Consider the following 72,089-nt stretch of genomic DNA (forward strand, 5'->3'; position numbering starts at 1 on the left):
ATGCAACCTAAGTATACGTATTTAGGTTGGTCAATATATGTATCTTAAATAAGGGTAGTTTCATAGTATAAGTTGTCTTATTGCTCGACTCGAAGCGTTTCAAAGTAAAAGTCAACATATAGTCAAGTAATTCATGCAAGTCAAACAAAGTCAACCGAACTCAAACCAAAAGTCAAACTTAGTCAACGTGGTCAACTAAAGTCAACATCAGTAGGTTCATGTCAAATGTTGGTCAACATGTCAAACCTAAGTCAAACAATACGTTTCAGGTCATGAATGATCATTTTCACAATTTCAGTTTATCGTTGTGCACAAAGTTCATGAACACGTAGCATACTTAGCACATTATCTCATATTATAAAATTTACATTAACATGGAAAACTCCAGATCATAAATATACTTAAAATTGATTCCAAAAAGTCCAGCCAGGGCCTCATACGATAATTAAAAGTCAGGAATCAGAAGGGGTACATTTGGGGTTTGCCAAGTCAGCTTCTGACCGCGCACTGATTTCGTTTTGGCTATAACCGGAGTTAGGAACATGAAATTGATACAATACTAGTGGCCATAGTTCAAGGACAAGTCAAACTAACACATATCAAAAATCGAGCAATTTTTGTTTAGCCAATTTGTACAGTTTATTCATGCAAGTTGAATGTTCAGTTTTTCAGCTCAATTCAGAAGTCACACAAAGTATGACACTAGTGTGCCCAATGCATAAAGTTTCGGAGATTGAAATAAACTAATAATAAGTCACATATCATGTTAAAATATATATTCCATAATCTTACATGCTCATTCAATAAACACAATCCACAGAGTATAAAACATAGAGCAATTTACAGATTCGATTCTAGTTAACTAGTCACATTCGCACGCAATTATCCGAAGATCTAGATACAATTAACCTATGATATCTACATGAAAGGTGAAGTACTTTTTGTGTACATTTCAAATATGTAAAGCTTTAATCACAGAAGTTAACATATTTTATAATACAAGGTTATTTTCATGCAAGTGCTGTATAAAACTACTTTTACACTAATTCAAGCATATCTCGGGTTTTACATAAGAAAACGACATGATATCCAAGTCTAAATTGTGTGTTTTCAAATTATATTTCTGGTGATATAAGTTTCACATGCCAATTCGTGGTCAATCAAATCCAGATTTCTGATCAATCACAAAAACACAACGTTAATTTCAATTAAGCATAACTTGATCATCCGTAAACGAAATCAAGCAAACCAAAGCCTAAACTCAATAGTTTTTCGCAAACAATCTGAATATAACATAATAATTAACATTTGAAAAACTTAATTTTTCTGATAATGCATAAACAAATTCAGTTTTAAACCCTAACGCATCAAACAATCAATATAACGATTACAATTAACACGTACGCGTATAGACTTGGGCAATTGAGAACATAACTATGAAAATTTAATAAAAATTAGATTTTTAATATTAGGGTTCATGTGTTTATACCTTAGATCAACAATTAAAGCACACCAATACGTAGAGGAGATCGAGAATTACACTTTTCGTGTTCAAGGCTTGAGCAAAAATTGAAAATTGATGGTGGTATTGGTGATGGTGATCGATGACAGCCAAAGGGAGGGAGGGAACAAAAACATCGACTGGTATGTGTAATTATGAGGGTTTACAGTGTTTAGGTTATCACTTAAGCCTTTATACTAGCCCTAGTTCTCTTAAATTGCACCTAAGTCCTCCAAGTTGCAAAAATAAAACATAAAAGGGTGGGGAGGGTAGTGTTCGGATGAATGGGCCCCATGGGGTACTCCCGGGCTCGTGTTTTGCAATTCCGTGTAATCGTGGTCCGTTTCAAGCGCCGTTTAGTCGTACCGAGGGCCCGGAACGCTAAACCAATCATTAAACGCAACCAAACGTTAATTTATTAAAAACTCAATAAATTAATTATTTTTTAAAAGTTAACAATTAATAAATTAATTATTAAAATAAACCCGAGCGTTTCGTTGCTCAAAAAGTAGTTATCAAAATCGTATCGTTTTTATCGTATTTCATTATCCGAAATATTTATTTGAATTAATATCAACCCATATTAATTATTGTAACCCTCCAAAGATCAAGTATGCATTTATTACATATAAACACATAAAAGTCAAATAATCGCCGTTAAATAAACTAACGGAAGTAACGGAAAAAGCAGGGTTGTTACATTACCCACCTGTTATTGAAAATTTCATCCCGAAATTTTTGTGAACATCTGCTGAAGTAGTTTCCTGGGGGAACAGTTGCGGGTATTTCTGTCTCACCTGGTCTTCACGCTCCCACGTGAACTCTGGTCCTCTTCTTGCGTTCCACCGAACTTTAACGATAGGAATTCTTCTTTGTTTCAACTGTTTAACCTCACGGCCCAAGATTTCGATAGGTTCTTCAATGAAATGAAGTTTGTCGTCGATACGCAGTTCCTCTAAAGGAATAATCAAATTTGTAGTGACCCGAACTTTTCCATGTTTATATATATATTTTAAATGAAATTGTTATTTACATGATTAAGTGTTTCCAACATGTTAAGCAATCAAACTTGTTAAGACTTGATTAATTGAAATAGGTTTCATATAGACAATTGACCACCCAAGTTGACCGGTGATTCACGAACGTTAAAACTTGTAAAAACTATACGATGACATATATATGGTTATATATATAGTTAACATGATTTTATTATAAGTATGTATCTCATTAGGTATTTTAACAATGCGTTATATACATAAAAATGAGACTATTAATTTAAAAAACTCGAAAACGATATATATAACGATTATCGTTATAACAACGTCTTACTAGGTACATATGAATCATATTAAGATATTGATACACTTGGTTAATTATGTTAAATGATAAGTAAATATATTATTAAGTGTATTAACAATGAAATACATATGTAAAAATAAGACTACTAACTTAATGATTTCGAAACGAGACATATATGTAACGATTATCGTTGTAACGACATTTAACTGTATATATATCATACTAAGATATATTATATATCATAATATCATGATAATATAACAATTTAACATCTCATTTGTTATAATAAACAATGGGTTAACAACATTCAACAAGATCGTTAACCTAAAGGTTTCAAAACAACATTTACATGTAACGACTAACGATGACTTAACGACTCAGTTAAAATGTATATACATGTAGTGTTTTAATATGTATTCATACACTTTTGAAAGACTTCAAGACACTTATCAAAATACTTCTACTTAATAAAAATGCTTACAATTACATCCTCGTTCAGTTTCATCAACAATTCTACTCGTATGTACCCGTATTCGTACTCGTACAATACACAGCTTTTAGATGTATGTACTATTGGTATATACACTCAAATGATCAGCTCTTAGCAGCCCATGTGAGTCACCTAACACATGTGGGAACCATCATTTGGCAACTAGCATGAAATATCTCATAAAATTACAAAAATATGAGTAATCATTCATGACTTATTTATTTGAAAACAAAATTACATATCCTTTATATCTAATCCATACACCAACGACCAAAAACACCTACAAACACTTTCATTCTTCAATTTTATTCATCTAATTGATCTCTCTCAAGTTCTATCTTCAAGTTCTAAGTGTTCTTCATAAATTCCAAAAGTTCTAGTTTCATAAAATCAAGAATACTTCCAAGATTGCAAGTTTACTTCCAAGTTTTCTAAATCCATTCCAAGTAATCATCCAAGATCAAGAAACCTTTGTTACTTACAGTAGGTTATCTTTCTAATACACGGTAATAATCATATTCAAACTTTAATTCAATTTCTATAACTATAACAATCTTATTTCGAGTGGAAATCTTACTTAAAATTGTTTTCGTGTCATGATTCTGCTTCAAGAACTTTCAAGCCATCCAAGGATCCTTTGAAGCTAGATCTATTTTTCTCATTTCCAGTAGGTTTATCCAAGGAACTTGAGGTAGTAATGATGTTCATAACATCATTCGATTCATACATATAAAGGTATCTTATTCGAAGGTTTAAACTTGTAATCACTAGAACATAGTTTAGTTAATTCTAAACTTGTTCGCAAATAAAAGTTAATCCTTCAAACTTGACTTTTAAAATCAACTAAACACATGTTCTATATCTATATGATATGCTAACTTAATGATTTAAAACCTGGAAACACAAAAAAACACCGTAAAACCGGATTTACGCCGTCGTAGTAACACCGCGGGCTGTTTTGGGTTAGTTAATTAAAAACTATGATAAACTTTGAATTAAACCTTTCAATCCCACTCCACCACTCTTTTGATTCCAAGATTTTTCTCATCTTTTCCAGTAGCTTTGTCCAAGTAACTTGAGGTAAATATGCCATGAATGACTCCAAGTAATATCTTTAAAATGAGCAAATGCACAGCGGAAGATTTCTTTCATACCTGAGAATAAACATGCTTAAAAGTGTCAACCAAAAGGTTGGTGAGTTCATAGGTTTATCGTAAACAATCATATCAATATTTTAATAGACCACATGATTTCATAATCATAAACATAATACACTCGCAAGTGTATGTAAAGCATTCTAAGTGGTTGAGCACTTGGTAGCCATACTTAACTATTAATCAACGTCGCATATTCCCTTTATTATGAAATCTCACTACACTGTACCAAGTGTAGACTATAAAACGAAGTACTGTGCAACCGTTGAATACTGGTCGTCCAGTCCGGTTGGGGTTGTCAGGCCCGATAGATCTATCAACAGGATTCGCGTTTACAATACCACATGTAAATAGTAGTTACCAAGCTACAGGGAAGTATGCCAGTGGTAGAACTCAACGTAGAATATATTTTTAAGTACTTGTGTCTATTTCGTAAACATTTATAAAAGCAGCGCATGTATTCTCAGCCCAAAAATATATATTGCAAAAGCAATTAAAAAGGGAGCAAATGAAACTCACCATACTGTATTTTGTAGTAAAAATATATATGACGTCATTTAACAAGTGTAGATTTGATCTCGGATTCACGAACCTATATCATTTATATATATTAACACATATATTTGTAATCGAACAAATTTATTATATCTTAAATTATATATTATATATATTTAATTTGTATGTATCTTTAAAAATGACTAATATTTATATAGTTATATTAATATTTATATATGATTAATATTATATTAAAAATACATCATTTGTCATATATGAATATTTATATAAAAAAATATGTTTATAATATGTATTATTATTATAAGTATAATTTTTATATACATAATATCTATTTGTTGTAAAAATAATCATAATGATAATACTAGTAATAAAAATAATGATAATAATTTTTTTAATAATAATAATACTTAATAATAATAATAATAATAATATTAATAATAATAATAATAATAATAATAATAATAATAATAATAATAATAATGAAAACTACCTTTAAAGTTTTTCTAAAAATAAATGCTCACGCCCGGGCTCGAACCCATGACCTCCCGCTCATCCAAATCTCCTCTTAACCGTTCTACTATCTATGCGTTTTGTTTTAATTACGGAATTTAATTACTTATATCCCGTATGTAATGCATTATCTTAGTTTCAGCCCACTAGAAACAGAGATCTCGGCCCAACATATGAAAAGTATTATGGCCCGATGGAAAGAAAAATGGCAGCCTAATCGTTATAAACAAACACAGCCCAACAGCTCTTGTAACCCATTTAACAAATCAAAAGGCCCACTATATATTCGAAAATCATTCCAGTTGTTGTGGGTCTTGAAGTTAGAATACAGCTTACACAACAATTGATACTTCAACGATTATTATTATTATAGCATCATCATCCCGTCATCCTTACATCATGTTCCACTATCGTAATTTTAAAGACAGCTTACGGCAACTTTAATAATAGTACAGTGTATGAATAAATAATTAAATAATATCATAAGTACCATCTTTTTCGTGATTTCATTATCATCATTTGACATCGTTCATCATCATCATCATCATCTTTGTATTAAAACAGAAACAAATGAAAACGAGTAGCTGCGGTAGCAGCTGGAAAACAAGTGGGTTTACGAAAAGAGAGTAAGGTTGAGTAAGAACATGAAACAGAAGAAGGAAGCTGTAGCAGTAGTAATCCGAAGTGAAACAGAAAAATAGAAATAGTTTAAATGGGTTGGGTTCACGTATGAAATAAGAAAATGGTGATGATTTGGGTTTTATCGATTAGAAACAGAATACACATAGGAACTGAAATAAAGAAAAGAGATGATGGTTGTGAGGTGGGTTTGTATAGGATTTTGTGTTTTAAATAGAAGGAAAGATCATAAGTAAATGGGTTTGTTTACAATAGAAATCAGAAACAGAAGTAATAATTTTTGCAGTAGCTGTAGAAGTTTTAATAGGTGACGATTTGGTGGTGATTGAACTCAACAGAAAAATAGAAAGATAGTGCAGCAGTAGTCTTGTTCGCTAGTCACTTGGGTCTGATTGAATAGTTTGTGTGTGAGATTAAGATCTAACAGCAGCCATAAAACCCTGAATATTAGCATGGTTTATGAGTAGCAAACAATGAATGGTGATGATTATGGTTTCGGTTGTACAAAAACAAGACAGTCCCAAATTAGCAACAACAACAAGAGTATAAAGGTGTTCTAGTGGATTATGCTTGATGAGGGTGGTGATCTTGTAGAAGAAGTAACAAGATGATTTGGTTAGATTAAGTTCGACCCGGTTATGTGGTGGTGATGGCTTGAGTGTTTGGTGGTGGAACCATGGTTTGATAATTCATAAAAGAAGGAAAGAAAAAGATAAAGAGAGAGATGAAAGAAATGAATGAGTTTAGAAGAGAGAGAGAGATAAATAAAAAGGGATAGAAAGTTGATCTCGATATGCATGTGTACATATAAATCATACAAATTTAAAAAAAAGCAGGAGCAATCAAACACAGTGAATTCAATGAATTTAATCAATTAAGCACAGTAACTTCATTCAATAATATCAATATCTTCAATCACGGTTGAATTTAATAATAATATTATAATAATAATCATAATATAAAAACGTGTGATATGTTAGCCGTCGCCTTTCACGGACTGAATTTCGTTCTCCGTCGTTAATCAGTGGCGAATACAAATATTCAGAAAGATCCCATATTTTTAAATTTACTATATTTATTTATTTTGATCATTATAGTATAAAATTCAATCATTAATTATTAAACAAAAAGTAACTCACTGTCCACTCCCGATCCTAGGTAAAATATAAAAATATTTAAAACTTATCAAATAGTTCTTAAATACATTTTTAATAAGTCTATAATTAATTGAACTCATTTTAAGATCACCGTTTATTTTAGAATCATATAAGTTCGAATTTAACTTGCTTAATATCAATCAGAACATCAAACGAGTATTACTATCAGTTAATATTTATTTTTAATATACTTTTATTTATATATTGATATGTTTTAGATAATAGTTATTATAATATCATATTTTTATTTTATTTTACATAATATATTTTTAATAACAACAACATATAATATTTCAAATTATATTTCCAATTATTATTTATATATATATATATTCACACATATCTATTTACAAATAGTTGTTCGTGAATCGTCGAAACTGGTCGAGGTCTAATGAATGAAATAAAATAGTTCAAAAATTTTGAGACTCAACCTAATAGACTTTTCTTATTGTGTCAAAGATATTAAATCATATTGAGAGTTTGGTTTAAAATTAGTCGAAATTTTCAGGGTCGTGACAGTACCTACCCGTTAAAGAAATTTCGTCCCGAAATTTGAGTGAGGTCGTTATGGCTAACAATAAAAATGTTTTCATGACGAATATGAGTTGACAAAAATAGGGTTTTATCAACATTGAGTAATATTGATAAAATAATTGAGTTATTCGAAGCGTATGAGTGAAGCTATCACAAAAGAGTGAAATGAAGTAAATAGAGGTTCATTTTAACTTTTGATGTAGTCACTGTTGAATTCTGGAATTCAAGGAATTTAAAAGGAAATCTTGAAAATCTATAGGATTTGATTTTTCGGGATTTATGGAAAATTAGGATCCTCTTTAATTTAATGCTATTATCTGTCTAGGTTGCTTTGTCTGGTATCTTCTCTATAAATGAACTTCTTTCGTTCCATTATTTTCACCACTCCAATTCTTTCTTTCTCGATCCATACTTTCAAACGATTGTGAAAATGGTTAACTACTTCCACCAGAGGAATCTACTTTCTTCTACTCCGCCTTTGAGGTTATAGTGTTTTTAATTCTCCCGTGTCTTTATGTTGCAATAAACATTGACATACACGGTTTGTAATTTATGCGTTGTTATCGGGCTTTATATTCTCCCTTATATTTCGAAGCTCTATGCTTTTGTTTTCTCTTCCAGACTTCAAGTCAAGCGAATAATGGTCCAAAATTCGTAGATATAGAATTTTGAATGATTATAATGTTTAAAGCAGGAAGGAACATGATAGCACGATTTGATTTTCAAATTTATCAACATCACGGAAGATAGAACCATCAATAATACATTTTCTTGATATGTTCAGAAGTTAGGTAGAATGAAAGAGTTATGTAACATGGCACATGATGACGTTATGATCTGTGAATCATCATGTTCCAATAGAACTCAGCATGACTTACTGTAATATAATCACGTTGGCCAAGCGCCATTATATTATACTAACTCATGCTTCAATTCCCTACACTTCTCCACAATTCATTCATAATTTATACTTGGTTTTTACAGAAGTTTCCAATATAATGGAATACAGAAAACACAAAGAGGTAGATAATTTCGGACAAGAATATTTATGAAAATATCCTCAGAAATATCGAAGATATTTATGATGATATTTGGAATTTCTAAGTTCGAAGATTGATGAAGAAAAATTTTCCGCAAGATTTTAACATGACTTCGGAGCAAGGTATTCTCTAAAGATTTCATCGGATCCAGATTTATCTGGGTTCTATGAATTTAGGGTATCTTACTTGTATTTCTCCTTGGTTTCCTTTATGGTTAGCTCAATCCGTTTTTCAGTTCCAAATTTTCTGAGCTTTTCCAACATACCATTCTTATTGTCAAGCTTTTGGCCATTAAGACCATCTATAGCTTTCGCTGCTTCGTCAGTATTTTCAAAGTCAACGGATCTGGATCATCGGTTATCAAATCGAGGTGTTTTCTGGAGAATTGTGTTTTTAGATGATTAAACGCTGATGGTAATATGGTGGAATATAAAAGGTTCCCCGATAACAACAAAGAGTACGCATATATATCAAGGTTATAATAAGGTTGTTTTGGATGAAAAGTCGGAGTTGACTTGCTGGAGCTGTGACAAAATTTGCTACTTTGAAAGGGATTACCAAATTATTTTAGGTAATAATAACACTAAAGGAATTAGCACAGCTATGTGTTAGACGTTTACTCAGTTTCTGAGGGTTTTTTAGGTGCATAACTATATGCATCAATCTTTTCTTCCGTAGATGATGTGCGGCTGGTTCATCCTCTCGATCGAGGTGTTTTCAAGAATCATGAAAGATTTGAACATGGATTGAAATCGTCAAGATTCAAATGAGATTTAAGATGAAATCAAGTGGCAAACTTGAAGAATTGTTTAGTTTCATATGTTATAATCAATATTTTAATTCATTTTTAACTGTCCAATCTTGATAGTCCACAATCGATAGTCCACAGTTAACAGTCCAATAATTCATATATAATTTAATTTATAATATTAGAATTAATTAATATGTATCGTGACCTGTGTACATGTCTCAGACTCGATCACAACTCAAATTATATGTATTATTGTAGAATCAACCTCAACCCTGTATAGAGAACTCGATCATTACTGCATATAGAGTGTCTATGGTTATTCCAAATAATATATATAAATGCGTCGATATGATATGTCAAAACCTTATATACGTGTCCCGATATTTAAAGTGCGTAAAATAAATAACAGAAATTAAATGACGAAAAATAAAATTGCGAGAATGTAAATTGCGATAAATAAAATGTAACCAGTTAGCTAGGAACAGTTAGCGTGGATACTTATCAATATTTCAAATAGTTAATTTGTTTGTTTCTAACAAATTTTATTTTGTCCAATGTTTTCTTCATTATGCCACTTGTTGGATTCTGATAGGTCAAAATCCAAATATAAAATTAAATGAAAATGGTTATTATGTAGTGAACGGATAAGTATATCTGTAGATGTGAGTAGGATAGTAAATGACTGTTGAATCAGATTCAAAGAATATACAGTGTAACTTATTACTGTGAAATCTAAATATTTCTCAGGTATTACCTACCCGTTAAAATATTTTCACCATTAACAGTTTGTACGAAAGAATTTTTAATTACAATCTTTATGAAAATATACTTGCATATGTATTTTCTACAGATGTAATCATGGATTTAATGAGTCAATAAGATATTAAACTCATTTAATTTATCGTTAGTACTAGATTACATAATCTCTAAAACTTTAGAAATTACATAATCGCCATGTCGAGCGAAGATAATCGATGTAGAACGATATGTAGAACGAAGATAAAGTAGATAGAACGATATGTAGAATGATGATTATGCTCGAGGTATAGAATGAGATGTTAAGGCATGGATTGTTGATGGTACTTGTGCTGTTACTGATGGTACTGTTGGTGCCGGTGATATTACTGAAGCTGTTACTGATACGGTGCTTAAATACAAGGGCGAATATACATGCTCAGAGCATGTGTGATCGATTTTGGAAACGGATGGGATAAATATCTACCATTAGCAGAATTCTCGTATAATAATAGTTATCATGCGAGCATTAAAGCTGCACCATTCGAAGCACTGTATGGAAGGAAGTGTAGATCCCCTATCTGTTGGAACGAAGTAGGAGATCGACAATTATCTGGTCCCGAGATCATCCATGAAACTACTGAGAAGATAGTGCAAATCAAGGAGAGATTGAAAACAGCCCGTAGTCGCCAAAAGAGCTACGCCGATGTCCGAAGGAAACCATTAGAGTTTTAGATCGGTGACATGGTTATGCTAAAGGTGTCACCTTAGAAAGGTGTAATACATTTTGGAAAAAGGGGTAAACTGAACCCAAGGTATGTAGGCCCGTTCATGATCATCGAACGCATCGGACCGGTAGCTTATCGACTCGAGTTACCACAATAACTCGCCGGAGTACATAATTCATTTCACGTCTCAAACCTCAAGAAATGTCTTGCAAAGGAAGATCTCACCATTCCTCTTGAAGAAATCCAAGTCGACGAGAAACTACAATTCATAGAAGAACCAATCTAAATCATGGACCGTGAAGTTAAACAACTCAAGCAGAGCAACATACCAATCGTTAAGTTTCGTTGGAATGCTCGAAGAGGTTCTGAGTTTACTTGGGAATGAGAGGATCAGATAAAACAAAAGTACCCACATTTGTTTCCCGAGAACGCAAAATAGGTACAACTTTAAAATTTCGGGACGAAATTTATTTAACGGGTAGATACTGTAATGACCCGGATTTTTTCGATCGTTCTATACTTATAAAACTAATATTTACATAAATTAAATCTTACCAACATGAGAAGCAATCCCAATTTGTTGAGACTTATGTTTTTTTTTTGAAAAGAGTTTTACACAACATTTGAACGTCCAATTTGACCGATGATATCACGAACTATATAACATACGATAATTATACGTTTGTGTATATATATGTATTTATATATATTTAACATGATCTAAGGATGGTTTAACATCTCATTGTGTACTAATGACAATGAGTTATAAGTATATTTTGAAACTACTAACTTAAGTTTTCAAAACGATAACTATACATAACATTCTTTGATATATATACTTATAACCTATAATGCTTATACATGTATCGTATATATAATGTATTTAATCACTTTTTAAGGACTTAAATACATAAAACAATATAAGTATATTCACAAAAGAAAGCTATATTTGAATTCTCGTTTCGTTTCCTCAAGATTTATATACGTATATCTAGGATATATGTACCCGTATCATACCCAGCTTCTAAACGTATTTACTATTGGTATATACACATCAAATCAACATCCTAATCAACATTATTACTGCCCTAGATATGAGGTAACTAGGATTTGTCAAGTAGCATGAATTATTAGTAAGAAAACAAAATTAGGAATCCTTTTCTTTCTTTATAAACTAAAAACGTTTTTATGAATGAACACCATTTCTTCACTCCATTTTCTCATACCTACACCCTCATTTCTCTCTCAAAATACTCCTAACTTCATACTTGATCATCTCCAAGCATTTTTCCCATCATTTAGCTTCAATTAAAAGCCTTAAACACCATAAGAAAACTCTTTCAAGAACATATCAAAATAACCACCCATTTGAAGAAGTTTACTTCCAACCTTTTGATATAACTCCACCACTCTTTGATTTCAAGATTATTTCTTATCTTTTGCAGTAACTTTGTCCAAGTAACTTGAGGTAGTAACCTTGTTCATAATCTTATTCAATTCATATTCATATAGCTATCTTATTTTGTGGTATAAAATTTTAACAACAAGAACATAGTTTGAATGATTTCAAACTTGTTCGCAAACTAAATAGATCCTTCTAACTTGACTTTTAAAACACTTCAAGACCTGTAATATATCATAATGATATGCTAACTTAACAAGATATAACTTGGTTTTACAAAGAACACCTTAAAAACTGAATCTACGTCGTTGGAGTGCAACCGGGGGCTGTTTTGGGTTGGATAAATAAAAACTATCTTGAACTTTGATTTGGAAGTTCATGTTCTGGAAAAATGATATTTCTTATGAATATGTTAACACATAAAAATTTCATGGTTTAACTCAAAGTGTAAGTATTTTTAGAAAAATGATCATTAAATGTTGTTTTTATGATGGAAAATGATCACTTTCATAAGTTTCACCAAAGTTTGACCTATAACCTGTGATTTTGAATACAAACTAAGGTATTAACAGTTCATATTCTTAAAATTTGACTCGATCCAAGGAAGTGGCAAGTTAAACCAACAAAAACGGAGTTGTAATGAAGAAACTACGACTAAAACAAGATTGGGTATCCGAAGCTAATTTAGCTACGAAAATAATTGGAGAAAAAGTAAATTAATCATATCTTTCCTAATTAATATGATATTTTATATATAATTACTTATGATTTGATTTTATATATTTCAGGACCACCCGTAAACAACACGAGAAGATTAATCATAAGACCTCATGCTTGTACGCAACACGTCATTTGACAACACGGTACTTTATGTACGCAACACGTCATTTGACAACATGGTACCATGGGTCGAGATTAATTCTGATCAATACGAATACGATGGGGTCTTTATTTATTTTATTTAAGCAACTAATTGTGGACCACTAACATCAGACTGCTGACTACGGACTAAGAAAATATTAAAAGTTTTAAAAGTTTATATATATGTAACGATTACTTAAAAAGAAAATATGTTGATATATTATATATATGGTTAGGTTCGTGATATCTATCGGAGACCAAGTCGTGTTAAATACCTACAAGGCAAAAGTGAGTATATAGTCCCACTTTTAAACTCTAAATATTTCGGGATGAGAATACATGCATTTTATGATTTACGTTATGGACACAAGTGATTAAAAATATATATTCTACGTTGAGTTGTACCACTGGCATACTTCCCTGTAACTTGGTAACTACTATTTACATGAGGTATTGTAAACGCGAATCCTGTTGATAGATCTATCGGGCCTGACAACCCCAACCGGACTGGACGACCAGTATTCAACGGTTGCACATTACTTCGTTTTGGTGACTACACTTGGTACGGTGTAGTAAGATTTCATAATAAAGGGAATATGCGACGTTGATTAAATGTTAAGTATGGTTATCAAGTGCTCGACAACTTAGAATATTTTTATTAAAACGTTTATATATGAAATCTTGTGGTCTATATTTATAACGCTGCCGGCATTAAACCTATGTCTCACCAACTTTATGTTGACGTTTTAAGCATGTTTATTCTCAGGTGATAACTAAAAGCTTCCGCTGCAACATGTTGAATTTAAGCAAGATCTTGAGTATGCATATTTGTGTCAAAAATAAAACTGCATATCGGATAATTTGTAATGTAAAATACATTGAAAATTGTGTTGTTATCATCACATGTAAAGTTTGTAAGGCTAAGATTATCGCTAAATGATAATCATTATTATGTTGTTTAAACGTTATATTTGTAATAAAAGTTATGGTTTGTATTGTAAAAACGATTGCAGTTTTTAAAAAACGTCGCATATAGAGGTCAATACCTCGCGATGAAATCATATGTTGTTGTATTCGTCCTTATGGTTAAGATCGGGATATGACATGTGGTATCAAATATCGAACAAGTTTGGGGAAGTGTGGAGTGCACACTTGTTTGAACTTATCTTGATTATGACGGGGGTTCGGGGGCAGCGCCCCCGATAAGCGGGGTCCAAGCGGTGGCAACCCCTGGCTGGGGTCGAGCTGCCAGGTCAGCTTGGAAATTTTTTTTTGGGCTAACATTGCTTTATTAAAAATGTCTTAAAATTTTATTTTCGGCCCGGTTTGACCCAAAATAAAAGCCCGGTTTTGAGCTTCTTTTACGGTATCATACCCAGCATCTATACGTATTTACTATTGGTAAATACACATCAAATCCACATCCTTATCAGCCTTAGATCTGCCCTAGATAAGAGGGAATCTTATTTGTAAGATAGCATACATTATTACTCAAAAATTCAACATAAAAATTTGTCCTTGTTCCCTCAACAACCAGACTGCCCTATAAGTATCACCATCACCTTGGTTTCTCATTTCATTTTTACAACCATTTTTCTCTAACCAAAAACACACTCTTAGAATCTCTAAGTGTTCTTCACAATCTCAGCAAATACTCATGAAGAACTAGCTTCAAGAACAACCTATAATCATCATAAGAAAGTTTAATCAAGATTATTTCCTATCTTTTCCAGTAGCCTTATCCAAGTAACTTGAGGTAGTAACCTTATTCATAATCTTATTCGATTCATATTTATATAGCTATCTTATTTTGTGTTATAAAATTTTTAACAACAAGAACATAGTTTGAATGATTTCAAACCTGTTCGCAAACTAAATAGATCCTTCTAACTTAATTTTTAAAACAAAATCGTGTATCCGAAGCTAGTTTAGCTACGAAATTAATTAGAGTAAAACTAAACTAATCATATCTTTGCTAATTAATATGATATTTTATATATATTTACTTATGATTTGATTTTATATATTTCAGGACCACCCGTAAACAACACGAGAAGATTAATCATAAGACCTCATGATTGTACGCAATACGTCATTTGACAACATGGTACTATGAGTCGAGATTAATTCTGATCAATACGAATACGATGGGGTCTTTATTTATTTTATTGAGCAACTAATTGTGGACCATTAACAACAGACTGCTAACTACGGACTAAGAAAATATTAAAAGTATTATAAGTATATATATGTAACGATTACTTGAAAAGAAAATATGTTGATATATTATATATATGGTTAGGTTCGTGATATCTATCGGAGACCAAGTCGAGTTAAATACCTTCAAGGCAAAAGTGAGTATATAGTCCCACTTTTAAACTCTAAATATTTCAGGATGAGAATACATGCATTTTATGATTTACGTTATGGACACAAGTGATTAAAAATATATATTCTACGTTGAGTTGTACCACTGGCATAATTCCCTGTAACTTGGTAACTACTATTTACATGCGGTATTGTAAACGCGAATCCTGTTGATAGATCTATCGGGCCTGACAACCCCAACCGGAGTGGACGACCAGTATTCAACGGTTGCACAGTACTTCATTTCGGTGACTACACTTGGTACGGTGTAGTAAGATTTCATAATAAAGGGAATATGCGACGTTGATTAAATGTTAAGTATGGTTATCAAGTGCTCAACAACTTAGAATAATTTTTATTAAAACGTTTATATATGAAATCTTGTGGTCTATATTTATAACGCCGCCGGCATTAAACCTATATCTCACCAACTTTATGTTAACGTTTTAAGCATGTTTATTCTCAGGTGATAACTAAAAGCTTCCGCTGCAACATGTTGAATTTAAGCAAGATCTTGAGTATGCATATTTGTGTCAAAAATAAAACTGCATATCGGAGAATTTGTAATGTAAAATACGTTAGAAATCGTGTTGTTATCATCACATGTAAAGTTTGTAAGGCTAAGATTATCGCTAAATGATAATCATTATTATGTTGTTTAAACCTTATATTTGTAATAAAAGTTATGGTTTCTATTGTAAAAACGAATGCAGTTTTTGAAAAACGTCGCATATAGAGGTCAATACCTCGCGATGAAATCATATGTTGTTGTATTCGTCCTTATGGTTAAGGTCGGGATATGACATGTCTGGACGAAGTCATCAACATTTGGTCCCATTGCAATGATCGACTCCAAGTAATGTCCTTAAATTGAGCAAATGCACAGCGAAAGACTTAATTCGTACCTGAGAATAAACATGCTTTAAAGTGTCAACCAAAAGGTTGGTGAGTTCATAAGTTTATCATAAAACAATAAAATTCATCATTTTGATAGATCACAAGATTTAATGCTGCATGGTACAAATGGGCCCGAATCCTATACCCACCTGTAATGTACATGCGATATCTTTTAAATACAGTACACCTTTCTCATGTACGAAATCATTTTTCAAAAATTTTAGTAACCGTACACATATCCCGTGCACAAAAATAACATACACATAACCTGTGTATAAAATCATTCTCTCGATACATAACATTCATATTAATTGGTGGCAATTATCATGTCCACATAATTCAATGGTGGCAATTATCATGTCCACATAATTCAACGGTGGCAATTACCATGTCCACATAATTTAACGGTGGCAATTATCATATCCACATAATTCAACGGTGGCAATTATCATGTTCACATAATTCAACAATAATCCGCAGAACTTCTGTCTGCATAATAATTCATTCGAAGAATGTTTTGTGTAATGACCCGTCAAAATCGCTATTGACGCGGCACGTTAATCATTGATTCCACAGTGAGGTTTTGACCTCTATATGATACGTTTTGATAAAATATTGCATTCATTAAAATAAGTGACTTTCTAAACATAGAAAGTTATAAACATGTGGGCGAGTGCTTAGGTATAAGCAAAACCCCGAAATACATAAGTCTATAATTTACAGGTTGACATCACAGTCCAATTATTTATTACACAACGCAGTTTTATTTTGAATGCAATAAACTTTGTACAAAGCATGAGAGACTCCATGCAGGCAACAAGCACATCACAGCGGAAGCATTCTAAGGACCTGAGAATAAAACATGCTAAAAAGTCAACACGAATGTTGGTGAGTTATAGGTTTAATTGCTCGAGTCATAAACATGTATAAAGATAGACCACAAGATTTCATCAAAAGTTTATCAATAGATTCTACGTAACAGAGCACCCTGGTAACTAAACTTAATGCTATAGTGATAATTACCCCATTCGTTTTAATACACGCAAACCAACGTGTCTTAAACTCAAATAACATACGTCCGTTAAAAGGCTAGCGCTCTAGCTCGGACGGGTATGTCAAGCCCTATGGATGCATATACAATTATTCGCGCCCACCAGTCCATATCCTATGTACTGGCAGCTACTAGTTACCAAAGCTAAGGGATTTCCGGTTTAACTCAGTGTAGAATTTAGTATGTACTTGTGTCTTATCGCGTTTAAAATAAATTGCATGTATTCTCAGCCCAAAAATATTTAAAGTATTTAAAAAGGGATCTATAACTCACAGTTCAATATTGAGACTCAATATTGTTGGCAAATTGCGTAGACGTAATGATGGTAGACGACTGTATGGTTGGCCTTGGATTCAAGAACAATACCCCGAACAATACCCAATATTTCCTTAGCTTAAAGCGGTTTGAAACCCGAATTAAAACACCCTCGAATATACTTTATTATTATTAAACTTAAATTATAATTATAATTATAAATTAAAATTTAAGTTACAGAAATAATTATAAAAATTTCGTCGAGCAAAACTGACCTTTATAGTACTTTTCGATTTACTGTAGCTCATGCGATCGCATGAGTTTTCAGTGTTTTTGCCATGCGATCGCATGGCCGCCTTTTCTGTTTTTGTTTGCTAGTTCGTCGACATCAAATAGTGTTCACTGTAGCAAATAGCGTACTGTAGCAAATAGTGTTTTCCTGTAGCAAATAGTGTTTTACTGTAGCAAATAGTGTTTCACTGTAGCAAATCATTGTAGCACTGTAGCAAAATAGTAAAATACGGTTTCGCTGTAGCAAATAGTTTTTTACTGTAGCACTGTAGCAAAATACGATTTCCCTGTAGCAAATAGTGTTTTACTGTAGCAAATTGTGTTTTACTGTAGCAAAGTAATTTTTACTAGAGCAAATAGGGTTTTACTGTAGGAAAGTCGTTTTTACTTGTACATATATATATACATATATTTAATTGTTCATGAATCGTCGAGAGTAATCAAAGGTAATTGTATATATGAAACAGTTCTAAAATTTTGAGACTCAATCTAACAGACTTTGTTTAGCGTGTTAAAATAATAAATCGTATAGAGAATTGGTTTAAATAAGTCAAAAATTTTCGGGTCATCACAGTACCTCCCCCTTAAAGAAAATTTCGTCCCGAAATTTTGAGTAGTACCTGTTTCATGAGCGATATCTGAAATGTCCCATTCTTATTGATTAAAAACGTTCCATATTAATTGATTTCGTTGCGAGGTTTTGACCTCTATATGAGACGTTTTTCAAAGACTGCATTCATTTTAAAACAAACCATAACCTTTATTTCATCAATAAAGGTTTAAAAAGCTTTACGTAGATTATCAAATAATGATAATCTAAAATATCCTGTTTACACACGACCATTACATAATGGTTTACAATACAAATATGTTACAACAAAATAAGTTTCTTGAATGCAGTTTTTACACAACATCATACAAGCATGGACTCCAAATCTCGTCCTTATTTAAGTATGCGACAGCGGAAGCTCTTAATAATCACCTGAGAATAAACATGCTTAAAACGTCAACAAAAATGTTGGTGAGTTATAGGTTTAACCTATATATATCAAATCATAATAATAGACCACAAGATTTCATATTTCAATACACATCCCATACATAGAGAGAAAAATCATTCATATGGTGAACACTTGGTAACCGACATTAACAAGATGCATATATAAGAATATCCCCATCATTCCGGGACACCCTTCGGATATGATATAAATTTCGAAGTACTAAAGCATCCGGTACTTTGGATGGGGTTTGTTAAGCCCAATAGATCTATCTTTAGGATTCGCGTCAATTAGGGTGTCTGTTCCCTAATTCTTAGATTACCAGACTTAATAAAAAGGGGCATATTCGATTTCGATAATTCAACCATAGAATGTAGTTTCACGTACTTGTGTCTATTTTGTAAATCATTTATAAAACCTGCATGTATTCTCATCCCAAAAATATTAGATTTTAAAAGTGGGACTATAACTCACTTTCACAGATTTTTACTTCGTCGAGAAGTAAGACTTGGCCACTGTTGATTCACGAACCTATAACAATATATACATGTATATTAAAGTATGTTCAAAATATATTTACAACACTTTTAATATATTTTGATGTTTTAAGTTTATTAAGTCAGCTGTCCTCGTTAGTAACCTACAACTAGTTGTCCACAGTTAGATGTACAGAAATAAATCGATAAATATTATCTTGAATCAATCCACGACCCAGTGTATACGTATCTCAGTATTGATCACAACTCAAACTATATATATTTTGGAATCAACCTCAACCCTGTATAGCTAACTCCAACATTCACATATAGAGTGTCTATGGTTGTTCCGAAATATATATAGATGTGTCGACATGATAGGTCGAAACATTGTATACGTGTCTATGGTATCTCAAGATTACATAATATACAATACAAGTTGATTAAGTTATGGTTGGAATAGATTTGTTACCAATTTTCACGTAGCTAAAATGAGAAAAATTATCCAATCTTGTTTTACCCATAACTTCTTCATTTTAAATCCGTTTTGAGTGAATCAAATTGCTATGGTTTCATATTGAACCCTATTTTATGAATCTAAACAGAAAAAGTATAGGTTTATAGTCGGAAAAATAAGTTACAAGTCGTTTTTGTAAAGGTAGTCATTTCAGTCGAAAGAACGACGTCTAGATGACCATTTTAGAAAACATACTTCCACTTTGAGTTTAACCATAATTTTTGGATATAGTTTCATGTTCATAATAAAAATCATTTTCTCAGAATAACAACTTTTAAATCAAAGTTTATCATAGTTTTTAATTAACTAACCCAAAACAGCCCGCGGTGTTACTACGACGACGTAAATCCGGTTTTACGGTGTTTTTCGTGTTTCCAGGTTTTAAATCATTAAGTTAGCATATCATATAGATATAGAACATGTGTTTAGTTTATTTTAAAAGTCAAGTTAGAAGGATTAACTTTTGTTTGCGAACAAGTTTAGAATTAACTAAACTATGTTTTAGTGATTACAAGTTTAAACCTTCGAATAAGATAGCTTTATATGTAAGAATTGAATGATGTTATGAACATCATTACTACCTTAAGTTCCTTGGATAAACCTACTGGAAAAGAAAAAAATGGATCTAGCTTCAATGGATCCTTGGATGGCTCGAAGTTCTTGAAGCAGAATCTTGACACGAAAACAAGTTCAAGTAAGATCATCACTTAAAATAAGATTGTTATAGTTATAGAAATTGAACCAAAGTTTGAATATGATTATTACCTTGTATTAGAATTATAACCTACTGTAAGAAACAAAGATTTCTTGAGGTTGGATGATCACCTTACAAGATTGGAAGTGAGCTAGCAAACTTGAAAGTATTCTTGATTTTATGAAACTAGAACTTTTGGAATTTATGAAGAACACTTAGAACTTGAAGATAGAACTTGAGAGAGATCAATTAGATGAAGAAAATTGAAGAATGAAAGTGTTTGTAGGTGTTTTTGGTCGTTGGTGTATGGATTAGATATAAAGGATATGTTATTTTGTTTTCATGTAAATAAGTCATGAATGATTACTCATATTTTTGTAATTTTATGAGATATTTCATGCTAGTTGCCAAATGATGGTTCCCACATGTGTTAGGTGACTCACATGGGCTGCTAAGAGCTAATCATTGGAGTGTATATACCAATATTACATACATCTAAAAGCTGTGTATTGTACGAGTATGAATACGGGTGCATACGAGTAGAATTGTTGATGAAACTGAACGAGGATGTAATTGTAAGCATTTTTGTTAAGTAGAAGTATTTTGATAAGTGTCTTGAAGTCTTTCAAAAGTGTATGAATACATATTAAAACACTACATGTGTATACATTTTAACTGAGTCGTTAAGTCATCGTTAGTCGTTACATGTAAATGTTGTTTTGAAACCTTTAGGTTAACGATCTTGTTAAATGTTGTTAACCCAATGTTTATAATATCAAAAGAGATTTTAAATTATTATATTATCATGATATTATGATGTACGAATATCTCTTAATATGATATATATACATTAAATGTCGTTACAACGATAATCGTTACATATATGTCTCGTTTCAAAATCATTAAGTTAGTAGTCTTGTTTTTACATATGTAGTTCATTGTTAATATAATTAATTATATGTTTACTTATCATAATATCATGTTAACTATATATATAACCATATATATGTCATCATATAGTTTTTACAAGTTTTAACGTTCGTGAATCACCGGTCAACTTGGGTGGTCAATTGTCTATATGAAACCTATTTCAATTAATCAAGTCTTAACAAGTTTGATTGATTAACATGTTGAAAACATTTAATCATGTAAATATCAATCTCAATTAATATCTATAAACATGGAAAAGTTCGGGTCACTACAATATCAGTGAACAAATGTGGATACTTTTGCTTCATCTAATCTTCACGTTCCCAAGTAAACTCGGGTCCTCGTCTTGCGTTCCAACGAACCCTAACTATCGGTATTTTGCTTTGTTTTAATTGTTTGACCTCACGGTTCATGATTTCAACAGGTTCTTCGATAAAATGGAGTTTATCATTGATTCGTATTTCGTCAAGAGGAATTACGACATCCTCTTCAGCTAAACATTTCTTCAAATTTGACACGTGAAATGTGTTGTGAACACTACTAAGTTCTTGTGGTAGCTTTAATCGATAAGCAACTGTTCCAATTCTTTCGGTGATTTCAAAGGGTCCTACGTACCTAGGACTTAGCTTTCCTCGTTTACCGAATCGTACAATGCCTTTCCAGGGTGACACTTTCAACATGACTTTGTCGCCCACTTGAAATTCTAGCGGTTTTCTTCTTACATCAGCATAACTCATTTGGCGACTCATGGCCGTTTTCAATCGCTGTTGTATTTGAATGATCTTTTCGGTGGTTTCGTGAATAATTTCTGGTCCAGTAAGTTTTCTTTCTCCTACTTCACTCCAACATATAGGAGATCTGCACTTTCTACCGTAAAGTGCATCAAATGGCGCTGCGTTGATGCTCGTATGATAGCTGTTATTGTATGAAAATTCTACCAACGGTAAGTGTCGATCCCAACTGGTTCCAAAGTCAATCACGCATGCCCGTAACATGTCTTCCAATGTTTGTATTACTCTTTCACTTTGACCATCTGTCTGTGGGTGATAAGCGGTGCTCATATCTAATCGAGTTCCCAATGCTTTTTGTAATGACTGCCAGAAACGTGATGTGAATCGGGTGTCGCGATCAGATATGATAGAGATGGGTACACCATGCCTGGAAACTACTTCCTTCAAATATAGGCTTGCTAATTTCTCCATACTGTCTGTCTCCTTTATTGGTAGAAAGTGAGCTGATTTAGTTAGACGATCAACTATCACCCAAATAGTATCATGACTACTTGCAGTCCTTGGCAATTTCGTAATGAAATCCATAGTTATTCTTTCCCATTTCCACTGCGGAATTTCTGGTTGTTGCAGTAATCCTGACGGCTTTTGGTGCTCAGCTTTGACCTTTGCACACGTCAAACATTTGCTTACATAAGTAGCAATTTCTGTCTTCATATTAGGCCACCAATAAAACTTCTTGAGATCGTGGTACATTTTCCCGTTTCCTGGGTGAATTGAGTACCTCGTTTTGTGTGCTTCATCTAGTACTAGTTGCCTTAGATTACCATGTTTTGGTACCCATATCCTATCAGCAAAATACAGGGTTCCATCGGCTTTTACTTCAAGCTGTTTTTCTAACCCTCTGCTCATTTCGCCTTTTTCATTTTCTTCTTTTAAAGCCTCTAACTGTGCTGCTTGCATTTGCTTTGTGAGATCAGTACGAATTGTAATATTCAAAGCTCGGACCCTAAGAGGTTTTACTCTTTCTTTTCGACTTAGGGCATCAGCTACAACATTAGCCTTTCCGGGGTGGTAACGGATTTCACAATCGTAATCGTTTAACAACTCTACCCAGCGACGTTGCCTCATATTGAGTTGTTTTTGATCAAAAATATGCTGAAGACTCTTATGGTCGATGTACACTGTACACTTGGTGCCATATAGATAGTGTCTCCATATTTTGAGTGCAAAAACTACTGCTCCAAGTTCCAAATCGTGCGTCGTATAGTTCTTTTCATGAATTTTTAGTTGTCGTGAGGCGTATGCGATGACTTTTGTGCGTTGCATTAATACACATCCTAAACCTTGGCGTGAAGCATCACAATAGATCACGAAATCATCATTTCCTTCCGGTAATGACAAAATGGGTGCAGACGTTAACTTCTTCTTTAATAACTGGAATGAGGATTCCTGTTCTGTGGACTGATGTGGTAGCGTGGGGGTACGAAATAGTATTATTTTTACTAGGAAATACTACAAAATATGACACAAGTTTTATTAATTTACGGATGGGATATACCTAAACCTTGCTACAACACTATAGGCAGTGTACCTAATCGTAGAGTAGTGTAGTTTTTAGTAAGTCCGGTTCGTTCCACAGGGAGCTGGTGAAGTTAACGCTATATTATTAAGTTTATTTGTAAAAATATATATATAAATAAGTAGTAGTATTATTATAAAATGGGGGTTTTACCGTTTAATGACCGGTTTGTCGATTTTAAGCGTAAAAATAAATGACAAAAATTAAAGTGCGTAAAATAAATTGCGATAAATAAAATGACAGAAAATAAAATTGCGAGTAATAAAATGACAGTAAATAAAGATACGATGAGAAATATAATAAAAGAATTATGCTTATTTAAACTTCCGTAATCATGATGTTTGACGTGTTGATTTTAATTTATTACCATGGGTTAATTGTCCTTTGTCCTGGTTTATTTGATACATCTATCTGGTTTTTGTCCATAATAGTCCATCGGTCATAAATATAAAGTGCGAGTATCCTCGTCAAATTACCCTTATACCCGAAGTCAAATATTCCAACTGATTAAGGATTTAAACTGTGACGCAGTTATCACTTCTGTCAACAATTACACCAGTTATCACTGTATGTAATCCACCCCTGTTTTAATTAGTTTATGAATATTAATTCATCCACTTGATCAGAATGAATAATCAATTACCCAACCCAATTGATTAATTAAATGATTATAACAGATTCCATATGAACATCACTAAATAGGACAACCATAATCATTATTAATTATTAGGTTAATTAATTTGAAGATAGGTTCGACAGACTCCAATGAGTTGTCACTCAATTAGACAATACCCCCCATCTATTAATAGTCAATAGTTCAATTTCCACAAGTGTCGGTCTTTTGCCCAAACCTTAATTATGGTACAAAGCCCAATTACCCAATTTTAGTAATTAGCCCAACATCATGATTACTTCGTTTTAAATAAGCATAATAATAACTTAGCTACGAGACATTAATGTAAAAAGGTTGAACATAACTTACAATGATTAAAAATAGCGTAGCGTTACACGGACAGAATTTCGACTTACACACTCAAACGATCTCTATCATAAATCTTATTATTATCATAATTTAAACTTAAAATTAAGATTATTGTTATATCTTATTACATTAACATTATGATAGAGATTTTTAGATATTGATATTGATAATAGATATTGGATCGGTAGAAAGATGATAGAAAAAAAAAAAATGATCGAAAAAGGTTCCCTTCAATTGAAATTACATAGATCGTTATATAGCGAAATTAGAAATTGAATTTTCATTTACGACCCCTGAACTATGCTCAATTAACAACTTTTTATTATTTAATATTATTCTTATTATGAATTATTTAAATATTATATTTTATTCTTGTGCATAGTTGACTTGTAATTTTTACACCGTTGCGTCGAGCGCTGAAAGTTGGTTCATGCCCCGGTTCCGGATTTTCGAACGTCCTTTCGTACAATTTTATATCGTGTACTTTGCGTTTTGTAACTTGTACTCTTGTCATTTTTAGACGTTCTTCATCAATAATTTGAACCTTCTTGATTGTATCTTGTACTTTTTAGCTTTTTGGACCTTTGCGTCTTCAAATCTTCGTTTTTGCCTTTTGTCTTCGCACTTATTTAAAATAAACGAATATTACTCGAAAATGGAACAATTGCAACTAAAATCTTGTCTTTCTTGGGGGATTTTGCTATGAAATATATGTTCCTTTTTAGCCTTATCAATATCCCCACACTTGAGCGTTGCTTGTCCTCAAGCAATACAGTCTTGAAATAATATAATACATCACACGAATCACTTCTTTATTCTTCACACTTTGTACATCAGTGATTTTGATAGAGCGGTATAAACAATGATATTAACAATAGAACCATGGTTAAAGGTGGGTGTGTCATCCACAGTTGCCTTGGGTTTAGGTCAACGACACTTGCAATCAAATAGCCGATTTACTTTCGGTTTCCAAAGCAAAGTGCACATTTGAAAGGCAGTTTACAGTCCCACATGACTATAAAAATGTAGATCCTTTAGGAAATTAGATCTTTATGAAAACATTTGATCTTTTAAAAATTCAAGCTAGATTTTACCCTAGACAAGTTTTCTGATTTGACCCACCATCGGTGTTGCAAAATATATTTGTGGATCAATATTTTGGCTAAAAACATTTAGGTTCGTGTAATCCACTGCTATCCCGGTATCGGAAAGCACACATCCAGTTTACTTGTTCCGTATATTACCTTTCGGTAAACTACCGTCCGGTTGTAAAGGAAAGCGATGAACAAGAAACTGTTAAGGCAATGTCCCGTGACATGCATTTGATTATGGTCTTTTAACGTGTCGGATGCTAGAACTATCCTTGGTAGGAGCGATAGTAAAGATCATCCTATGATTTTTCGGTCTGGCACAAGGTCCTGTCTCCGACCATGCTATGCAACCACCGTTCTTACGGTTGACACCCGATTTGGTTCAGGTGACCTAATGAATTCCAGGTGAATTCCTAGGATTTTACGTTCAATGGTAATGAACGCATTGAAAATGGGTTTTCAGAAAACAAATCGATTTGTATTTTTGATCAAAATATTTTCTCGTTCAAGCTCGAGTTTAGATATCATTGAATTCCATGAGTTTGAATTCTCAATCTTTAAGGTCAATCTCTAGGATTGAGTAATATCAGTCTTAAAAGCTGATTTTTAATCTTTAAGGAGATTATCCTTTCTGGGGATCTGATTCATTAGTCTTATCAAGCTAATTTGCACGGTGCCTCCCCATTGTACGAGATAAATCCTTCTCATGGTTAGGATAAATCTGACCACATGGCGACCCTGTTTGATGCTGAGGTCCGTGGATTTCCTGCTGATTTTAGTGATGACTTTTCTAGATTTTTCGTCAACCTACAGCTGGTCTGGACGACAACTTCATGACCTAAATCAAGAAGCGCGTGTCTTTTTCGGAAGACTTTACTTCCTTTTAATGATGGAATTGATTCATCGTGTAGATCCATCTTTCTTTCAAATATATTACAGTAAACCGGGTAAAACTGATTAGTATCATCCAAAACAAAAGTACCTGCAATAATCTTGTACAAAGATATGTGATAGATAGTTTTTAATTGAATAACTTGGTATATTCTCCCCACACTTAGTTTCTTTCTTTGCCTTTTTATTCTCCTTTATTCCATTTTAAATGAATTCAAGCATTTTAGGTTGTTTTTCAATTTATGTCCTTTCCGATGTAACGATAATTTCGGTATTATCACCTATTTTTCACCGTTCATAAATATGTATAAACATGATTTTGACTTCATTTAATTGAAAATTTTTCAAATTTTCACAAAATTTGGCAAATAAACCAAGTATAAACCTGAGAGAATTTATACCCCTTCCCCACACTTAAGATCATGCAATGCCCTCATTTGCATGAAATCAGACTCTAATTATAAATTCATGAGGGTGATTAGTGTAGAAAAGTTATTGGAAATACCGAGTTTGCAAACATGTTGTTTTATATCACATTTGATATTTTGCGTCTTGTCGTCAAAATTAGAAGCTTTTGCTGAACTTAATGACATTCTTTGAAAGTGCGCTGTTTTACCCTGTTGTTTACATGATAAAATACAAACACACATATATATATATATATATATATATATATATATATATATATATATATATATATATATATATATATATATATATATATATATATATATATATATATATATATATATATTTTTTTTTTTTTGAAGTTTGGTTTATAACCCCACTTTTCAAAAATTTATAAAGTATAATATTTTTGGCATACTTTAAATCAATAAAATTAAATTCACACAAAACTTAAAATTAAATTTAAAAAGCATATTAATTTCATATAAAACCTACAAAATAAAAAAAAATCAGAATGGGGGGAGAAAACTAGTTCTTTAGTGTCTGCTAGCGGAAAAGACCAATCGGATTCCATTCTCGGAACTACACGAGAACAGAACAACTAACTCCAAACAGCATTTTCTTTTTAGAATATTTGAATCTCCTCACACTTAGGTAGCCGTGGTGTCAAAATTGTGATTAACTTCATCGTTAATTTCTCTTGGTCCATAATCAACTTGCATATCCGTGACTTTTTCTTTAAGCCATTGGTCGGATTCCTGTGTAATATCCACAATTTCAACTAGTTTCTCCTTTTCTTTAGGTGATAGATTGGATACTAACCGGTTACATAACTTAAAGTTCCCCTTGGTTCTAGCATCGCGAATCCGTTTAATAAGTTTCTTCATTGAACTATTAATAACGGGATCATTTAATTTCGTATCAACAACGGGGTTCTTTGTTATCATGTCATCATTAGGTGTTACTTCATTTTCCCCACACTTAGGCGTTTCATTATTGCTAAGTATTACCGTTGGAGTTGGTAAAACCACATGGTTCTTACCAATTGTTTTTACTGGTTCAACGGTTTTGGCTGGTGGAGATTTAGACTTTCGAATCATAAAGGTGATCGATTTGTCACCACTTTTAAGTGTCATTCTTCCATTTCCTACATCAAATAACGCCCCGGTGGACGCAAAGAATGGTCGACCTAAAATTAGAGGAACGTTTGGGTCCTTTTCTATGTCAATGACAATAAATTCGACTATAAAGGTTAAATTGCCTACTTGAACGGGTAGGTTGTCAGCAATTCCAACTGGGTGCTTAATGGTTTGATCAAAGAGTCGAACACTCATATCCGTTGGACTTAACTTACCTACACCTAATCTCTTATATAAGGAAAGAGGCATAACACTTACACTTGCACCTAAATCTGCTAGTGCATCATACATGACACAATCACTAAGTAGACAAGGAACAATAAATTCACCCGGATCACCTACCCTAGGTGGAGGTTTTGGTGGAACTGTCTTCACCGGGTTTATATTTACGGCTTTTGTTTCTTGCACTTTCTTATTCTTTTTCTTCTTCTTCTTTCCAGAGGTATCACAATCTTTATTACCTATCACTTGCTCATACTCAACTCCTTTTCTTGGAAACGGGATGGGTGGTTTGTATGGTGCCACCACTGGCTTTACATACTCGGGTGGTGGTGGTGTAACTTCTTCATTGTTACTCTCATCTAAAACCTTCCCATCTTCTGGTGCTGGTTTTTCAGAATTCGTTGAAACCATATTAACATTCTCATTCCGAGGATTTACTTCAGTATTACTCGGTAGCTTTCCTTGTTCCCTCTCACTCATCATGCTAGCAAGAGTACCTACGTGTTTTTCTAGATTCAAAATGGAAGCTTGTTGAGTTCTTAATGACTGATCAAATCTCTCGTTCGTTTGGGTTTGAGTTTCAATAAATTGTGTTTGAGATTCAACTAGCTTGAATACCACGTCTTCCATATTTGACTTTTTCTCTTCGGTTTGTTGTTGTGGTTTATATAAGCCAGGTCTTTGTTGATTGAAAGTGTTGTTTTGAGTTGGTTGGTTATTCGGACCTTGTTGGTTATACCAGTTATTTTCGGGTCCTTTTGGATTGTAAAGAATGTTTTGATTTCGATTGAAGTTTAGCTTTGGCGGTTGATAATTATTTTGATAATTATTTCCAGGCCTTTGGTTCATATAGGAAACATTCTCTCGTTGTTCCAATGTTGGTTCAATGTGACAATCTTTCAATAAGTGTGGTCCACCGCATAGCTCACAACTGATTCGTATTGCGTGAATATCTTTATTCATCTTTTCCATTCGTCTTTCGAAAGCATCTATTTTTGCTGAAACGGAATCAAAGTCATGGCTAGAATCGGCTCTAGCCACTTTAGATGAACGAAAAATATCTTTTTCTTGGTGCCACTCATGCGAGTGGGAGGCTGTGTTATCAATAATTTTGTAAGCTTCAGTTGCGGTTTTCTTCATAATGGAACCACCAGCTGTTATGTCGATGTCTTTTCGTGTAGCAACGTTGACACCTTGGTAGAATATTTGTACTATTTGGTAAGTGTCTAAACCGTGTTGAGGACATCCTCTCAACATCCTTCCGAATCTTGTCCACGCCTCATATAATGTTTCATTTGGCTTTTGCGCGAACGTAACAATTTCTCCTTGAAGTCTCACGGCTTTAGATGCCGGAAAGAATTGTTTAAGAAATTTTTCAACTAAAACATCCCATGTGTCAATCGCCCCTTCAGGTAACGATTCTAACCAATCTTTGGCTTCTCCCTTTAAAGTCCAGGGAAACAACATGAGATAGATCTGCTCATCTTCCACTTCTCGGATTTTGAATAGTGTACAAATTCTTTTAAACGTACGAAGGTGTTCGTTAGGATCTTCATTCGGTGCACCACTGAATTGGCATTGGTTAGTTACCATGTGTAGAATTTGTCCTTTGATTTCATAATCTGGCGCATTAACTTCTGGCTTAATAATGGCGTGACCTTGGCCCGTGCGTGTGGCTCTCATTCGATCTTCCATACTTAGAGGTTCCGTTACTTCCATAATTGAATTTGTTGAATACGAATCACTAGAGGACTCTGATTTAACGGTTTGTGGTTCAGGAGGAATAATTAGTGGTTCAGGATCTTGGAATTGTCCTTGAATATGCTCCGGGTTCTTAATTGTGAAGTCGGGTTCAAAAGATGGATTATCGGAAATTTGAGTTGGAGTTCTTGTTCGACTAGATGACGATTCTAAAGAAAAATCAACGGCGACAATATTTGCTAGATGTCTTGATCGAGTTACAGGTGGTGAACGTATGACTGGCGGCGAACGTCTTGCTCGGTGCATTCACTGAATATCCTATTAGTTTTTAAAAAGGAAAGAAAAATTATAATAAGTTATCCAATTAATAGACTTTTCTGATTTTGCCCACGTTTCGAATAGCCAAAAGATGCAGCAGAGGGGCAAGATTCGTTTGGTCTCAATATAATTGAGTACTGTTTGGCTCCAATAACCCGGTCCACGTACAAATCCAACTATTACTACGAACCAGAAAATTTTGATGTCTATCAATTTAACCACTTAAAATAAATTTTCGTAATTTTAAGAAATTTAGAGAAGAAGTAGAAAAAATTCTAAGTCCTAAAAACTAGAATGGCGAGAAATAAGAGAGAAAAAGAGTGCGCGTCGAAAAGTGTCGAAAAATGAAAAAGACGAAGAGTGGTTTGTAAACACGCGGTTAATCCAACCTTATAACGATCACTATCTTAAAATTAAAGCTACAAATGGAGATCACTAATTGGAATTGTAATTGATACATAGGTAAAAGGCATCGAAAAATAAAAATAAGAAAATAACTATGGCAAAACTAAACTTAATATTAAAAGTTGCGACTATAGTCTAAAAATCTAAAGGTAATAAAACTAAAAAAACATTTTTTTTTTTATAGACAAAATCTTAAAAAAATATATATATATTTTTTTTTTAATAATTTTTTTTTTTTAATTTTTTTTTTTTATATATAAAAAACGAATTTTTTTTTTCTTTAAAAAAAAAAACGTTTTTTTTTTTTTCACAAATTTTTTTTTTTTTTTTTTATTTTTTATTTTTTTATTTTTTATTTATTTTATTTATATCTGTTTTCTGTTTTTTTTAATTAAATAAAAGATATTAAAACTTATATTTTTATAAACTAAAAAAAATAAAGAAACTTATAAAACTTAAATATTTAACAAAATCTTAAAAATACTTATATTTTTGTTTTTCTTTTTATATTTTTCGAATAATTAAAACGTATTTTTACAAAAACGACTTTTAATAAAAGTAACTAAAAATCTTTTTTTTTTTTTTTATATTAGCGTTGCGCTTCCGGCGTTTAAGATAATTCCCCGGCAGCGGCGCCAAAAACTTGATGTGGTAGCGTGGGGGTACGAAATAGTATTATTTTTACTAGGAAATACTACAAAATATGACACAAGTTTTATTAATTTACGGATGGGATATACCTAAACCTTGCTACAACACTATAGGCAGTGTACCTAATCGTAGAGTAGTGTAGTTTTTAGTAAGTCCGGTTCGTTCCACAGGGAGCTGGTGAAGTTAACGCTATATTATTAAGTTTATTTGTAAAAATATATATATAAATAAGTAGTAGTATTATTATAAAATGGGGGTTTTACCGTTTAATGACCGGTTTGTCGATTTTAAGCGTAAAAATAAATGACAAAAATTAAAGTGCGTAAAATAAATTGCGATAAATAAAATGACAGAAAATAAAATTGCGAGTAATAAAATGACAGTAAATAAAGATACGATGAGAAATATAATAAAAGAATTATGCTTATTTAAACTTCCGTAATCATGATGTTTGACGTGTTGATTTTAATTTATTACCATGGGTTAATTGTCCTTTGTCCTGGTTTATTTGATACATCTATCTGGTTTTTGTCCATAATAGTCCATCGGTCATAAATATAAAGTGCGAGTATCCTCGTCAAATTACCCTTATACCCGAAGTCAAATATTCCAACTGATTAAGGATTTAAACTGTGACGCAGTTATCACTTCTGTCAACAATTACACCAGTTATCACTGTATGTAATCCACCCCTGTTTTAATTAGTTTATAAATATTAATTCATCCACTTGATCAGAATGAATAATCAATTACCCAACCCAATTGATTAATTAAATGATTATAACAGATTCCATATGAACATCACTAAATAGGACAACCATAATCATTATTAATTATTAGGTTAATTAATTTGAAGATAGGTTCGACAGACTCCAATGAGTTGTCACTCAATTAGACAATACCCCCCATCTATTAATAGTCAATAGTTCAATTTCCACAAGTGTCGGTCTTTTGCCCAAACCTTAATTATGGTACAAAGCCCAATTACCCAATTTTAGTAATTAGCCCAACATCATGATTACTTCGTTTTAAATAAGCATAATAATAACTTAGCTACGAGACATTAATGTAAAAAGGTTGAACATAACTTACAATGATTAAAAATAGCGTAGCGTTACACGGACAGAATTTCGACTTACACACTCAAACGATCTCTATCATAAATCTTATTATTATCATAATTTAAACTTAAAATTAAGATTATTGTTATATCTTATTACATTAACATTATGATAGAGATTTTTAGATATTGATATTGATAATAGATATTGGATCGGTAGAAAGATGATAGAAAAAAAAAATGATCGAAAAAGGTTCCCTTCAATTGAAATTACATAGATCGTTATATAGCGAAATTAGAAATTGAATTTTCATTTACGACCCCTGAACTATGCTCAATTAACAACTTTTTATTATTTAATATTATTCTTATTATGAATTATTTAAATATTATATTTTATTCTTGTGCATAGTTGACTTGTAATTTTTACACCGTTGCGTCGAGCGCTGAAAGTTGGTTCATGCCCCGGTTCCGGATTTTCGAACGTCCTTTCGTACAATTTTATATCGTGTACTTTGCGTTTTGTAACTTGTACTCTTGTCATTTTTAGACGTTCTTCATCAATAATTTGAACCTTCTTGATTGTATCTTGTACTTTTTAGCTTTTTGGACCTTTGCGTCTTCAAATCTTCGTTTTTGCCTTTTGTCTTCGCACTTATTTAAAATAAACGAATATTACTCGAAAATGGAACAATTGCAACTAAAATCTTGTCTTTCTTGGGGGATTTTGCTATGAAATATATGTTCCTTTTTAGCCTTATCATGGACCAATCATACTTCTTTCCCTTTTGAGTCAATGCAGTTAAGGGTTTGGCGATTCTAGAGAAATCTTGAATGAATCTTCGGTAGTAACCAGCAAGACCTAAGAATTGGCGGATTTGTGTTGGAGTCTTCGGTGTTTCCCATTTACTAATGGCTTCGATCTTGGCGGGGTCAACTTTAATTCCATGTTTACTGACAACATGGCCCAAAAATTGTACTTCTTGTAACCAGAAATCACACTTCAAAAATTTTGCGTACAATTCTTCTTTCTTGAGTATCTCCAGTACCAGTCTTAAGTGTTGCTCATGTTCTTCCTTGTTCTTCGAGTAAATCAATATGTCGTCGATAAAAACAATGACAAATTTGTCTAAATACGGTCTACAGATGCGATTAATTAGATCCATGAATACTGCTGGAGCATTAGTTAATCCAAAAGGCATGACTAGAAACTCATAGTGACCGTAACGGGTTCTGAACGCGGTTTTAGGAACATCTTCTTCCTTCACTCTCAGTTGATGATATCCGGAGCGTAGATCAATCTTAGAATAAACACTTGATCCTTGCAATTGATCAAACAAATCATCAATCCTCGGTAATAGGTACCGATTCTTGATCGTTAATTTGTTTAATTCTCGGTAATCTATGCACATTCTCATAGATCCATCCTTCTTCTTGACGAACAGAATAGGAGCACCCCAAGGTGAAAAACTAGGACGAATAAATCCACGGTCCGATAATTCTTGCAATTGGTCTTGTAATTCTTGCATTTCTGAAGGTGCAAGTCTATATGGAGATCAGGCTACAGGTGCGGCTCCTGGTATGAGATCAATCTGGAATTCTACACATCTGTGTGGAGGTAGCCCCGGTAATTCTTCTGGAAATACTCCGGGATATTCTCTTACAACCGGCATGTCATTAATGCTTCTTTCTTCAGTATCGATCTTCTTTACATGTGCCATAATAGCATAACAACCTTTTCTTATAAGTTTCTGGGCCTTCATAAAGCTGATAAAGTTCAGCTTTGAGTTGCTCTTCTCCCCATAAATCATTAATGACGTTTCATCCAAACGAGGGATGCGAATTGCTTTCTCAGCGCAAACAACTTCCGCTCTTGTTTTGGACATCCAGTCCATGCCAACAATTACGTCAAAACTTCCTAATTCTACGGGTATCAAATCGATTTTGAAGGTTTCACCAGCGAGATTCATTTCGCAACCATGGCAAATTTTATCGGCTTTTATCAGTTTACCATTAGCTAATTCAATAGTATATTTATCGTCTAGAGGTAATGATGCACATTTTAGTTTAAAACTAAAGTCTTTACACATATAACTTCTATCAGCACCCGTATCAAACATAATAGAAGCTAGTTGATTATTAACGGTAAACGTACCCGTGACAAGATTAGGATCCTCACGTGCTTTACTAGCACTAACATTAAATGCCCTCCCACGTGCGGTTTCTTTGTTCTTCTCCTTATCAGGGCATTGATTTATAAAGTGACCAGACTTCCCGCATCCAAAACATTTCTTGACATCGGTCAGTTTTGTCTTTACTTCAGAAACGGTGGCATAACAATCTTTCGCCACGTGTCCTTTCTTGTTGCACTTATTACAGACCACTTGACAATAACCTGCATGATGTGTGTAACATCTTTTGCAGAACGGATGGGGTCCCTTATAGTTTGGACTTGCAGTTGCCCCATCTTGTTTACCTTTAAAAGTTTCTTGTTTCTTCAGGTAAGTACTTTTGCCCTTATAGTCTTCCCATTTCCTCTTTCCTTCAGTTGTCTTGACTTCGGTAATTGGTGCCTTAATCGAACTCTCTGTGATCTGGTCCATGAGTTGGTATGCCATTGTCATGGCTTCCTGCATCGTATTCGGTTTGGACAATGTAACATTTCCTTTGATATTGATCGATAAACCGTCAATATACATTTCTATCTTTCGTTTCTCGTTTGGCACCAATTCGGGACACAACAAGGCTAGTTCCATGAAATGCTTTTCATAGTTATTGAGATTCGCGCCGATAACCTTTAGATTACGTAACTCAGATTCCATTTTTCTGATCTCGTTTCGAGGACAGTACTCCTCGATTAGCATCTTTTTCAGTTCTTCCCAAGAGATATCATATGCCGTATCTATTCCTTCTGCTTTAGCATAATTGTTCCACCAAGTAAGTGCACCATCTTGCAACGTGCACGAAGCATACTTTGACTTGTCTCCGTTCGCACAATTACTGATTTTGAAAATGGACTCCATCTTTTCAAACCATCGGGTTAGACCGACTGGTCCCTCGGTTCCACTAAACGTCTGTGGTTTGCATCCTTGAAAAGTTTTGTATGAGCATCCGTTTCGTGAGTTTGTGTTTACGGCTGCTGCTTTGGCTGCTGCTTCGGCTGTTGCTTTTGCTGCTTCGGTTGCAGTAATTCTCTCATTCACACGTTTCTCGACTAGTTGCTCAAACTCAGCATCCGACATTTGAGACATGTTTCTTCAATAAACACAACAGATATAATTTAATCATATAGAATATTATAGGTAAAATGAGTTATCAATAGTTAATCGTAGCATATTAATAATATGAACCAATTATTATAAAAGTCTTTTCTTCTTATTAGCATTTTATAATTATTTCTAGGGTATTACCTACCCGTTAACTTCATACATAATAGCTAGTACAAGGAATTAACTACTAAAGTCCTAATAATATTCCACTATGAAAAATTATAGCGAGTTACTACATTATTATGTAATAATAATAATAAGAAGTAGTAATAATACAAATAATCATTCCATGCATTTATTATTAATAAACCAAAATAATACAATACCATACAATACTGATATTTTACATATGCTTATTTTACATAACAAGATAGAGTAGCACACATAAGCAATAAAATAGCGCATGGAAGATTTATGGTTGCGAGGTCGTTTATTCAGAACTATCAGAAACTTCTTCCCATTTGGTTCTCTCTGCCAATTGTTTGTGTGCACATGGTCCGACAGACATTCTGGCAGTGTATTTTATTTTTAGTTGGGGTTTTGAGGTACCCGTTGCCTCAGTGGGTTTAATACAATAAGGGTGGTTACGGATCGAATGGTCCTGTTCTTTTTTAATAATTAAGGACATTTTATTATTGTGGTTGTTTTTATTATCTATAGCAAGTTGGAATTTCTCCTTAGTGATCTCTTTTATTTCATTAGCGAAATCCTCCTCCTTACTGATCTCGTCTGATGATGAACTGTCTGAGTCATGTGTAGGAGAATATGATGACGAACTGCAAGAATATGTACCGGTGGTCATGAACCGAAATCTGCCAGGCGTAATCGGCACAACCCGCCCGTCTGCGGTATATCTGGACTAATGTCCATATTTGTTTAGAAATGGACGATCCTCGTTTACTCCAGGGATCATGGGTCCATGCCAACGATACTGTGGCTCCGGAAAACTAAAGCTTGGTGGAGCTGGAACCTCCTCTGGGTTTACCGGGAGTTGAGATTCCCCGGCTAACACAATTTCTTCTTTAATAGGTATTGGAACGCCCTTTTCAGTTGTGGATAGAATAGATTCAGTGTCAGATTCCGAGTCGTACAAAATGATAGGATTAGAGGAAGTCATCTATCACATAATTGAAACAACACTTACGTTAGCATATAAATATATCACATATAATGTTTTTGACCAAATAATAAGCAAAAATAAGTAAAAACAGATATGGTCATAGTCCAGACTCACTAATGCATCATAACAATTACCAGTTAAACACACTAATGTAATTTCTGGTTCCCTATGACCTCAAGCTCGGATACCAACTGTAACGACCCGTCAAAATCGCTATTGACGCGGCACGTTAATCATTGATTCCACAGTAAGGTTTTGACCTCTATATGATACGTTTTGATAAAATATTGCATTCATTAAAATAAGTGACTTTCTAAACATAGAAAGTTATAAACATGTGGGCGAGTGCTTAGGTATAAGCAAAACCCCGAAATACATAAGTCCTTAATTTACAGGTTGACATCACAGTCCAATTATTTATTACACAACGCAGTTTTATTTTGAATGCAATAAACTTTGTACAAAGCATGAGAGACTCCATGCAGGCAACAAGCACATCACAGCGGAAGCATTCTAAGGACCTGAGAATAAAACATGCTAAAAAGTCAACACGAATATTGGTGAGTTATAGGTTTAATTGCTCGAGTCATAAACATGTATAAAGATAGACCACAAGATTTCATCAAAAGTTTATCAATAGATTCTACGTAACAGAGCACCCTGGTAACTAAACTTAACGCTATAGTGATAATTACCCCATTCGTTTTAATACACGCAAACCAACGTGTCTTAAACTCAAATAACATACGTCCGTTAAAAGGCTAGCGCTCTAGCTCGGACGGGTATGTCAAGCCCTATGGATCCATATACATTTATTCGCGCCCACCAGTCCATATCCTATGTACTGGCAGCTACTAGTTACCAAAGCTAAGGGATTTCCGGTTTAACTCAGTGTAGAATTTAGTATGTACTTGTGTCTTATCGCGTTTAAAATAAATTGCATGTATTCTCAGCCCAAAAATATTTAAAGTATTTAAAAAGGGATCTATAACTCACAGTTCAATATTGAGACTCAATATTGTTGGCAAATTGCGTAGACGTAATGATGGTAGACGACTGTATGGTTGGCCTTGGATTCAAGAACAATACCCCAAACAATACCCAATATTTCCTTAGCTTAAAGCGGTTTGAAACCCGAATTAAAACACCCTCGAATATACTTTATTATTATTAAACTTAAATTATAATTATAATTATAAATTAAAATTTAAGTTACAGAAATAATTATAAAAATTTCGTCGAGCAAAACTGACCTTTTATAGTACTTTTCGATTTACTGTAGCTCATGCGATCGCATGAGTTTTCAGTGTTTTTGCCATGCGATCGCATGGCCACCTTTTCTGTTTTTGTTTGCTAGTTCGTCGACATCAAATAGTGTTCACTGTAGCAAATAGTGTTTACTGTAGCAAAATACGGTTTCGCTGTAGCAAATAGTGTTTTACTGTAGCAAATTGTGTTTTACTGTAGCAAAGTAATTTTTACTGTAGCAAATAGGGTTTTACTGTAGGAAAGTCGTTTTTACTTGTACATATATATATATACGTACATATAATTGTTCATGAATCGTCGAGAGTAATAAAAGGTAATTGTATATATGAAACAGTTCTAAAATTTTGAGACTCAATCTAACAGACTTTGTTTAGCGTGTTAAAATAATAAATCGTATAGAGAATTGGTTTAAATAAGTCAAAAATTTTCGGGTCATCACAGTACCTCCCCCTTAAAGAAAATTTCGTCCCGAAATTTTGAGTAGTACCTGTTTCATGAGCGATATCATTGAACAAATGTGGATACTTTTGCTTCATCTGATCTTCACATTCCCAAGTAAACTCGGGTCCTCGTCTTGCGTTCCAACGAACCCTAACTATCGGTATTTTGCTTTGTTTTAATTGTTTGACCTCACGGTCCATGATTTCAACAGGTTCTTCGATAAAATGGAGTTTATCATTGATTCGTATTTCGTCAAGAGGAATTACGACATCCTCTTCAGCTAAACATTTCTTCAAATTTGACACGTGAAATGTGTTGTGAACACTACTAAGTTCTTGCGGTAACTTTAATCGATAAGCAACTGTTCCAATTCTTTCGGTGATTTCAAAGGGTCCTACGTACCTAGGACTTAGCTTTCCTCGTTTACCGAATCGTACAACGCCTTTCCAGGGTGACACTTTCAACATGACTTTGTCGCCCACTTGAAATTCTAGCGGTTTTCTTCTTACATCAGCATAACTCTTTTGGCGACTCATGGCCGTTTTCAATCGCTGTTGTATTTGAATGATCTTTTCGGTGGTTTCGTGAATAATTTCTGGTCCAGTAAGTTGTCTTTCTCCTACTTCACTCCAACATATAGGAGATCTGCACTTTCTACCGTAAAGTGCTTCGAATGGCGCTGCGTTGATGCTCGTATGATAGCTGTTATTGTATGAAAATTCTGCCAACGGTAAGTGTCGATCCCAACTGGTTCCAAAGTCAATCACGCATGCCCGTAACATGTCTTCCAATGTTTGTATTACTCTTTCACTTTGACCATCTGTCTGTGGGTGATAAGCGGTGCTCATATCTAATCGAGTTCCCAATGCTTTTCACTGTAGCACTGTAGCAAAATACGGTTTCACTGTAGCAAATAGTGTTTTACTGTAGCAAATAGTGTTTTACTGTAGCAAAGTAATTTTTACTGTAGCAAATAGGGTTTTACTGTAGGAAAGTCGTTTTTACTTATACATATATATATACATACATATAATTGTTCATGAATCGTCGAGAGTAATCAAAGGTAATTGTATATATGAAACAGTTCTAAAATTTTGAGACTCAATCTAACAGACTTTGTTTAGCGTGTTAAAATAATAAATCGTATAGAGAATTGGTTTAAATAAGTCAAAAATTTTCGGGTCATCACATTTTGCTTGTGTCTATCTCGTCAAACATTTATAAAAGCATTTCATGTATTTGCAGTTCAAAATATATTTCAAAACCATTTAATAAAGCAGTTGTAAAAATAGCGCATGTATTCTCAGTCCCAAAAATGTAAAGAGTAAAAGGGAGCAAATGAAACTCACAATATTGTATTTTGTAGTAAAAATACATAAGATGACATTGAACAAGTGTAGGGTTGGCCTCGGATTCACGAACCTATATCATTTGTATATTTATTAATATACATAACTGTAATCCAACAAATATATATGTATTTATTATTAGTGATATAATTTTTTTGTTAATAGCCTATACAGGTCTTTATATATATATATATATATATATATATATATATATATATATATATATATATATATATATATATATATATATATATATATATATATATTAAGTACATAACCATATCTATATAGTTAAGTTTTGTATTAAATAAGTATGTATATATATATATATATATATATATATATATATATATATATATATATATATATATATATATATATATTCATATATTTATATTTATTTTATAAATATCTTTTATTTGTTAACTTAACGATAATTCTAATAACAATAATACTAATAGTAATAATATTAGTAATGATAATACTAAAATTCTTAAATGATAATACTGGTACACAAATGAAAATGATAATTTTTGATAATAGTAATTCGAATAATGTTATTAGTAACGACGGTAATATTATTAACAACTATATAACAATAATGATTTTAGTATTAATTCTTATGTTCATACCCAAATTTAATAATATAACTAATGCTTAAATTTTGATACCAGACTTTATAAAAATAACAATTTTTACTTATTTTAGTGATAATAATATTCATTTATTAACATATCCGTAATTCTTAATCGCAATAATTTATAATAACAATAGTGATACAATAATAATAATAATAATAATACAATTAATAATATTAGTGTTAATAATATTAATAAATAATATTAATTAGTAATATATTAATACTAGTAAATAAAGCTATTAACATAACAATATAATAATAGCAATAATAATAATAACATAACAATAGATCTAATAATAAAAATGATAAGAAATTACAACCTTTGAAGAAAGCTAAAAAGATATGCCCCTGTTGGGTCTCGAACCCGAGACCTCTCCTTCCTCATTACCACTCCTTGACCATTCTACCAAGTTCACATTTCTGTTATATCTCTCACCCATACCTTTTTAACCTGTTAACTGTGTTTCCCCATCTCCTTCACTAATTCAAATCGAACACAGCTTAAAACCCACCACATAATCGATTACAATCTATTTTAGGTTCATTATTAATTAGCAAATACCAATATGCAGTGATTTTTTAATTTAGAAAACGAAAAAAAAAAAAAAAATTATCTGGGTACTGTTCGTCGCAAAAAAAAAAAAAATGAACACAAATTCAATTTTTAGAATTATGATCGTTTTAGATTATGATCTCTACACGAAAAAGATTATAAATCACACATGAAAACTTTTGAAATCATTAATTGGACTTGGATCACAACATAAAACTCGAATTTGATCAAAGAACATTAGTTGACTTTTAGAAATCAAAACTTTGACCAAGGAATTCGTTCTTGTTTTGAAGAATTGGAATTTGAAACTTTACAGGAAGTTTACTTGTAAATTTACTAACAGTTTTGCATTATTATATTTTAAAAATTCGTTTGAAATCGATTTATGGTGACGAAGGTGATGAACAGAGGGAAGTCGAATTGTTCTTCCTCTATTTTTTTTTTGTTTTTCCTCCACAACTAATATTAATTGATCAGATATACTCGTGCTTATGCGTAACTAATACAGTGACTTAAAGTGATTTAATTTGGATTGTTGCTATAATTGATTGACAGAAAAGTCACGAGCATTAGTAGACAAACAGAAGAAAATATATCTGCTTGTGATTTAATAATTCGCGTAATATATCTGTATTTATATTTATAATTAGTCCTAATATTTGTATTTATCATTATTTATCTGTATTTATATGTACTTATGAATTATATATTTTTATCTATAATAACTAAACTTATTAATTAATACATATAACAATAATAATAACATTCTTAATATCATAACTATTAACAATAAAATTTATAGTAATATAATGGTAGTAATAATAATGATAAACCTAACTATGGAATTTATAACAATAATATTATTTATAATAATACTAATATTATTAGTGATAATAATAAAATTAGTAATAATAATACTATGATAATCTATACAACAAATTTCATATCTATATGTTATGTTTTGAAAATAATGCTATTAATATTACTGATTTTAATATTACTATTAGTATTGATAATACTTGTGAAAGTAATAGTAATATCCGTAGTATAACAACCATGTTTAATTCGTAATTAACTTTAATATATTAACATTTTGTAATATTTAATGTTGTTTCCTATTAGTTCTATCCCGGCATCCAGTTCTTCAGCCCCTCAGCCAAAACGCAGGGAGACAGTCAAGTTAACCTTTAAGCGATTTCTTTGAACACAAACATTTTGGATTAAATGATGCGCTGTTGTTTTAAACCATGGGATCATATAACGTTTTGTATAATATTACTAGTGTGGTTTGCTTAATGTTTGATGTAAGATAAGCATATGTAAAATAGTGAAGTGTGAAATGTAATAATTTTCCATGGTTGAGTATTATTTGGATGGTAGTGATTAATTTCTGTACTAAGCTGTTAAGTATGAACTTTAACGGGTAGGTACTACCCTAGATATAATTATAAAACGTTAATAAGAAGAAAAGGCTTTTATAATAATAACTGGTTCATATTATTAATAAGCTATGATGTATTGTAAATACATACTACATCTATAATATTCCATGTGAATAATTATTTTTTTCATTCTTATTGAAGATTATGGCGCGATTGAACCGAATGACGGAACAAGAAATCGAGGAACTCATCAATCAGCGAGTGGACGACAGAATGTTATGGGTCGAGGCTGCGAGAGGTGCAGCAGTTAACCCAAATCCTCATGTGGGATGTACTTACAAAACTTTTCAAGGTTGCAAGCCCTCATCATTCAGTGGAACAGAAGGACCAGTCGGTTTAACCCGGTGGATCGAAAAGATTGAGTCTGTGTTTAAAATCAGTGGTTGTATTGAGAAGGACATGACCAAGTATGCATCGTGCACCTTACAAGATAGTGCACTCACGTGGTGGAAAAACTATGTGAAGGCCGTAGGAGGAGATTTAGCTTATGATACTCCCTGGGAAGAATTCAAAACAATGCTAATCAACGAGTATTGTCCAAGGAACGAGGTTAGGAAGTTGGAAGCTGAATTACGAAGCCTGAAAGTTATTGGTACTGAACTCACCAACTACAATCAGCGATTCATGGAATTAGCTTTGCTATGTCCCGAATTGGTACCAACCGAAGAACGAAAGATAGAACTGTACAAAGATGGTTTGCCTAAAAATGTCAAAGCAAATGTTACAGCATCGAAACCCAAGACTATTCACGAAGCCATCACCATGGCAAACGAGTTGATGGACCAGATTATTCTGGATAAGAACACCGATGTCAAGACATCAGAAAACAAAAGAAAGTGGGAAGGCAATCAACAATCCAACAAGAAACAAGAAACCACGCAAGGTGCGGGTAGTGGTTCAAGCTCTGGTTACAAAGAACGAAATCCTTTATGTAACAGATGCCACAAACATCACTCTGGTTATTGTAATGTGGTGTGCGAAAATTATAATCGAAGGGGTCATCTTGCTGAAGATTGTCGGATTCCTGTTACAAATACAAATGGCACCAAGACTCCTGCCACCAATGCAAATTGAATTGCCTTGGCCACTGTTACCTGTTATGGGTGTGGGAAACAGGGTCATTATAAGATTCAGTGCCCGAATCCAGAGAAGAATAACGGATCTGCACGTGGAAGAGCATTTATTATTAATGCTAGAGAGGCGTGTGAAGACCCGGAGCTTGTTACGGGTACGTTTATCATTAATAACTTATCAGCATCTATTATATTTGATACTGGTGCCGATAGAAGTTACATGTGTAGAGACTTTTACGCTAAATTGAATTGTTCATCATTACCTCTAGATGCTAAGTACATGATTGAGTTAGCTAATGGTAAACTAATTAAAGCCGATAAAATTTGCCGTGATTGTAAAATAAGTTTAGCCAGAGAAACATTTAAGATTGATTTGATACCCGTAGAATTAGGAAGTTTTGACGTAATTATCGGCATGGACTGGATGTCCAAAGTAGGAGTCGAAGTGGTGTGTGATGGCAAGGCAATTCGTATTCCTCGAAAGGATAAATCAATGAAAATGATTTACGGAGATAAAGGTAACCCAAACCTAAATCTCATTAGCTATTTGAAAGCTCGAAAGTGCTTAGAAAAGGGATGTTATGCCATCCTAGCACATGTAAAGAAAGTTGAAGAAAAGGAGAAGAATATTAACGATGTAAATGTAGTAAGAGACTTTCCCGATGTATTTCCAGAAGAATTACCGGGACTACCTCCTTTCAGGTCTGTAGAATTTCAAATAGATCTTGTACCAGGTGCTGCACCGGTTACCCGTGCTCCATATAGACTTGCACCGTCCGAGTTAAAAGAACTTCAGAGTCAGTTAAAAGAATTACTGGACAGTGGATTCATACGACCAAGTACTTCACCGTGGGGAGCTCCAATTTTATTTGTTAAAAAGAAAGATGGATCTTTTAGGATGTGTATAGATTATCGTGAATTAAATAAGTTAACTATCAAGAATCGGTATCCACTACCGAGAATTGACGACTTATTTGATCAATTGCAAGGATCATGTGTGTACTCGAAAATTGACTTAAGATCGGGCTATCATCAATTACATGTCAAAGAAGAAGATATTCCGAAAACTGCTTTTCGGACACGCTACAGTCATTACGAATTTTTGGTCATGCCGTTTGGATTAACGAATGCACCAGCTGTATTCATGGACCTTCTGAATCGAGTTTGTAGTCCGTATTTAGATAAGTTTGTTATCGTTTTCATTGACGATATTCTTATCTATTTCAAGAATGAGCAAGAGCATGAGCAGCATTTAAGGTTGGTATTAGAATTGTTAAGAAAAGAACAGTTATACGCCAAATTTTCTAAGTGTACATTTTGGTTGAAATAAGTGCAATTTCTTGGCCACGTTGTTAGTAGCAAAGGAATTCAGGTTGATCCAGCTAAAATTGAGGCCATTGAAAAATGGGAGACTCCTAAGACACCAACGCAGATACGCCAATTTTTGAGTTTAGCTGGTTATTATAGAAGGTTTATTCAAGATTTTTCCCGAATAGCTAAACTATTAACAGCGTTAACGCAAAAAGGGAAGAAGTACGAATGGACCTCTGAGCAGGAGAGTGCATTTCAATTACTAAAGAAGAAGTTGACTACAGCACCTATTTATCGTTACCTGAAGGGAACGAAGATTTTGAGATATATTGTGACGCTTCGCGACAAGGTTTTGGTTGCGTCCTTATGCAACGAAAGAAAGTTATTGCGTATGCATCCCGACAATTGAAGATTCACGAGCGGAATTATACGACGCATGATTTAGAATTGGGAGCAGTAGTGTTTGCATTTAAGATATGGAGACACTATTTATATGGAGTTAAATGCACTGTGTTTACTGATCATAAAAGCCTTCAATATATTTTTGATCAGAAACAGCTGAACATGAGGCAACGTAGGTGGGTCGAGCTGATAAAAGACTATGATTGTGAAATTCGCTATCATCCGGGAAAGCGAATGTAGTGGCCGACGCTTTAAGCAGAAAGGAAGGGGAACCAATTCGAGTACGAGCGATGAATATAAAAATTCGCATGAATCTCAACTCATAAATCAAAGAGGCTTAACGAGAAGCTCTTACTAAAGAAAACATAGGAAATGAAATAATGAAAAAGTATGAGAAGCAACTCGTTATACGGGATGGCAGAATTCGATATTTTGCAAACCGTATTTGGGTACCGAAGTTGGGTGGATTAAGGAAGTTGATATTGAACGAGGCACATAAGATAAGATACTCGATACATCCTGGAGTTGGAAAGATGTATCAAGATCTTAAGATACATTATTGGTGGCCTAATTTAAAGACAGACGTTGCAACATATGTTGGGGAATGTTTAACTTGTTCCAAAGTTAAAGCAGAACATCAGAAGCTGTCAGGGTTACTTCAACAACCAGAAATCCCAGAATGGAAATGGGATGGTATTACCATGGATTTCATCACAAAGTTACCTAAGACTGCCTGGGGTTATGACACCATTTGGGTAATAGTTGATCGTCTCACCAAATCTGCACATTTCTTGCCTATAAAGGAAACGGATAGAATGGAGAAACTATTACGATTATACATAAAGGAAATTGTTTCAAGGCATGGAATACCTATTTCCATTATATCCGATCGTGATAGTAGATTTACATCAAAGTTCTGGCAATCACTACAGGAGGCTCTAGGAACTCATTTGGATATGAGTACCGCGTATCATCCGCAAACCGACGGGCAGAGTGAAAGAACAATTCAGGCTCTTGAAGACATGCTCAGGACATGTGTGATCGATTTTGGAAACGGATGGGATAAATATCTACCATTAGCAGAATTCTCGTATAATAATAGTTATCATGCGAGCATTAAAGCTGCACCATTCGAAGCATTATATGGAAGGAAGTGTAGATCCCCTATCTGTTGGAATGAAGTAGGAGATCGACAATTAACTGGTCCCGAGATCGTACACAAAACGACTGAGAAGATAGTACAAATCAAGGAGAGATTGAGGACGGCCCGTAGTCGCCAAAAGAGCTACGCCGATGTCCGAAGGAAACCATTAGAGTTTCAGATCTGTGACATGGTTATGCTAAAGGTGTCACCTTGGAAAGGTGTAATACGTTTTGGAAAAAGGGGTAAACTGAACCCAAGGTATGTAGGCCTGTTCAAGATCATCGAACGCATCGGGCCGGTAGCTTATCGACTCGAGTTACCACAACTCCTCGCCGAAGTACATAATTCATTTCACGTTTCAAACCTCAAGAAATATCTTGCAAAGGAAGATCTCACCATTCCTCTTGAAGAAATCCAAGTCGACGAGAAACTACAATTCATAGAAGAAGCAATCGAAATCATGGACCGTGAAGTTAAACAACTCAAGCAGAGCAACATACCAATCATTAAGGTTTGTTGGAATGCTCGAAGGGGTCCCGAGTTTACTTGGGAACGAGAGGATCAGATGAAACAAAAGTACCCACATTTGTTTCCCGAGAACGCAAAATAGGTACAACTTTAAAATTTCGGGACGAAATTTATTTAACGGGTAGATACTGTAATGATCCGGATTTTTCTGAACGTTCTATACTTATAAGACTAATATTTACATAAATTAAACCTTACCAACATGAGAAGCAATCCCAATTTGTTGAGACTTATGTGTTTTTTGAAAAGAGTTTTACACAACATTTGAACGTCCAATTTGATCGATGATATCACGAACTATATAACATACGATAATTATATGTTTGTGTATATATATGTATTTATATATATTTAACATGATCTAAGGATGGTTTAACATCTCATTGTGTACTAATGACAATGAGTTATAAGTATATTTTGAAACTACTAACTTAAGTTTTCAAAACGATAACTATACGTAACATTCTTTGATATATATACTTATAACCTATAATGCTTATACATGTATCGTATATATAATGTATTTAATCACTTTTTAAGGACTTAAATACATAAAACAATATAAGTATATTCACAAAAGATAGCTATATTTGAATTCTCGTTCCGTTTCCTCAAGATTTATATACGTATATCTAGGGTATATGTACCCGTATCATACCCAGCTTCTATACGTATTTACTATTGGTATATATACACATCAAATCAACATCCTAATCAACATTATTACTGCCCTAGATATGAGGTAACTAGGATTTGTCAAGTAGCATGAATTATTAGTAAGAAAACAAAATTAGGAATCCTTTTCTTTCTTTATAAACTAAAAACATTTTTATGAATGAACACCATTTCTTCACTCCATTTTCTCATACCTACACCCTCATTTCTCTCTCAAAATACTCTTAACTTCATACTTGATCATCTCCAAGCATTTCCCCATCATTTAGCTTCAATTACAAGCCTTAAACACCATAAGAAAACTCTTTCAAGAACATATCAAAATAACCACCCATTTGAAGAAGTTTACTTCCAACCTTTTGATCTAACTCCACCACTCTTTGATTTCAAGATTATTTCTTATCTTTTGCAGTAACTTTGTCCAAGTAACTTGAGGTTGTAACCTTGTTCATAATCTTATTCAATTCATATTCATATAGCTATCTTATTTTGTGGTATAAAATTTTAACAACAAGAACATAGTTTGAATGATTTCAAACTTGTTCGCAAACTAAATAGATCCTTCTAACTTGACTTTTAAAACACTTCAAGACCTGTAATATATCATAATGATATGCTAACTTAACAAGATATAACTTGGTTTTGCAAAGAACACCTTAAAAACTGAATCTACGTCGTTGGAGTGCAACCGGGGGCTGTTTTGGGTTGGATAAATAAAAACTATCTTGAAATTTGAATTGGAAGTTCATGTTCTGAAAAAATGATATTTCTTATGAATATGTTAACACATAAAAATTTCATGGTTTAACTCAAAGTGTAAGTATTTTTACAAAAATGATCATTAAATGTTGTTTTTATGATGGAAAATGACCACTTTCATAAGTTTCACCAAAGTTTGACCTATAACCTGTGATTTTGAATACAAACTAAGGTATTAACAGTTCATATTCTTAAAATTTGACTCGATCCAAGGAAGTGGAAAGTTGAACCAACAAAAACGGAGTTGTAATGAAGAAACTACGACTAAAACAAGATTGGGTATCTGAAGCTAGTTTAGCTACGAAAATAATTGGAGAAAAAGTAAATTAATCATATCTTTCCTAATTAATATGATATTTTATATATAATTACTTATGATTTGATTTTATATATTTCAGGACCACCCGTAAACAACACGAGAAGATTAATCATAAGACCTCATGCTTGTACGCAACACGTCATTTGACAACACGGTACTTTATGTACGCAACACGTCATTTGACAACATGGTACCATGGGTCGAGATTAATTCTGATCAATACGAATACGATGGGGTCTTTATTTATTTTATTTGGACCACTAACATCAGACTGCTGACTACGGACTAAGAAAAAATTAAAAGTATTAAAAGTTTATATATATGTAACGATTACTTAAAAAGAAATTTTGTTGATATATTATATATATGGTTAGGTTCGTGATATATATCGGAGACCAAGTCGTGTTAAATACCTTCAAGGCAAAAGTGAGTATATAGTCCCACTTTTAAACTCTAAATATTTCGGGATGAGAATACATGCATTTTATGATTTACGTTATGGACACAAGTGATTAAAAATATATATTCTACGTTGAGTTATACCACTGGCATACTTCCCTGTAACTTGGTAACTACTATTTACATGAGGTATTGTAAACGCGAATCCTGTTGATAGATCTATCGGGCCTGACAACCCCAACCGGACTGGACGACCAGTATTCAACGGTTGCACATTACTTCGTTTTGGTGACTACACTTGGTACGGTGTAGTAAGATTTCATAATAAAGGGAATATGCGACGTTGATTAAATGTTAAGTATGGTTATCAAGTGCTCAACAACTTAGAATATTTTTATTAAAACGTTTATATATGAAATCTTGTGGTCTATATTTATAACGCTGCCGGCATTAAACCTATATCTCACCAACTTTATGGTGACGTTTTAAGCATGTTTATTCTCAGGTGATAACTAAAAGCTTCCGCTGCAACATGTTGAATTTAAGCAAGATCTTGAGTATGCATATTTGTGTCAAAAATAAAACTGCATATCGGAGAATTTGTAATGTAAAATACGTTGGAAATCGTGTTGTTATCATCATCACATGTAAAGTTTGTAATGCTAAGATTATCGCTAAACGATAATCATTATTATGTTGTTTAAACCTTATATTTGTAATAAAAGTTATGGTTTGTATTGTAAAAACGAATGCAGTTTTCTTTGAAAAATGTCGCATATAGAGGTCAATACCTCGCGATGAAATCATATGTTATTATATTTGTCATTATGGTTTAGGATGGGTTATGACATGTGGTACCATCTCTAACGACCCGCCAAAATCGCTATTGACGCGGTACGTTATCTACGGTCCCACAGCGAGGTATCGACCTCTATATGATATGTTTTGATAAAACATTGCATTCATTTAAAAAAAAATACTTTCTATACATAGAAAGTTTACCAAAATATAGACATATCCCAAATATATATGACAACTTATACAAAATGACTAAATCAACAATTTATTTAATAACAGATTATAACATTAATATTTGAATGCAATGTCTTTTTGAAAATATGGCATAAAAGACTCCATGCAGCACCTTGAGCAAATAGCAAGCAGACAGCGGAAGCACTTTTGAAAGACCTGAGAATAAACAGGCTAAAAGTGTCAACCAAAATGTTGGTGAGTTCATAGGTTAATCATAACAACAGTTATCAATAGTTTCAATAGACCACAAGATTTCATAATCATAAACATAACACACTCGCAAGTGTATGTAAAGCATTCTAAGTGGTTGAGCACTTGCTAACCATACTTAACATTTAATCAACGTCGCATATTCCCTTTATTATGAAATCTCACTACACTTTACCAAGTGTAGTCACGAAACGAAGTACTGTGCAACCGTTGAATACTGGTCGTCCAGCCCGGTTGGGGTTGTCAGGCCCGATAGATCTATCAACAGGATTCGTGTTTACAATACCACATGTAAATAGTAGTTACCAAGCTACAGGGAAGTATGCCAGTGGTACAACTCAAGGTAAAATATATTTTTAAGTACTTGTGTCTATTTCGTAAACATTTATAAAAGCAGCGCATGTATTCTCAGCCCAAAAATATATATTGCAAAAGCAATTAAAAAGGGAGCAAATGAAACTCACCATACTGTATTTTGTAGTAAAAATACATATGACAACATTTAACAAGTGTAGGGTTGGCCTCGGATTCACGAACCTATATCATTTATATGTATATTAATACACGTATTTGTAATCGAACAAATTTATATATATTCTATCTTAGTTTATATGCTATATGTATTTAATTTATATATATTTAAAATGATTAATATTTATACATGTAGATATCTTAATATGTACATTATTATTTTATCAATAATTTGTTATTTGTAATATTTATAAAAATAATGTTAATATGTTTAGTATATAATTATAAGTATAATATTTATTTGTTATAAAAATAATAATAATAATAATGATAATTAAAATAATAATGATAATTAAAATAGTAATGATAATAATAATAATAATTTTTAATAATAATGTAATTTAATAGTAATAATATTAAAAATAATAATGTTTTTATATAAAAATCATTTCAATAATAATAATAATAATAATAATAATAATAATAATAATAATAATAATAATAATAATAATAATAATAATAATAATAATAATAATAATAATAATAATAATAATAATAATAATAATAATAATAATGGCATTAATGATAATAATGGCATTAATGATAATAATAAACATTTTTGATAGAAAGACTACCTCAAAAGGAGCTTTTAATAAAAAAAATGTTGCGAGCCAGACTCGAACCTGCGAACTCTCGCTAACCTAACTACTCCCCTAACCATTGCTCCATCTCTTTCTTTTTAATTTAATTGAGACATAATTTCTTTTAACTAGGTTTCGGCCCAACATTGTAGATTAATCTCGACCCAACAGATAACTTAAACCGTGGCCCAACATAAAAGGAAGTCTCGGCCCAGCAGCAAGCCAAGCCCAACAGCAGCTTTGTTGTTTATTAAAAAAAATGCTGTGACCTGGTTTTGATCCTGTGACCACTCGTTTAACATGTACACGCTCAAACCAATGAACTGCTTAATCCTTTTCTGTGATAACTCATTCATTTATTTATTTAATATATTCGAAGTTAGTTATCATCTTCCTCACATCACAAGCAGACATCGTTATTCACATGTGCAGCAGCAACAGTCGACGAAACATCAATCATAATAATAGTTACTGTAGTGATGGCAACGTAAACCGATCGAAATTACTGCAAGCTTGTTGTGGTCCTCGTCCGGATAAAAAAAAATAAAATATAGTAATAAGTTTGATGATGATTGCGTTTGGTTTCCAATTCACTTTTGAAACAGAAATAGATTAGTTTAGTAGTAGCAGTCGGTGAAAGGTAGTAGATGTGGTTGCGTGGTAAATGGTGTTCAATGATGGTTGTCGAAGAAGAATATGCGAGAGATGGAAAGAGAAAGAATTGAGAAAGAATGGTGAAGATGGTGTGGTTTTAAGGTAGTGGTGACGGTTTGCAATCGTGGTGGTGATGGAAGGTGATGGTTGTGGTGAATTGATAACGAGGAAGCCGTACTAGGTGGTTCGAATAAGAAGGGTTGTGGTTTTTGTGGTGGCGGTTTGTGAGGGTGGAGTGGTGGAGACAACAATCACCGGCGGCCCGGTTCTGTTAGAGGGATGAAGAACAAAGAGTTTTTCAAAATCATCACAGTATCACTTCGGTTAGAACCTTAGCTTATATTTATTTATTTTTTTTACAACTTTTGTGAACACCATGAATAAGTTGGAAATATAATATAGGTGGCATCATCTTTAAATAATGAGCCTATGTGTCAGGCTTTCTATTTGTAAACTAGGCGTGAATTTAAAACAGTACATATTCACTTTAACTTTAACGATTTATAAATAGACAAAAAGCAATTTACAAGTGTGTGGGGTAATCTTGATTAAGAAGAAAATAGTTAGTACTTATTAGTTTTAATTCATTATTATTGTCAAATTGGAATTAGCAGTAGAATCACTTGTGTGTTTATCATGTAGTGAAAATAATGGTTAGTTACCAAACAAAAGTAACATGTGGAGAAGTGGTGAAGTGGGTAATACATACATGACATTATTATTAGTCATGTACGTGATTAGTGGAGTAAAATATAGGTAGTGGTTTAATTCTAGACTGGCATGTAGTGGTAGTACTTTAGCATGATCTCATGTAAGTAGTGGGTTCAATTTGGTGGATGTTACATGTAACAGAAAGTAGAAAGTAGGTTGTTTGTTTCCTATATTTCTATTGCCTATATCTATATTTATATATATGTTTAGTCTCATAAAGACAACCGAACACATTGTCAAATAGTAAAAATTATATTAAATATTCATAACTATCTAAGTATTGCAGATACATTCATCAATCAAAAATAGTGATTGAATAATAACAATAATATAATAATAATTATAAATAGAAACGTGTAATATATTATCCGTCATTATTTACGGACTGAATTTTGTTTTTCGTTGTTAAACAGTGGCGGATAAAAATCTTCAGAAGAATCCCAAATTTTTATATTATATATCTTCAATTATTTTAGTCATTATGGAATAAAATTTGATTATTAACTACTAAATAAAAATTAGATCACTGTCCTCGCTCGATTCTAGGTAAAATATGAAAAGTGTTCAAAAATAACAATTAACTCATAAATACATTTTTAATAAGCCTATAATTTATAGAACTCATTTTCGGATCACCGTTTATATTTAACTTGTTTAATATCCGTCAAATGACAATTGAGTGCTACTGATGATTACAAAAATGAATTCGAAACTATATATACTTATTCAATATACTTTATATATATATATATATATATATATATATATATAGATATATATATATATATATATATATATATATATATATATATATATATATTTTAAATAATATTTATATTTATTTTACATAATTAATTTCTTACAATTACATCGTAATTTATATTTCAAAATATTCATATTTAAATATATACATATTTATTTACAATTAGTGGTTTCGTGAATCATCGGCAATGGTCAAAGTTACATGAATGTATGAAACAGTTCAAAATTTTTGAGACTCAACATTACAGACTTTGCTTATCGTGTCAAAATAATATAAGAATAAAGTTTAAATTTGGTCGGAAATTTTCGGGTCGTCACAGTACCTACCCGTTAAAGAAATTTCGTCCCGAAATTTGAGTGAGGTCGTCATGGCTAACAATAAAAATGTTTTCCTGGCGAATATGAGTGGTAAATAGAGTTTTATCATTACCGAGTAATATAGATTAAACGATTAAATGATTCGGTTATTTGAAGCGTATGAGTGAAGCTATCGCAAAAGATTGAAATAGGAAAAGTAAAGATTCGTCTTAACTTTTGACAGAGTCAGGGTTGAATTCCGGAATTCAAGGGATTTAAAGAAAATCTAGGAAATCTATAAGATCTGATTCTTCGGGATTTAAGGAAATTAAGATCTCCTTAATTAAATGCGATAATCTGTTTCGATTTTAACGTCTGATACTCCCACTATAAATGAACCTCTTTCGTTCCATTATTTTCCATAACTCTCAACTTTTATACTTCAGTTCATATTTTTGAAACATTTTCCAAATTATCAGAAGTCACTGGAAAAGATGGAATTATCAAGAAAATATGTTCTTGATTTTGTTTAGAGATTTAATAGAATGTAAGAGTCGTGTAACCTGGCACATGATGACGTTATGGTCTGTGAATCATCACGTTCCATTAAAACTTAGCATGACTTACTGTAATATAATCACATTGATCAAGTGTCATTATATTATACTAACTCATGCATCAGTTCCCAACATTACTTCAATAACATTCATATTTTAAGCTCGAAAGTTTACAGAATATAGAAACTAACAGTTTCTATATGATGTAACACTGATAGCACGAAGAGATTAATGATTTCAGATAAGAATAGTTATGAAAAATATCTTCAGAAATATGGAGGATATTTATAATGAAAGATACGATGATATCTTGGAATTTCTAATATCGAAGGATGGTGAAGAAAATTTGTCCTCAAGAGTTTGGAGTCAAAAGCAAGGTATTCGCTAAAGATTTCATCAGAAATAGAATCATCAAGATTCTTAATGTACAAGTTTAGTCCTTGTGTTTTGTTCAGAGACTCCTTCGTAGTTTTCTCAATCCGTTTTCCAGTTCCAACTTTTCTGAGCTTTCCAACATACTATTCTTTATCATTAAACTTCCGACGATTAAGGTCGTTTATGGTTGTCTACAGTTTCTGCTGCTTCATTCAGATTTTTCAACATTCAGAGTATTGATTTGTAGACCGAGTGCTATTCAGAATTTCAGAATGAAAGACCATAATTCAAAAAGATAAATGTTATACATACAACTGTTGATGTAGATATGATGTGCGTTTTCAAAGTACTGATTGCTGATTCCCGATAATTGGTATGGTAGTTCTCGTTACAAGATGCGGATGAGTATATGATAGGGTTTCAATGAATAAATATAATGATTTATCGGAGAGATTTAAACTAAAAAGCAATGAGGTTGCTGGTACGTCTGCTGATAATACGGTAGAATATGAAAGGTTCCCCGGTAACAATAAAAGAGTACGCATATATATTAAGGTTATAATAAGGTTGTTTCGAATGAAAGTCGAAGTTGACTTGCTGGAGCTGTGACAAAATTGGCTAATTTGAAAAAGAACTGAAAAGTTATTTTGGGTAATAATAACACTAAAGGAATTAGCACAGCTACGTGTTAAACGTTTACTCAGTTTCCGAGAGTTTTCAGGTGCTTAACTATACGCATCAATCTTTCTTTCTGTAGATGAAGTGTGGTTGGTTCATCCTCTCGATTGAGGTGTTTTCAAGAATCATGAAAGGTTTGCACGCAGATTGTAATCGTCGAGATACAAATGAGGTTTAAGATGAAATCAAGTGGCAAACTTGAAGAATTATTTAGTTTCATATGTTATAATCAATATTTTAATTCATTTTCATTGTCCAATGTTGGCAGTCCACAGTCGATAGTACACAGTTAACAGTCCAATAATTCATATATAATTTAATATATAATATTTGAATTAAATAATACGTATCGTGACCCGTGTACAAGTCTCAGACTCGATCACAACTCAAAGTATATATATTATTATAGAATCAACCTCAACCCTGTATAGAGAACTCGATCATTACTGCATATAGAGTGTCTATGGTTATTCCAAATAATATATATATATATATATATATATATATATATATATATATATATATATATATATATATATATATATATATATATATATATATATATATATACGTCGATATGATATGTCAAAACCTTGTATACGTGTCCCGATATTTAAAATGCGTAAAATAAATACAGAAATTAAATGACAATTAATAAAATTGCGAGAATAAAATTGCGATAATTAAATTGCGATAAATAAAATGAAACCAGTTAGCTAGGAACAGTTAGCGTGAATTCTTAACAAAATTCTTTATAATTAATTTGTTTGTTTCTAATAAATTTTATTTTGTCCAATGTTTTCTTCATTATGCCACTTGTTGGATTCTGATAAGTCAAAACCCAAATATGAAATTGAATGAAAATGGTTATTATGTGGTGAATGGATACGTATATCGGTGGATGTAAACTGGATAGTAAATGACCGTTCAATCAGATTCAAAGAATGTATAGTTAACTTATTAATGTGAAATCTTAAATATTCCTCGGGTATTACCTACCCGTTAAAATATTTTCATCATTAACAGTTTGTACAAAATAATTTCTAATTACAATCTTTATGAAAACATATATACATATATATTTTCTTCAGATGTAATCATGGATTTAATGAGTTAATATGTTATTAAACTCATTTGATTTACCGTTAAAATTAGAATACATAATCTCTAAAACATTAGAAATTATATAATCGTCACGTAGAATGAAGATAATTGATGTAGAACGATTCGTAGAACGATAATTATACTTGAGGTACAGAATGAGATGTTGAGGCATGGATTGTTGATGGTACTGGTGCTGTTACTGATGGTACTGTTGGTGCCGATGATGTTGTTGAAGCTGGTAAATTTTGCACCATATTCTCCAAATTAATTACTCGAGCGCGAAGTTCGTTGACTTCTTCTATTATTCCAGAATAATTGTCGGTCGGAACGAGCGGGTGAATAAGGTTTAGAATTGTAGATATAATATAATCATGTCGACCTAATCTGGAAATGAGAGAGAAAATGGTGTTTCGGACAGGTTCGTCGATAAGTGCTTCAGGTTCTTCACCATGAGGGCAATGTGGTGGGTGGAAGGGATCGCCTTCTTCTTGTCTCCAATGATTAAGTAGACTACAAACTCATCAGATGAATTGGGGATGGATGATTTGTTGATTCATTCTGGTGACACTGCTTTCGAAGCTTAGGTGAAACTCCATATCGGAATAGCTGTCGGGATCCGAGGAATTCGAACTGGTTGAGGGATTCATCTCGTACGATCAGGTGAAGGATTTTCGATAAGAAATAGATTATAGGATGTAGATTAGTACCCTGCAATACATAATTTACATATGCATATATAATACTAAAATCACATAAGTTACGGAGGAATCTATGGAAGCTGTCAATCAAAGGTAACAATAACAGATACGCTAAGATATGAATTTTGTCTATACACTATCGATGCACTAAATGCAGTAAGATGTATTTAGACTATAAATGATAAGCAGGTAATTTCCTAAGGATAATAAGTAGATGATTTTTCGACACGAATGATAAGCAAAACTTTTGACATGCAGACACGGTCGAAGTCCAGACTCACTAATGCATCTAAGTAACTATCCGTTAGACACACTAATGCAAGACCTGGTTCGCATATATATATATATATATATATATATATATATATATATATATATATATATATATATATATATATATATATATATATATATATATATATATATATATATATATATATATATATATATATATATATATATATGTAACGATTACTTGAAAAGAAAATATGTTGATATATTATATATATGGTTAGGTTCGTGATATCTATCGGAGACCAAGTCGAGTTAAATACCTTCAAGGCAAAAGTGAGTATATAGTCCCACTTTTAAAATCTAAATATTTCGGGATGAGAATACATGCATTTTATGATTTACGTTATGGACACAAGTGATTAAAAATATATATTCTACGTTGAGTTGTACCACTGGCATAATTCCCTGTAACTTGGTAACTACTATTTACATGCGGTATTGTAAACGCGAATCCTGTTGATAGATCTATCGGGCCTGACAAACTCAACCGGACTGGACGACCAGTATTCAACGGTTGCACAATATTTCTTTTTGGTGACTACACTTGGTACGGTGTAGTAAGATTTCATAATAAAGGGAATATGCGACGTTGATTAAATGTTAAGTATGGTTATCAAGTGCTCAACAACTTAGAATATTTTTATTAAAACGTTTATATATGAAATCTTGTGGTCTATATTTATAACGCTTCCAGCATTAAACCTATATCTCACCAACTTTATGTTGACGTTTTAAGCATGTTTATTCTCAGGTGATAACTAAAAGCTTCCGCTGCAACATGTTGAATTTAAGCAAGATCTTGAGTATGCATATTTGTGTCAAAAATAAAACTGCATATCGGAGAATTTGTAATGTAAAATACGTTGGAAATCGTGTTGTTATCATCACATGTAAAGTTTGTAAGGCTAAGATTATCGCTAAACGATAATCATTATTATGTTGTTTAAACCTTATATTTGTAATAAAAGTTATGGTTTGTATTGTAAAAACGAATGCAGTTTTTGAAAAACATCGTATATAGAGGTCAATACCTCGCGATGAAATCATATGTTTTTGTATTCGTCCTTATGGTTAAGGTCGGGATATGACATGTGATACCACCTGTGAGGACCCGTCCTTATCCACCTGGACGAAGTCATCAACATCTGGTCCCATTGCGAGGTGCTGTCCAAAATATGCCATGAAGGACTCCAAGTAATATCTTTAAAATGAGCAAATGCACAGCGGAAGACTTAATTCGTACCTGAGAATAAACATACTTTAAAGTGTCAACCAAAAGGTTGGTGAATTCATAGGTTTATCGTAACAATCATTTCAATATATTAATAGTCCACAAGATTTCCGTTTATAAATATATGTACACTCGCAAGTGTATAAAAGTATTCTATAAGTTGTAGGCACCCGGTAACAAGCCTTAACGTTCATGTTTTACCCTCTGAAGTACACCAGATCAGGTGTGTTTAAAATAACCTCAAAGTACTAAAGCATCCCATAGTCAGGATGGGGTTTGTCAGGCCCAATAGATCTATCTTTAGGATTCGCGCCTACCGTACATAGACAAGTAGTTTAATGTTACCAAGCTAAGGGTATATTTCTGTTTTAAACTCACGTAGAATTAGTTTTAGTACTTGTGCCTATTTCGTAAAACATTTATAAAAACAGCGCATGTATTCTCAGTCCCAAAAAAATATATATAAGGGAGCAAATGAAACTCACCTAATGTATTTTGTAGTAAAAATACATATAACGTCTTTTAACAAGTGTAGGGTTGACCTCGGATTCACGAACCTATATCATTTGTATATATATTAACACATATACTTGTATTCATACAAATTTCATATTATTAGTGATATATTTGTTATTTTAATATTTTATGTGTTTCATTCATATCATAGTTAGGTATATCTATTATTATATACTTTAAATAGATATTTCATATTTATTACAAAAATATTAATATAGTTATGTTTTATGTTATAAATGTATATATATATATATATATATATATATATATATATATATATATATATATATATATATATATATATATATATATATATATATATATATAGAATTCTTTATTTGATATACTAATAATACTAATAATAATCATGATAAAAATAATACTAATATTTAATGATAATAATAATAATAATAATGATAATGATAATGATAATAATAATAATAATAATAATAATAATAATAATAATAATAATAATAATAATAATAATAATATAATAATAATAATAATAATAATAATAATAATAATAATAATAATAATAATAATAATAATAATAATAATAATAATAATAATAATAATAATAATAATAATAATAATAGAAGTAATACTACCTTAAAAAGCTCCAAAACAAAACAAACTGCCTTAGCCAGGACTTGAACCTGAGACCTCTCACTTAATAACCACAAAGCCAATCATTTCTCCATCTACTGTTTTTCTGAATTGAATGCTACCGAATTTATTTTATCCCTTATTAATCCGTTTTTCTTTTTTATAAAATTATGAATATTTTTATACCATAAATATCAATAATATCGTGATGCTCCAGTTTCATCATCATTCTCGGTTTGTTGAAAGGAAATTTAATGGCACAACATAGTACCCACGGCCCACAGCAAACTAAACAAGTTACGGCCCATTTTGCAAAAAAAACAAATCACGGCCCAACAAATAAATTCAATTCAATTGTTGCAGTCCACCAACAAACTAATTGGCCCAACTTATTTGATTTCAAGCCCAACTATAAGAAAAGGGACTCGGTCCAAGTTGAAAACAGAAAAAAAATATACAACTGGCCGGTATCTTCGTAATTGATTGATTTCTTTTTTTTAAACGTCATAATCATCATCAATCATAACTCTCTTTTCTTTCATTCATAATCCCCTTTTTCTTCTTGTCCAGTAATACAAAACCACACATTTTCTTCCTTAATTCTTGTGTTGTCAGCTGAAAACAAACCCCAAAGGGTACGTGTAGTGACCCGAACTTTTCCATGTTTATATATATTAATTGAGATTGATATTTACATGATTAAATGTTTCCAACATGTTAAGCAATCAAACTTGTTAAGACTTGATTAATTGAAATAGGTTTCATATAGACAATTGACCACCCAAGTTGACCGGTGATTCACGAACGTTAAAACTTGTAAAAAAACTATATGATGACATATATATGGTTATATATATAGTTAACATGATATTATGATAAGTAAACATATCATTAATTATATTAACAATGAACTACATATGTAAAAACAAGACTACTAACTTAATGATTTTGAAACGAGACATATATGTAACGTTTATCGTTGTAACGACATTTAATGTATATATATCATATTAAGAGATATTCGTACATCATAATATCATGATAATATAATAATTTAAAATCTCTTTTGATATTATAAACATTGGGTTAACAACATTTAACAAGATCGTTAACCTAAAGGTTTCAAAACAACACTTACATGTAACGACTAACGATGACTTAACGACTCAGTTAAAATGTATATACATGTAGTGTTTTAATATGTATTTATACACTTTTGAAAGACTTCAATACACTTATCAAAATACTTCTACTTAACAAAAATGCTTACAATTACATTCTCGTTCAGTTTCATCAACAATTCTACTCGTATGCACCCGTATTCGTACTCGTACAATACACAGCTTTTAGATGTATGTACTATTGGTATATACACTCCAATGATCAGCTCTTAGCAGCCCATGTGAGTCACCTAACACATGTGGGAACCATCATTTGGCAACTAGCATGAAATATCTCATAAGATTACAAAAATATGAGTAATCATTCATGACTTATTTACATGAAAACAAAATTACATATCCTTTATATCTAATCCATACACCAACGACCAAAAACACCTACAAACACTTTCATTCTTCAATTTTCTTCATCTAATTGAACTCTCTCAAGTTCTATCTTCAAGTTCTAAGTGTTCTTCATAAATTCCAAAAGTTCTAGTTTCATAAAATCAAGAATACTTTCAAGTTTGCTAGCTCACTTCCAATCTTGTAAGGTGATCATCCAACCTCAAGAAATCTTTGTTTCTTACAGTAGGTTATCATTCTAATACAAGGTAATAATCATATTCAAACTTTGGTTCAATTTCTATAATTATAACAATCTTATTTCAAGTGATGATCTTACTTGAACTTGTTTTCGTGTCATGATTTTGCTTCAAGAACTTTGAGCCATCCAAGGATCCATTGAAGCTAGATCCATTTTTCTATTTTCCAGTAGGTTCATCCAAGGAACTTAAGGTAGTAATGATGTTCATAACATCATTCGATTCATACATATAAAGCTATCTTATTCGAAGGTTTAAACTTGTAATCACTAGAACATAGTTTAGTTAATTCTAAACTTGTTCGCAAACAAAAGTTAATCCTTCTAACTTGACTTTTAAAATCAACTAAACACATGTTCTATATCTATATGATATGCTAACTTAATGATTTAAAACCTGGAAACACGAAAAAAACACCGTAAAACCGGATTTACGCCGTCGTAGTAACACCGCGGGCTGTTTTGGGTTAGTTAATTAAAAACTATGATAAACTTTGATTTAAAAGTTGTTATTCTGAGAAAATGATTTTTATTATGAACATGAAACTATATCCAAAAATTATGGTTAAACTCAAAGTGGAAGTATGTTTTCTAAAATGGTCATCTAGACGTCGTTCTTTCGACTGAAATGACTACCTTTACAAAAACGACTTGTAACTTATTTTTCCGACTAGAAACCTATACTTTTTTTTGTTTAGATTCATAAAATAGAGTTCAATATGAAACCATAGCAATTTGATTCACTCAAAACGGATTTAAAAGGAATAAGTTATGGGTAAAACAAGATTGGATAATTTTTCTCATTTTAGCTACGTGAAAATTGGTAACAAATCTATTCCAACCATAACTTAATCAACTTATATTATATATTATGTAATCTTGAGATACCATAGACACGTATACAATGTTTCGACCTATCATGTCGACACATCTATATATATTTCGGAACAACCATAGACACTCTATATGTGAATGTTGGAGTTAGCTATACAGGGTTGAGGTTGATTCCAAAATATATATAGTTTGAGTTGTGATCAATACTGAGATACGTATACACTGGGTCGTGGATTGATTCAAGATAATATTTATCGATTTATTTCTGTATATCTAACTGTGGACAACTAGTTGTAGGTTACTAACGAGGACAGCTGACTTAATAAACTTAAAACATCAAAATATATTAAAAGTGTTGTAAATATATTTTGAACATACTTTGATATATATGTATATATTGTTATAGGTTCGTGAATCAACCAGTGGCCAAGTCTTACTTCCCGACGAAGTAAAAATCTGTGAAAGTGAGTTATAGTCCCACTTTTAAAATCTAATATTTTTGGGATGAGAATACATGCAGGTTTTATAAATGATTTACAAAATAGACACAAGTACGTGAAACTACATTCTATGGTTGAATTATCGAAATCGAATATGCCCCTTTTTATTAAGTCTGGTAATCTAAGAATTAGGGAACAGACACCCTAATTGACGCGAATCCTAAAGATAGATCTATTGGGCCTAACAAACCCCATCCAAAGTACCGGATGCTTTAGTACTTCGAAATTTATATCATATCCGAAGGGTGTCCCGGAATGATGGGGATATTCTTATATATGCATCTTGTTATTGTCGGTTACCAGGTGTTCACCATATGAATGATTTTTATCTCTATGTAAGGGATGTGTATTGAAATATGAAATCTTGTGGTCTATTGTTACGATTTGATATATATAGGTTAAACCTATAACTCACCAACATTTTTGTTGACGTTTAAAGCATGTTTATTCTCAGGTGAATATTAAGAGCTTCCGCTGTTGCATACTAAAATAAGGACAAGATTTGGAGTCCATGTTTGTATGATATTGTGTAAAAACTGCATTCAAGAAACTGATTTCGATGTAACATATTTGTATTGTAAACCATTATGTAATGGTCGTGTGTAAACAGGATATTTTAGATTATCATTATTTGATAATCTACGTAAAGTTTTTTTAAACCTTTATTTATGAAATAAAGGTTATGGTTTGTTTTAAAAATGAATGCAGTCTTTGAAAAACGTCTCATATAGAGGTCAAAACCTCGCAACGAAATCAATTAATATGGAACGTTTTTAATCAATAAGAACGGGACATTTCAGTTGGTATCAGAGCGTTGGTCTTAGAGAACCAGAATTTTGCATTAGTGTGTCTTATCGAGTTTGTTAGGATGCATTAGTGAGTCTGGACTTCGACCGTGTTTACTTGAAAAATGATTGCTTAACAAATTTTGTTGGAAACTATATATTTTTAACATGTGAATATTATGTGATATATTAATCTCTTAACGCGTTTGATATTATGTGATAGATGTCTACCTCTAGAACAAGTCCCATTGACTCACCTAATAATAATGAAGAGTCAAATGTAAATTGGAATGATTCGTGGACTGATTCACAAGTTCCCGAAGAGGAACCGGAAGAAGAGTCGGAACCGGAAGAAGAATCGGAACCGGAAGAAGAATCGGAACCGGATGAAGAAATAGAACCGGTGGGGGAAATAATAAAACGGTTAAGTAAAAGAAAATCCTCAACCAACCGACCAAAGTTAATTATGGTCAATGGTGTTTCCGCCAAGGAAGCAAAATATTGGGAGGATTACCAATTCTCCGATGAATCGGATTTCGACGAGAATTCCGATGATGTTATAGAAATTACCCCAACTGAATTTAAAAAGGCAAAAGAAAATAATAAGGGAAAGGGCATAAAAATAGAGAAATCTAATTCCAACCCCGATGAACTTTATATGTATCGTCAACCCCCGAAGTCCTTAAGTTGTAATAATGACCCGGGAACCTCTAAACCACCAGGTTTTTCTAAACCAATGTGGACAACGACGGCTCGTATTAGGGGAACATCATATATCCCTAGAAACTTGGCAAAACGAACCAAAATCGAAGAAGAAGAAACGAGCGAGTCGGAATAAGATAGTTGTATTCGTGTGGTGTAATATATGGAATATAGTGTTCTTATGCTTTATGATATATGTAAAAATTGCTTGTATTAATAAGTATTTTTTTTTATGAATCTAACTCTTGTCTATTTTACAGTTTAAAAACACAAAATGGATAGACAACCCAATATTTTAAGAGACCTACCCGGAGACATGATTGATGAAATCTTGTCTAGAGTCGGCCAGAATTCTTCGGCACAACTATTTAAGGCGAGATCAGTTTGTAAGACATTCGAAGAACGTTCTAAGAATGTCTTAGTTTATAAGAGACTTTCGTTTGAAAGATGGGGGATATCACATTGGGAAACCCATAAGTTACGATGTGTTTACTTTGACGCATATATTGCGGGGAACCCAAATGCTATTTTACGCAACGGGTTAAGAAATTATTTTGACTCAATATATCCGAATATTGGACTTCGTGATTTAGAAAAAGCGGCTAACATGCAACATAAAGAAGCATGTTATGCTTACGGATTAGTAATGTTCGCTTCTCACCAAAGTGAGAACAAGAACATCGGGCTACAACTATTAAACAAAACGTTTCCACAAGTGACGGAGTCGGTAATTGGGGTAAGAAATGAGGTTTTTAGATTATTACGGGACTGTTGGACATTACGTAACCCTCGTCCCTTTGATGACATTACAACACGCTGTCTTATCAACGGCCATAACGGTTATGTTGCACAAGACCAAGGATGGGAAGTAGTCCTAGTAAAACCAGAATGCATGACTTGTTTCTGGACGTATGAATTACGTGTCTTTATTGCCTTTGCCGAACGACTTGTGTACTAGCTAGAATTGTCTTCACAACTATCTTGTATCAAAGTTATTGTGTGCTATATTTCATGCTTTATGTAAAATAAGCGGTATTGTAAGTTTGTAAAATATTGTATAAAAGTTTGAACGCGAAATATTATTACAATCAGTTTTTCATATAGAATTGTAGTAGTTGAATTGTATATTAGCTACTAAGTATGAACTTAACGGGTAGGTACTACCCGAATTTAAACTTATAAAATGCTAATATGAAGAAAAAGCTTTTATAAATGAGTTCATATTATGCTACGAAATACTATTAACTACTCTTAATATTCTGTATGATTAACTTGTTCCATTTAACTATTTTGAAGGAAATGGCACCGACTACTCGACACACTGTGAATATGAATGAAGAGGAATTCCGTACTTTTCTAGCTTCAAACATAGCCGCAGTACAGGCTGCGCTACATACTAACAATAACCTTGGATCTAGCAGTACAGGAAATCGTGTAGGATGCACCTACAAAGAATTCACTGCCTGCAAACCTTTGGAATTTGATGGAACCGAAGGACCGATCGGATTGAAACGGTGGACCGAGAAGGTTGAATCGGTGTTTGCCATAAGTAAGTGTACTGAAGAGGACAAAGTGAAGTACGCTACGCATACCTTCACAGGTTCTGCGTTAACATGGTGGAATACCTATCTAGAGCAAGTGGGACAAGATGATGCGTACGCACTACCGTGGTCAGCATTCAAGCACTTGATGAACGAGAAGTACCGTCCCAGAACCGAGGTCAATAAGCTCAAGACAGAACTTAGAGGGTTACGAACCCAAGGATTTGATATTACCACGTACGAAAGACGATTCACAGAATTGTGCCTATTGTGTCCGGGAGCATTCGAAGATGAGGAAGAGAAGATCGACGCGTTTGTGAAAGGATTACCGGAAAGAATCCAAGAAGATATAAGTTCACACGAGCCCGCCTCCATACAACAGGCATGTAGAATGGCTCACAAACTAGTGAACCAGATTGAAGAAAGAATTAAAGAACAGACTGCTGAAGAGGCCAATGTGAAGCAAGTCAAAAGAAAGTGGGAGGAAAACGGTGATAAGAATCACCAATACAACAACAACAGCAATTACAACAATAATCGCAATAATTATCCCAACAATCGCAACATCAATCGCAACTACAACAAACGGCCCAACAATAACAACAACAACAACAAGAACAGCAACTACAACAATCATCCCAACAACAATAATAACCGCAACAACAACAACAATCAGAAGCAACTATGCCAAAGGTGTGAAAAGAATCACTCGGGGTTCTGCACCAAATTTTGCAACAAGTGTAAAAGAAATGGTCATAGCGCGGCGAAGTGTGAGGTCTACGGACCAGGGGTTAATAGAACGAAAGGAACAAATGGTGTCGGAACGAGTAATGGCGGAGCAAGTAGTGTCGGAGCAAGTTATGCCAATGTAGTTTGTTATAAATGTGGAAAACCAGGCCACATTATTAGAAATTGCCCGAACCAGGAGAACACGAATGGACAAGGCCGTGGAAGAGTTTTCAATATTAATGCGGTAGAGGCACAGGAAGACCCGGAGCTTGTTACGGGTACGTTTCTTATTGACAATAAATCTGCTTACGTTTTATTTGATTCGGGTGCGGATAGAAGCTATATGAGTAGAGATTTTTGTGCTAAATTAAGTTGTCCATTGACGCCTTTGGATAGTAAATTTTTACTCGAATTAGCAAATGGTAAATTAATTTCAGCAGATAATATATGTCGGAATCGAGAAATTAAACTGGTTAGCGAAACATTTAAGATTGATTTGATACCAGTAGAGTTAGGGAGTTTTGATGTGATAATCGGTATGGACTGGTTGAAAGAAGTGAAAGCGGAGATCGTTTGTTACAAAAATGCAATTCGCATTATACGAGAAAAAGGAAAACCCTTAATGGTGTACGGAGAAAAGGGCAACACGAAGCTACATCTTATTAGTAATTTGAAGGCACAAAAACTAATAAGAAAAGGTTGCTATGCTGTTCTAGCACACGTCGAGAAAGTACAAACTGAAGAAAAGAGCATCAATGATGTTCCCATTGCAAAAGAATTTCCCGATGTATTTCCGAAAGAATTACCGGGATTACCCCCACATCGATCCGTTGAATTTCAAATAGATCTTGTACCAGGAGCTGCACCAATAGCTCGTGCTCCTTACAGACTCGCACCCAGCGAGATGAAAGAACTGCAAAGCCAATTACAAGAACTTTTAGAGCGTGGTTTCATTCGACCAAGCACATCACCGTGGGGAGCTCCTGTTTTGTTTGTCAAGAAGAAAGATGGTACATTCAGGTTGTGTATCGACTACCGAGAGTTGAACAAACTTACCATCAAGAACCGCTACCCACTACCGAGAATCGACGACTTATTTGATCAACTACAAGGCTCGTCTGTTTATTCAAAGATTGACTTACGTTCCGGGTATCATCAAATGCGGGTGAAAGAAGATGATATTCCAAAGACTGCTTTCAGAACACGTTACGGTCATTACGAGTTTATGGTCATGCCGTTTGGTTTAACTAATGCACCAGCTGTGTTCATGGACCTTATGAACCGAGTGTGTGGACCATACCTTGACAAGTTTGTCATTGTTTTCATTGATGACATACTTATTTACTCAAAGAATGACCAAGAACACGGTGAACATTTGAGAAAGGTGTTAGAAGTATTGAGGAAGGAAGAATTGTACGCTAAGTTTTCAAAGTGTGCATTTTGGTTGGAAGAAGTTCAATTCCTCGGTCACATAGTGAACAAAGAAGGTATTAAGGTGGATCCGGCAAAGATAGAAACTGTTGAAAAGTGGGAAACCCCGAAAACTCCGAAACACATACGCCAGTTTTTAGGACTAGCTGGTTACTACAGAAGGTTCATCCAAGACTTTTCCAGAATAGCAAAACCCTTGACTGCATTAACGCATAAAGGGAAGAAATTTGAATGGAATGATGAACAAGAGAAAGCGTTTCAGTTATTGAAGAAAAAGCTAACTACGGCACCTATATTGTCATTGCCTGAAGGGAATGATGATTTTGTGATTTATTGTGACGCATCAAAGCAAGGTCTCGGTTGTGTATTAATGCAACGAACGAAGGTGATTGCTTATGCGTCTAGACAATTGAAGATTCACGAACAAAATTATACGACGCATGATTTGGAATTAGGCGCGGTTGTTTTTGCATTAAAGACTTGGAGGCACTACTTATATGGGGTCAAAAGTATTATATATACCGACCACAAAAGTCTTCAACACATATTTAATCAGAAACAACTGAATATGAGGCAGCGTAGGTGGATTGAATTATTGAATGATTACGACTTTGAGATTCGTTACCACCCGGGGAAGGCAAATGTGGTAGCCGATGCCTTGAGCAGGAAGGACAGAGAACCCATTCGAGTAAAATCTATGAATATAATGATTCATAATAACATTACTACTCAAATAAAGGAGGCGCAACAAGGAGTTTTAAAAGAGGGAAATTTAAAGGATGAAATACCCAAAGGATCAGAGAAGCATCTTAATATTCGGGAAGACGGAACCCGGTATAGGGCTGAAAGGATTTGGGTACCAAAATTTGGAGATATGAGAGAAATGGTACTTAGAGAAGCTCATAAAACCAGATACTCAATACATCCTGGAACGGGGAAGATGTACAAGGATCTCAAGAAACATTTTTGGTGGCCGGGTATGAAAGCCGATGTTGCTAAATACGTAGGAGAATGTTTGACGTGTTCTAAGGTCAAAGCTGAGCATCAGAAACCATCAGGTCTACTTCAACAACCCGAAATCCCAGAATGGAAATGGGAAAACATTACCATAGATTTCATCACTAAATTGCCAAGGACTGCAAGTGGTTTTGATACTATTTGGGTAATAGTTGATCGTCTCACCAAATCAGCACACTTCCTACCAATAAGAGAAGATGACAAGATGGAGAAGTTAGCACGACTGTATTTGAAGGAAGTCGTCTCCAGACATGGAATACCAATCTCTATTATCTCTGATAGGGATGGCAGATTTATTTCAAGATTCTGGCAGACATTATAGCAAGCATTAGGAACTCGTCTAGACATGAGTACTGCCTATCATCCACAAACTGATGGGCAGAGCGAAAGGACGATACAAACGCTTGAAGACATGCTACGAGCATGTGTTATTGATTTCGGAAATAGTTGGGATCGACATCTACCGTTAGTAGAATTTTCCTACAACAACAGCTACCATTCAAGCATTGAGATGGCGCCGTTTGAAGCACTCTATGGTAGAAAGTGCAGGTCTCCGATTTGTTGGAGTGAGGTGGGGGATAGACAGATTACGGGTCCGGAGATTATACAAGAAACTACCGAGAAGATCATCCAAATTCAACAACGGTTGAAAACCGCCCAAAGTCGACAAAAGAGCTACGCTGACATTAAAAGAAAAGATATAGAATTTGAAATTGGAGAGATGGTCATGCTTAAAGTTTCACCTTGGAAAGGCGTTGTTCGATTTGGTAAACGAGGGAAATTAAATCCAAGGTATATTGGACCATTCAAGATTATTGATCGTGTCGGACCAGTAGCTTACCGACTTGAGTTACCTAAACAACTCGCGGCTGTACATAACACTTTCCACGTCTCGAATTTGAAGAAATGTTTTGCTAAAGAAGATCTCACTATTCCGTTAGATGAAATCCAAATCAACGAAAAACTCCAATTCATCGAAGAACCCGTCGAAATAATGGATCGTGAGGTTAAAAGACTTAAGCAAAACAAGATACCAATTGTTAAGGTTCGATGGAATGCTCGTAGAGGACCCGAGTTCACCTGGGAGCGTGAAGATCAGATGAAGAAGAAATACCCGCATCTATTTCCAGAAGATTCGTCAACACCTTTAACAGCTTAAAATTTCGGGACGAAATTTATTTAACGGGTAGGTACTGTAGTGACCCGAACTTTTCCATGTTTATATATATTAATTGAGATTGATATTTACATGATTAAATGTTTCCAACATGTTAAGCAATCAAACTTGTTAAGACTTGATTAATTGAAATAGGTTTCATATAGACAATTGACCACCCAAGTTGACCGGTGATTCACGAACGTTAAAACTTGTAAAAAAACTATATGATGACATATATATGGTTATATATATAGTTAACATGATATTATGATAAGTAAACATATCATTAATTATATTAACAATGAACTACATATGTAAAAACAAGACTACTAACTTAATGATTTTGAAACGAGACATATATGTAACGTTTATCGTTGTAACGACATTTAATGTATATATATCATATTAAGAGATATTCGTACATCATAATATCATGATAATATAATAATTTAAAATCTCTTTTGATATTATAAACATTGGGTTAACAACATTTAACAAGATCGTTAACCTAAAGGTTTCAAAACAACACTTACATGTAACGACTAACGATGACTTAACGACTCAGTTAAAATGTATATACATGTAGTGTTTTAATATGTATTTATACACTTTTGAAAGACTTCAATACACTTATCAAAATACTTCTACTTAACAAAAATGCTTACAATTACATTCTCGTTCAGTTTCATCAACAATTCTACTCGTATGCACCCGTATTCGTACTCGTACAATACACAGCTTTTAGATGTATGTACTATTGGTATATACACTCCAATGATCAGCTCTTAGCAGCCCATGTGAGTCACCTAACACATGTGGGAACCATTATTTGGCAACTAGCATGAAATATCTCATAAGATTACAAAAATATGAGTAATCATTCATGACTTATTTACATGAAAACAAAATTACATATCCTTTATATCTAATCCATACACCAACGACCAAAAACACCTACAAACACTTTCATTCTTCAATTTTCTTCATCTAATTGAACTCTCTCAAGTTCTATCTTCAAGTTCTAAGTGTTCTTCATAAATTCCAAAAGTTCTAGTTTCATAAAATCAAGAATACTTTCAAGTTTGCTAGCTCACTTCCAATCTTGTAAGGTGATCATCCAACCTCA

Source organism: Rutidosis leptorrhynchoides, chromosome 1 (assembly GCF_046630445.1).
Source record: "Rutidosis leptorrhynchoides isolate AG116_Rl617_1_P2 chromosome 1, CSIRO_AGI_Rlap_v1, whole genome shotgun sequence".
NCBI lineage: Eukaryota > Viridiplantae > Streptophyta > Magnoliopsida > Asterales > Asteraceae > Rutidosis > Rutidosis leptorrhynchoides.